We start from the raw sequence: 72,089 nt of genomic DNA, 5'->3' as shown, positions 1-72,089 counted from the left end.
ACCCTTCCTACCCTTTTTTTTTTCTCTCTCTCTCTCTCCCTCTCTCTCTTTCTCACTCATCCACCCTCGATCCCTCCCTATACCCCTTTTCCACTCTCTGATCCTATCTCACCCCTGTCTTCTCTTCCTCCTCCTGCCTCTTCCTTCCTACCCTTCTCTCTCTCTCTCGCACACACTCTCACTCTTCCTCCCTACCTCTCAACTATCTCGCCCTCTTTTCCCCCTCTCCCACTCTCTTCTCCTTAATTCCCATCTATCCCTCTCTGATCCTCTCTCACCCTTCTCTCTTCCCGTCCTCTTCCTCCTCCTCTCCTCTTCCTCCATCTCCCTTCTTACCTTTACTCTCTCTTTTTTCCCCCACGTACCCCTCCTCCCCTAAATCTCTTTGTCTGTATTGTTTATAAACTTACTTTATACATTGATTAATTTTGGTTGGTGATCAAAATCATGCACAAAATGTAATAACATAAATAACTAGATTTGTAATACTTGTTTGGAACAAGTATAGGTGGGCTGATCCAACAAAAAATTGAGACAAAATAAAGGGTACATTTGAAATAGCTTTTTGTCTCAGCTACAACATATTCGGAGTTCAGCGTAAATGAAGCTAACACGACGTAGATATTGCTCGCGAAAGACGGGAATGTAGAATCAAGTTTTGAGAAAAAGTCATGTCCCATAGAGAATACACGCAAAATGTGAAAAAATTGGCATGCCTCCTTTAATCGCAAAAATACGCCATGATGCCTTTGTCAAAATGAAAAATTGTGACTATTGGATTTGTAGAGAATTGTCTCAGCTAGAACATATCAAAATTTTAAAGAAAATTAATCAATTTTTAGAAAGATACAATCAATTTTCCAAAAAAATGCTGACGTCATAATAGGCAAATTGAAATTTTGAGTTCGGAGGCCATGATGACGTCATGAGTTAATTGAGGGTCAAATGAGACATGAAATCATATCTCTGATTTATACTCGCTCAAAATATGAAAAAAAATTGGGGTCACCTTGCATCCTAAAGAGCTATAATGGATTTTGCATAGGCATGTTTTTGCCCATATATGCTATGTATTACAAGAGCTCGCGCGCATTGAAATTTATGTTAAACGGTCGATTATTCAATTATTTATAGTCATAAAGAGACAAACATGGTATCAATTTGTTTGTAAGAATATGTGGAATATTATGAAAGAAAAAAAATGTCGATTCTATGGTGTCTAATAGTTTTACGCGCGAAAACGCGCGCGCATGCGCGTGTGCGCGATTTTTTAAAAAATGCTTAGAATGGCCTAAAACGTATGCAAAATGATTTTGAGACGATTTTGAGCATTTCAAAATTTTGCGCGCGCATTGACGCGCGGACATACGCGCACGCGCGCGTTATTTGACCTCAAATTGACCGGACGGATATTGACCTTGATCATGATAAATATGAATGAGAAATGCCTTTTGGTTATGAAGATATGATCATGAGTTGATTTTCGTAAAATTTTACAAAATGGCGCCTAGATGACGTCATCAGTGAAGGTCAACGTTGAAAACGTTATTGTGCTTTGTACATATGCCTATACATATGTGTGCCAAATTTCAAGGCATTTGATTGAGCCATTTCCAAGTTATCTTGCCAACAAAAAAGTGGTTAGAAATAAGAAAAATATATAATAATAAATAAATAAACTAGATTTGTAATACTTGTTTGGAACAAGTATAGGTGGGCTGATCCAACAAAAAATTGAGACAAAATAAAGGGTACATTTGAAATAGCTTTTTGTCTCAGCTACAACATATTCGGAGTTCAGCGTAAATGAAGCTAAAACGACGTAGATATTGCTCGCGAAAGACGGGAATGTAGAATCAAGTTTTGAGAAAAAGTCATGTCCCATAGAGAATACACGCAAAATGTGAAAAAATTAGCTTGCCTCCTTTAATTGCAAAAATACGCCATGATGCCTTTGTCAAAATGAAAAATTGTGACAACTGGATTTGTAGAGAATTGTCTCAGCTAGAACATATCAAAATTTTAAAGAAAATTAATCAATTTTTAGAAAGATACAATCAATTTTCCAAAAAAATGCTGACGTCATAATAGGCCAATTGAAATTTTGAGTTCGGAGGCCATTATGATGACGTCATGAGTTAATTGAGGGTCAAATGAGACATGAAATCATATCTCTGATTCATACTCGCTCAAAATATGAAAAAAAAATTGGGGTCACCTTGCATCCTAAAGAGCTATAATGGATTTTGCAAAGGCATGTTTTTGCCCATATATGCTATGTATTACAAGAGCTCGCGCGCATTGAAATTTATGTTAAACGGTCGATTATTCAATTATTTATAGTCATAAAGAGACAAACATGGTATCAATTTGTTTGTAAGAATATGTGGAATATTATGAAAGAAAAAAAATGGCGATTCTATGGTGTCTAATAGTTTTACGCGCGAAAACGCGCGCGCATGCGCGTGTGCGCGATTTTTAAAAAAATGCTTAGAATGGCCTGAAACGTATGCAAAATGATTTTGAGACGATTTTGAGCATTTCAAAATTTTGCGCGCGCATTGACGCGCGGACGTACGCGCACGCGCGCGTTATTTGACCTGAAATTGACCGGACGGATATTGACCCTGATCATGATAAATATGAATCAGAAATACCTTTTGGTTATGAAGATATGATCAGGAGTTGATTTTCGTAAAATTTTACAAAATGGCGCCTAGATGACGTCATCAGTGAAGGTCAATGTTGAAAACGTTATTGTGCTTTGTACATATGCCTATACATATGTGTGCCAAATTTCAAATTATTTGATTGAGCCATTTCCAAGTTATCTTGCCAACAAAAAAGTGGTTAGAAATAAGAAAAATATATAATAAATAATAAATAATAAATAAAGGCAATTCTAACGAAATTATAAGGTGGTCTGTACGTTATACAGCCCACCTGATAAATAAAGGCAATTCTAACGAAATTATAAGGTGGTCTGTACGTTATACAGCCCACCTGATAATTGAGGATCGTGATTTGCCGCAGATGGCGTTATCATATATTGCTTAATTTCTGGAAGTTATGGATCCTCCTTTTCCTTCGTCTCTCGTTCGATTTCCATACCCCCAGCCTGTGGCTACACCTACGCGACTGGTTAAACCATTATTATGTCGCATAAATATAGCGTTAACAACCTCATACTGCAGCGCATCATACAATGTAGAATCACATTAAAACATATTGAAACAATTCTGACAATATATAGCAAAATTATAAAGTGTATGGTCAATATAATACTCACATAATTTTTAAAGAAAAGTATTCTGTTGTCTAACGTTGAGGAAATTTATGAGAAGAAAAATATCAAAGAAAGTGATCCACGGCCACGTTGCAGGAAAAGAGACGTTTAAACCCTTTTTCACTGTTTGTGATGTACAAACATAATTGTATTTATGAAATCAACCAAGTATCATCTAGTCTTATCTCATGCATGAGGTTAATTGTTAACTTCAAAGTAAATACTGTTTTCATCATGTGATATGACAGCTGAAAAGGTTCACAGATTTGATATAATGCCCCTTGTAAATTTAGCAATGCACGTAGCTGCTTATCATTTGAAGAAAATGATATTGGAGTTCATTAAAATAAATTAATATCTCAGATTGATGTATAATTGTTTTTGACACACAAAGCATAACATATTGCATGTAAATAGTAAAGCGGTTGTATGGGTAGAATGCGATCTTCACACTTCAAATTGGCAGTTCTATACATTGGTGGACTTTGAATTGGCACACTTCATCTCCGAATGGGTGTGTGGCAAACAGCTTTATCTTTCGGTTACCACTCAAGGAAGGTCAAATGAATTTACAACAAATGAAATGTGGGCCTTGTCTCATATTTTGTCGCGAATTTCACAACAAAGATTTGCGATTTCACTATAGTCAAGTGGCTAGTTTAGCGTCAAATGTATCGATTATCGTTACCGGCCGGACACAAGCGCCATTTTTTAGAACAGGGCTTCCTTAGGACCTACTTAACGATATTAGGATAGAAGCCCCCGGCAAAAATTTCAAATAGGGGTGTGGTTGGTGGGGGCGTCTTCACGGAGCCCCCGAATAACAAATAAGGTGAAATAACATTGATTTGTTGTTGTACACATGCATTTTTTTTGCACAAGGCTTCCTTAGGACTTACTGACCAATAAGGTTAGAAGCCCCCTGCCAAAATTGAATGAAGGGTGTTGTGGGCGGGGGGGGGGGGACGTTCCAGAGCCCCCAAATAAGAAATAAGGTAAAATAACAATGATTTGTTGTTGTACGAATGCAACTTTTGGTACAGGGCTTCATTATAGGAACTTCTGAACATTGTGAAGGTGGGAGCCCCACCAAAATATATTTAAAGGTGCGATTTGGGGCCGGGGGCGTCGTCCCAGAGCCCCAAAATAAGAAATAAAATTAAATGAATTTAATTTGTTGTTGTAAAAATGCAATTTTGGGTGTAGGGCTTTCTTAGGACCTTCTGAACGACGTGAGGGTAGGAGCCCCCGGCATAATATTAATATATGTGTGAATGGGGGCGGGGCATCGTTCTAGAGCCCCCATGTTGCAATGTAATATCACAAGTTGGTTTAATAATTATATACGACCGCCTGTTTTTGGTACAGGACTCTCCTAGGGCCTACTGAACGATCGATATTAAGAAAGGAGCCCCTGGAAAAACATTCACATAAATGTGAAGGGAGCAGGGGCGTTGTACCGGAGCCCCCACATAATCACGTTGATTTGGTTTACCCTTCCTACCCTTTTCCCTCTCTCTCTCTCTCTCTCTTTCTCACTCATCCACCCTCGATCCCTCCCTATACCCCTTTTCCACTCTCTGATCCTATACCCCTTTTCCACTCTCTGATCCTATCTCACCCCTGTCTTCTCTTCCTCCTCCTGCCTCTTCCTTCCTACCCTTCTCTCTCTCTCTCGCACACACTCTCACTCTTCCTCCCTACCTCTCAACTATCTCGCCCTCTTTTACCCCTCTCCCACTCTCTTCTCCTTAATTCCCATCTATCCCTCTCTGATCCTCTCTCACCCTTCTCTCTTCCCGTCCTCTTCCTCCTCCTCTCCTCTTCCTCCATCTCCCTTCTTACCTTTTCTCTCTCTTTTTTCCCCCACGTACCCCTCCTCCCCTAAATCTCTTTGTCTATATTGTTTATAAACTTACTTTATACATTGATTAATTTTGGTTGGTGATCAAAATCATGCACAAAATGTAATAACATAAATAATAATTGAGGATCGTGATTTGCCGCAGATGGCGTTATCATATATTGCTTAATTTCTGGAAGTTATGGATCCTCCTTTTCCTTCGTCTCTCGTTCGATTTCCATACCCCCAGCCCGTGGCTACACCTACGCGACTGGTTAAACCATTATTATGTCGCATAAATATAGCGTTAACAACCTCATACTGCAACGCATCATACAATGTAGAATCACATTAAAACATATTGAAACAATTCTGACAATATATAGCAAAATTATAAAGTGTATGGTCAATATAATACTCACATAATTTTTAAAGAAAAGTATTCTGTTGTCTAACGTTGAGGAAATTTATGAGAAGAAAAATATCGAAGAAAGTGATCCACGTCGTTGCAGGTAAATAGACGTTTAAACCCCTTTTCACTGTTTGTGATGTAAAATAATAATTGGAAATCAACCAAGTATCATCTAGTCTAATCTCATGAGGTTCAAAGTAAATACTGTTTCCATCATGTGAGATGATAGCTAAAAAGGTACACAGATTTGATATAATGCCCCTTGTAAATTTAGCAATGCAGGTAGCTGCTTATCAGTTGAAGAAAATGATAATGGAGTTCATGAAAATAAATTAAGATCTACAGTGTTATAATTGTCTGCGTTATCTTTGGCCGAAACTTGGTACCTATCCGTGACAGATGATGTCACAAGATGAAGGAGATCTGAGGCATTTTCTTTTAGGGTGGAGCTTAGCAGGTCTGAGAAAATTATTTTTTAAATATTAAAAGCAGATGAAATATATTTAGATGTTTGAATGACAAAATATGAGTTGTATACAGCCCTGCACATCAACAGGAATAAACTTATTTTTGGATGTCACCCGACCTATAAGATATGGCATGGTAAACAACCCCACAATGCCGCGTATTTAACCTGAACTGAAAAGAAGAAAGCTACAGTGGTTTAAGCGTGTAACTAGATAGAAGAATAGCTTGCCAAACAATATCTTGCAAGAAGGAACTATTGGGAGGAGAAAGAGGAACAGACTAACTAGTACATGGACTGATAACATCAAGCAGCTGACTGGAATGTCATTTGAGAAGCTTACTATATAGAACAGCTGAAGACTTTTTATGGAGAACCTGTGTCTCAAGGTCAATTTCATTGTCGCCCCAACGGTCTCCAACTTATGGGACATACATACTTAGATAATCATCCATGGCGTTTTAACCATCAACATCATATTTTGTAATGTAGGGGTTGCATTATGAAAATTATGTTATCTTTGATGTTAGTGAAATTGAGGTTGTAACAAAATGATATGCCATAAAATGGACATTTATTGTGGGTAAGGTGGAGCACAAGGGGATTAAACATGTAACAGCAACATGTCAAAATTTGAGGGGAAAGGTTGACCATGTCGGGAGGGGATTTACCCCTTGTCCCTTTAGAGTGGACAAAATCAAACATACTCCCTCTGTATCTTTTCCTGTATGTACTCCTTTTTTCTTTTTTCTTTCTTCTCTGCTGTATGCAAAGCATTTTATGATAATCTTTTAATGAACCTCTTACTGATTCACATAATAATATAATATTTTTCGAATATTTTCTATTAATCTATCTCCTTATATTATCTCACGATTTTTGGATCCTCCTTTTCCTTCATCTCTCATTCGATTGCCGTACCCCCAGCCCGTGGCTACGCGACTGGTTAAACCATTGGTATGTCGCATAGATATAGCGTTAACAACCTCATACTGCAACGCATCATACAATGTAGAATTACATAAAAACATATTGAAACAATTTTGACAATATATAGCAAAATCATTAAGTGTATGGTCAATATAATACTCACATAGTTTTTAAAGAAAAGTATTCTGTTGTCTAACGTTGAGGAAATTTATGAGAAGAAAAATATCAAAGAAAGTGATCCACGGCCACGTTGCAGGAAAAGAGACGTTTAAACCCTTTTTTACTGTTTGTGATGTACAAACATAATTGTATTTATGAAATCAACCAAGTATCATCTAGTCTTATCTCATGCATGAGGTTAATTGTTAACTTCAAAGTAAATACTGTTTTCATCATGTGATATGACAGCTGAAAAGGTTCACAGATTTGATATAATGCCCCTTGTAAATTTAGCAATGCACGTAGCTGCTTATCATTTGAAGAAAATGATATTGGAGTTCATTAAAATAAATTAATATCTCAGATTGATGTATAATTGTTTTTGACACACAAAGCATAACATATTGCATGTAAATAGTGAAGCGGTTGTATGGGTAGAATGCGATCTTCACACTTCAAATTGGCAGTTCTATACATTGGTGGACTTTGAATTGGCACACTTCATCTCCGAATGGGTGTGTGGCAAACAGCTTTATCTTTCGGTTACCACTCAAGCAAGGTCAAATGAATTTACAACAAATGAAATGTGGGCCTTGTCTCATATTTTGTCGCGAATTTCACAACAAAGATTTGCGATTTCACTATAGTCAAGTAGCTAGTTTAGCGTCAAATTTATCGATTATCGTTACCGGCCGGATACAAGCGCCATTTTTTAGAACAGGGCTTCCTTAGGACCTACTTAACGATATTAGGGTAGAAGCCCCCGGCAAAAATGTCATATAGGGGTGTGGTTGGTGGGGGCGTCTTCACGGAGCCCCCAAATAACAAATAAGGTGAAATAATATTGATTTGTTGTTGAACACATGCAATTTTTTGCACAAGGCTTCCTTAGGACTTACTGACCAATATAAGGTTAGAAGCCCCCTGCAAAAATTGCATGTAAGGGTGTTGTGGGCGGGGGGGGGGGGGGACGTTCCACAGCCCCCAAATGAGAAATAAGGTAAAATAACAATGATTTGTTGTTGTACGAATGCAACTTTTGGTACAGGGCTTCCTTATATGACCTTCTGAACATTGTGAGGGTGGGAGCCCCACCAAAATATATTTAAAGGTGCGATTTGGGGCCGGGGGCGTCGTCCCAGAGCCCCAAATAAGAAATAAAATTAAATAAAATTTGATTTGTTGTTGTAAAAATGCAATTTTGGGTGTAGGGCTTTCTTAGGACCTTCTGAACGATGTGAGGGTAGGAGCCCCCGGCATAATATTAATATATGTGTGAATGGGGGCGGATCATCGTTCTAGAGCCCCCATGTTGCAATGTAATATCACAAGTTGGTTTAATAATAATATACGACCGCCTGTTTTGTGTACAGGACTCTCCTAGGGCCTACTGAACGATCGATATTAAGAAAGGAGCCCCTGGAAAAACATTCACATAAATGTGAAGGGAGCAGGGGCGTTGTACCGGAGCCCCCACATAATCACGTTGATTTGGTTTACCCTTCCTACCCTTTTCCCTCTCTCTCTCTTTCTCACTCTTCCACCCTCGATCCCTCCCTATACCCCTCTTCCACTCTCTGATCCTATCTCACCCCTGTCTTCTCTTCCTCCTCCTTCCTCTTCCTTCCTACCCTTATCTCTCTCTCTCTCTCTCTCACACACTCTCACTCTTCCTCCCTACCTCTCGACTATCTCGCCCTCTTTTCCCCCTCTCCCACTCTCTTCTCTTTCCCAATCCCATCTCTCCCTCTCTGATCCAAGTTCAAGTTCAAGTTCAAGTTTTATTTCAATTCAAATCCATAAAAAAATATAAGATACAGATTATATACAATATAGAGAACACAAAACACACACAAAATGGAAACATGTCTACAAATATATATCGGAATTATACAAAGTTAATAAGCAATAGAAATGAATTGGGGAAACTGTAAATAAAACCATAAGGTTCTGTCGAGGCAGCTCCCTATTATTAAAACATACATATACAAGTTCCAACAATTGGCTATAAAAAATATAACAATAACAAAACAGTGTACAAAACATAGGAGACGTATTAACAGGCAAATATTATTATAGATTTAAAAACAGATGAAGTATTTTTTGATTTTAGATTTAAAAGAGTTTAAGAAAGCAGTATCACGGATATCTCTGGGGAGGGAATTCCATATTTTCGGGCCAGTGTGTCTAAGAGTAAAAAAAGAATTTGTTGATGGACATTTGTCAATAAAATAGTTATCAGGATTTCTAGTATTATAATTATGAACAGATTTTTTACATTTCATCATAGTGGTAAGATTAATCGGCAGTTCATCAGTTTTATGTTTAAAAACCATGAGTGATATACAATATTGATTCAATTGAAAAATATTTAAAAACTGTAGTTGTTGAAATAATGGTATTGAATGGGCATTAAAATCAGACATAAGACATATTCTTACTATACGCTTTTGTAATATATGCAGTCGTTGTAATCTCGTTGGGTATGTGTTGCCCCATACAACATTACAATACATTAAATACGGTAAAACCATTGTATTATACAATAAAATCAAAATATTTTGTGGCAAGATATGACGTAATTTGCTGATGACACCAATATTTCTTGAAATTTTGTTTGAAATGGAAAGTATATGAGCATTCCAAGTTAAATTTTGGTCAATAATTACACCTAAAAAGCTAGTTGATTGCACTCGTTTTATCGGAACATCATTCATCTTTATATTTAATACATTCAACGAATCAGCTGAAATAATTTTTTGCTTATAATGAAAATATATAAAATTAGATTTAGATGTATTCAAAGACAATTTATTACTATTGAACCATTGCGATACATGCTGCAGCTCATTATTTAAAGTTTGACATAAAATATTAATATCTTTATGAGAATAGAGGATATTGGTGTCATCAGCAAAAAGGACAAATTTCAAAATGTTTGAACAATAATTTAAATCATTTATGTACAATAAAAATAAAAGAGGACCTAAAATTGAGCCCTGAGGGACTCCACACGTGACTTGCATTGGGTCCGATAAAACATTGTTATATACAACTATTTGGTGTCGATTATTCAAATAATTTTTCAACCATGTGTAAGCAACACCTCTTATTCCATAGTAATTCAATTTATCTAACAACATATTGTGATCTATAGAATCAAAGGCTTTGCTTAAATCTAAGAAAAGACCTACAGTGTGCAATTTATTACTTAAGGAAGATACTAAATAATCATGAACATCAATTAGAGCCATTTCAGTTGATACATTTTTGGTAAATCCATATTGGCAAGAATGTAATATTGCATTATTTAATAAAAATGTATTTAAACGATTATATACCATTCGTTCTAAGATTTTTGAAAAAAATGTTAAAACTGAGATTGGTCTGTAATTACCTAAATTATGAACATCATCTTTTTTGTATATTGGGGTGACTCTGGCTATTTTCATATCAGATGGAATAATTCCTGTACATAAAGACATATTAAAAATATGAATAAGAGGTTCTAAAATATAATCAATAACTTTCTTAATTACACATGGATTAAAATCATCTACTCCACAACTTTGAGTACTTTTTAATGATTGCACAATTGTAGTTATTTCATTTGCATTAACAGGTTTTTAGAAATAAAGATGTAGCACATGGTTGAGGCAGAAAATCTCTATAATTTACAATATTATTTACAGGAATCGTATTGCATATATTCAATCCAGTATTGATAAAAAAATCATTAAAAGAATTTGCAATATCATGTGGATCATGAATATTTTGTCCATTTACTATAAAATATGAAGGCAAAGTCTTCCTAGATTTACCAAATATCTCATTTATTACAGACCATGTTTGTTTAATATTACCTTTAGTTTTCCTAAATGTATTTGCATAATATGCCTTGCGTGCCATTTTCAATAATTTATTTACCTTGTTGCGAGCTTTATGATACTTAAGTTTATTATTAGAAGAAGAATTCTTACAATATATTCTATACAACTTGTTTTTATTTTTTTATTACATTCAATAATTCTTCGCTTAACCAAGGTTTCTTGCACTTATTCTTATTTTTTCTAGTAGAATACGTTAAGTTTTTATCATAATATACCATAAATCTATGTTTAAACCGACCATATGCTACTTCTACATTACTGGGATACATAACCCCATTCCAATCCTCATTATTCAAATCTAACTTTAAACTATTTATAGTACGTTCATTGATTATACGTTTTTTAGGAATATTACACACATCTCTACAAATAATTTTCCCTGTTATTTGAAATATTGGTAGATGGTCAGATGCATCATTACAAAATATTCACGGGGTAATACTTGAAAAAACATTGTTTGTAAATATATTATCTATAAGAGTTGCACTATTTACAGAAATACGTGTGGGTTTAACAATTAGTGGCAAGAGTGATGAGGATTGTAACATGTCTAAAAAATCAGCACTATATTTATTTGAAAATTTTAAAAGATCAATATTAAAATCACCCATAATATATATAAATTTATTTTCTTTATTAAGTTTTGTAAACATACATAAAATGCGTTAATAAAGCTTTCTACTCTTGATTGCGGTTTCCTATAAATCATTCCAACAATTATATTTTTTCCATTCTTATTCGTAATTTCAATAAAAAGACATTCATTACCATCGCATTGCAATAAAATATCATTTCTAATTTTAAAATTCAAAGAGTCCAAAACAAGAAAAGCCACTCCTCCTCCTCTACCACTGATACGATCAATATGAATGAATGAATATCCTTCTAAATGAAATAAAATGGGGGTATTACTTTGAATCCATGTCTCCGTGAAACCATAAATAGAAAAAGTGTAACTTAATGAATGAATAAATTCACTTATAGCTAAAAAATTCTTGGATAAACTTCTTGCATTAAAATGCATAATACTAAAATCAGAATCTAATTTTGGTAAAGACATAAATTCATCTTCCAAAAAATAATTACTTTCAACCATATCGTCCTGTAAACAATCTTCATCATTGTCACACGCTGGATCACATTCTAAAGAATGTTTAAATGTATTTTTAAATTTATTTATATCAATTTTTTGTTCATGCAATGGTGTTGAAAAAATATTCTTAAATTCATCATCGCTCAAATCAGAAAATGGAAACACTGGGTTCAAGCATATGGGATACTGTGCGTCATGTGTATCATCCATGTCAAAGGAGAACATTAAATATGACCATGACAATCCGTCTACATAAAGACAAACAACAAAACATAGGGGTACAATAAATACAGAACATAACAATTAATATACTGTAATAACAAAGTATGTAACAAGTATTTTTGTTAAATGAGGGAAAAAATAATTAAACGAAAAGTTCACTCACTTAGTTCAGAATGTGCCTACCCTAACCAGACTTTAAAACTTCCGTAGGTCGTCTTTGCACAAGATCAAGTGTTTTTTGTTGTTTTTGGCAGTCATTAGAATACGACCATCTCGTGTCCATGCTGCTTTTACTTTCTCAGAGGTTCGTACATGTGCAAGCAGGTCTTGATTTGCTTTCGTCAGATCTTCCTGGATGGACCTCCGCATACCTGCGAGCTTCCGTCGTTTGGAGATTACTTCCTGGCGCTTTCTATATGATGTAAACTTCGCGATGATTGGGCGTGGCAGATTCTTTTCTTGATGTTTCTGCCTGGAGCCATTTCTATGGGTACGTTCCAGATCATCCTTGGAGAGATCGACCTGGAGAACTTCATTTGCTACTTGAAGAATGATGTCATCGGTATCTTCTTCACTGCGTTCCTCGAAGCCAAAGAACAGGAGACAATTTCGCCTGGAGTATTGCTCCTGTTGGTCGAGCTTGTGTTGTAGTGTTTTAATCTGCTCGTGTTGATTTTCAAGTTGGTTTTGGACGTTTGCGATCTCCTTCGACTTGCTGTCTGTTACGATTTCGAGATCGAAGATCCTTGCCTGTTGAGTGTCGATGGTTTCCCTGATGTCAGCTAGTTGTTTGTTAACGCGCTCTTCCACTAAGTCGATGAACCTTTTGTCCCGAAAGATGTCCTGTATCACTGATGCCAGCAAAGCTGATTTCTCTTTCTCCTTCCCCTTGTATTCATTTGGGCTTTGTCTGTATCTGCCATGGTAACCGTTGGTTTCGGTAGAGCTGGATTAAATTTCCAACAATGCAGCTTAAAGTGTCCACAATAAAATCCTGGGTAGCAGCAGACTGGGGCAATAAGATGATTGTAGTTGACCATCAGCGCTGACAATAGATATGTTCACTTCATGCCTCATTAAACAGCAATACCATGGCATAAAAGTATACTAACTATAGGGTTTTATCGGAAATACAAAAAAGCAGGTTGGAAACAAAATTTTGCGTGTTTGGGACTATCAGCACTTTTGATCCTCTGAGTGGTAGTAATAAACTGAGTCCAAAGTTCACTATTTCACGGATTTGATGCAATAAAACATGCTCCTGGTTGTAGTTTGAGGCTTTAAAAAGCCTTACATGACTAAAGCAAGAGTCAGAAACATATACCGAAAGTCAAAATACTCACAAAATAACAGAAAACACAGAGTCCAATCGTATGGTATATAGCTCTTAAAGGTGTTACAAAGTTTTGGGAAATTTTGAAAAAAGGGTGGATAGTGATTCTTTACAATTTTGATCTATTTGGATGTCCCTGTGGATTTATTAAAAGCACTAGAAAGTTCAGCCCTTAAAACACTTCTGCTTTCGAGAAGAATTGAATATAAAGATTTACCGGTGCTCCCGGTAAATTTTGATAAATTTCAATTAGCTCCTACGGCCATACAATGGTAGCTGCGACCATGAAAATCTCAGAATATGTAGTTGTGGTATAACATTTCCGAACGGGAATAGCTAATCGGTCGATTTTAGTCAAGAAACATTATTTTTTTGATTGATTAATTTTTTGACCTTGAGAGGGAGCTAGACAACATAAAGTGTTTATTATTTACAATTTCATAACTTTAGACTCGATTTCGACCGCGACAACGATCACTAAATATTGTAGAATAGCATATGCTTCCAATATGTTCATTTGCACCAAATTCATGACCCCTTACCAAAACTTTGTATTACCTTTAATTTCCTCTCTCACCCTTCTCTCTTCTCTTCCTCCTCCTCTCCTCTTCCTCCAACATGTAACAGCAACAGGTCAGAATTTGAGGGGAAGGTTGACCATGTCGGGAGGGGATTTACCCCTTGTCCCTTTAGAGTGGACAAAATCAAACATACTCCCTCTGTATCTTTTCCTGTATGCACTCCTATTTTCTTTTTTCTTTCTTCTCTTCTGTATGCAAAGCATTTTATGATAATCTTTTAATGAACCTCTTACTGATTCACATAATAATATAATATTTTTCGAATATTTTCAATTAATCTATCTCCTTACATTATCTCACGATTTTTGGATCCTCCTTTTCCTTCATCTCTCATTCGATTGCCGTACCCCCAGCCCGTGGCTACGCGACTGGTTAAACCATAGACGTACCATGGTTAAACCAATATTATGTCGCATTTTATAGATACAGCGTTAACAACCTCATACTGCAACGCATCATACAATGTCGAATTACATTAAAACATATTGAAACAATTCTGACACTATAGCAAAATCATTAAGTGTATGGTCAATATAATACTCACTTAGTATTTTATAGAAAAGTATTCTGTTGTCTAACGTTGAGGACATTTATGAGAAGAAAAATATCAAAGAAAGTCATCCACGTCGTTGTAGGTAGATAGACGTTTAAACCCTTTTCACTGTTTGTGATGTAAAATAATAATTGTATTTATGAAATTAACCAAGTATCATCTAGTCTTATCTCATGAGGTTAATTTTTAACTTCAAAGTAAATACTGTTTTCAATTACGTGATATGATAGCTGAAAAGGTACACAGATTTGATTTAAAGCCCCTTGTAAATTTAGCAATGCACTTAGCTGCTTATCAGTTGAATATAGGTGGCTAATCGTCAAATTTATCGAATATCGTTACCGGCCGGATACAAGCGCAATTTTTGGTACAGGGCTTCCTTAGGACTTACTGAACAATATTAGGATAGAAATCCCCTGCAAAAATTGCATGTAAGGGTGTTGTGGGCGGAGGGGGGGGGGACAGGCCAGAGCCCCCAAATGAGAAAAAAGGTAAAATAACATTGATTTGTACGAATGCAATTTTTGGAACAGGGCTTCCTTAGGACCTTCTGAACATTGTGAGGGTTGAAGCCCCACCAAATTATTTATAAAGGTAAGATTTGGGGCCGGGGTCGTCGTTCCAGAGCCCCCCAAATAAGAAATAAAGTATAATAATATTGATTTGTTATTGTAAAAATGCAATTTTTGGTACAGGGCTTTCTTTGGACCTTCTGAACGATGTGAGGGTAGGAGCCCCCGGCATAATATTAATATATGTGTGAATGGAGGTGGGCGTCGTTCTAGAGCCCAGTAATGTAAGATCACATTGGTGTGTGGTTATCGACCGCCTGTTTTTGGTACAGGGCTCTCTTAGGACCTACTGAACGATATTAAGAAAGGAGCCCCTGGAAAAACATTTACATAAATGAGAAGGGAAGCAGGGGCGTTGTACCGGAGCCCCTACATAATCACGTTGATTTGTTTTACCCTTCCTACCCTTTTCTCTCTTTCTCTATAGCTCTTTCTCACTTTTCCATCCTCCCTCCCTACCCCTCTCTACCCCTCCCTACCCCTCTTCCACTCTCTTCTTCCTCCTCCTCTTTTTCTTCTTCTTTTTCTTCTTGTACTTATTATCATTTTTATCATCAGTTTAATGTTGTTATTATTATTATTATCTTTAATAAGTAATTCTTTTATTTTTCTTATCTGTCTGTAAATATTACTATTTTAACTTTTTAATTGTATACATGTCTGTAAGGGACCCCACGTGGAACGTGGATGTTCAAGCTGACTTATTTTGTAACTGTTATTATTGTATATTGTTGTTTGTTGGAAGCTTGTCGAATAAAAATCAATCAATCAATCAATCAATCAATCCTATCTCACCCCTGTCTTCTCTCCCTCCTCCCATCAGCTCTTCCTTCCTACCCTTCTCTCTCTCTCACTCGCGCTCTCTCTCTCTCTCTCTCTTACTCTTCCTCCCTACCTCTCGACTATCTCGCCCTCTTTTCCCCCTCTCCCACTCTCTTCTCCTTAATTCCCATCTCTGCCTCTCTGATCCTTTCTCACCCTTCTCTGCCTTCCGAACTTTTCTCTCTCCCCCCCCCCCCCCCACGTACCCCTCCTCCCCTTAACCTCTCTGTCTTTATTGTTTATAAACTTACTTTATACATTGATTATTTTTGTGTCGGTGATCATAATCATGCACAAAATTTAATATAGAATTTTTTTCGGCCAAATTGGTAAACCCTCATGAATAATTAATTTTGTAAGATGTTCCCTAATATGTATATTAGGGAACATCGGTTATGATAAGGCTAGTTTAAAGGGCAATCCAACCTTGATAGCACATTACTGACACTGGATACAGGAAAACCAGAAAAACAGAATTTATCACAATACGTATAGAAACTTAGAGTTCTTCATGTGCTAAAGTCATTGTAATGAATTGTTTGTCAGCTCTCCCTCCTTCTCCTACTCACAAAAAGATGACCGTAGCCAGGAAATATAATCCCTATATAATTTTTGTGATTTTATCCTGTTTTCATGACAGCTGTTAGAATATAGGAAATCAAGTTGATTATCATGTCTGCTTCTACCTTACAGGCCAAACAGACAAGTTCAAACTGGAGGTCCTCGACCTGGGAGACCTCGAGAAGATCCGGATCGAGCACGACAATGCCGGCTTCGGCGCAGCCTGGCTCTGCGATCACGTTGAGATTATCAACTTGGCAACCGGGCTCACGACCATGTTCCCGTGTCACAAGTGGCTGGACAAGAAGAAGGGAGATGGGGAACTGTTCAAGGAGCTGTTCCCTGCCAAAGAATAGGATTAAATGTACGTGTGAATGAGACCATAGTACTTTAGTTGGAGGGTTTGCACTATGATGGTTTTAACTATTTTTTAAAACTTGAATAGGATTAGATGTGAGTCTGAATGGGCCCATAGTACTTTAGTGGAAGTACTATTTAAAAAAAAAAAATCTTGTTTGTATACCTTGGTTTGAAAGAAGGAAGTGGGGATCTTTGAAAGGGGAGGTCCCCTTGACAGATTGAAAATAAAAGGGAATGTGAATGTACCCATTGTTTTTGACTGGCCATATTCACATTTTGATAATTATAACGTTTCTCATCTAGTTTATACATGTAGTTGTATGCTTTGGATAGATAGACTGATAGGGATTAAGGGTTGCTTCCTGCCAAAGAGTGAGATTAGATTAAGTGTGAATAAACCCAATGGGAGTGTTCTCATTATGATCTAATAATTTTTTACCTCACTTTAACCATGGTGGATCAAGATATTAAAGAACAACATGATATATAAATATATGTTATGTACAGAAAAAATTGATTTATTCAGTTGTTCCTTTCAGACTATATCAGAGTGTGAATAGACCAGTTTGTTTTACATGGATATGTTCATACTAGTCTTACACAACCTATATGCAGGAGCGTGAGAATGTAGGAGTTTGCATCATTCTATTAATGAACTGTAACAGGAGATCTATAGTCATTACCAATTATGACGTTGTAAATTAGGAGATATATCAGAGCTGAAAGAATAACTGGATACTGGTATACATTGGCATTTTTTCTGTTGTTTTTATACAATTTGAATATCAATACCAAATGGATTTTCAGTCATTCCAAAAGTGCATTTTTTTCTTAATAATTTCTGCCTTATTTTTATGTATGTATCATGAATTCAGGATTCTAAGTTTTAACTAATAATGAAGTCATTTCCTATTTCAAGTTCTGTGCTTTTTGTGCCAAAGTTTTGCATCTTTCATTAAAATATCATTTCTGTTCACATTGATATGTTATGATGCACACACAATTCGTTCTAAACGGCTGTATTGTTAAATTTATCAACGTTGGCTGAATAAATATTCAGGCGCAGTCTTGTTTTAATGCTGAAATTTCTCAGGATTAATGCTATCATGTTTTTTGATTAGCATAAAGTACTGGTTTGGAAGATAAAATCTATTTTTGTTGTGAAATTGTTTATTTGCAATTTTTTGTATGTATCCCTCAATGCAAGTATTGTATTACTGTGCTTACTGCTAACTTGATCATGCAAAAACAAAAAAAGCAATTTTTGTGCCATGTATTCAGGGGAAAATAACGAAGATAGTTTGTAGTGTTCATGTTTGATTGCATGTTTGTGATATTGATTGTAATTTATTGCTGTAAGTATGACCTTGTGAATTGACATTCCAGTTAGTTGTAATGAATTATTTGTAATCAGAGAATAATATATTTGATTTGTAAATATTTTAAACGAAGAAGATTTTGTTGTATGTGTATAAGGGATTTCTAGTTGGTAAGAAATTGTAAGATAAATGATATGAACATGTAACAAATTAACAACTTAAATTTTATCTCATGACTCGGGCTATATATTTCCTGGTCTCTCTCCTCCCTCTCTCTCTATCTCTCTCTCAGTCTATCCCACTCTTTATCTCTCCCTCTCCCACTTACTCTTTCTATCTCTCCTACTCTGTCCCTGTCATGTCTATGTGTTTATTTCTTTCTTAAGATGTATATTTCCTATTTAACTTTTCATTCTTTGTCTTTCTTATATTTTTGTTTTAAATCTTCTTTTCTAATTAAACGGGACATACATTTTAATTTGTATAGTGAGATGTGTTTTAATTAATATAGTAGCAACTGAAATATTTGTTGATAATTTTGTATTATATGTGTTGAAAATACACTTTTAAGCTTTACATATGTAGCCTAGCTATTTTGTCTGCCAAAATTTCAAATGGAATCGTATAAATATTGTTACATGCTTTCAAATCAACTTTGTTTTCAAGTTTTGACTATGATTTGGTATAGTCGATTAGCTAAGAAATTGTCATATCCCTGTCACTCATTTCTTGAGTGTTCTGTAACTGTTTGTATATATATATGTATATTGTTGATCAGCAAAGACCCGGTGTATAATTTCTTATTTGTCTGTTAAAATAAACTTTTTTGATAGTTTGTCAGTACAAATGATCATCTTAACTTTGGTGATGAACTTTGTATAATAAGTCACATGTTGTCTATAAATGAAAGGTATGGCAAAAGATAATCTCATGTATGTGTACATATAGACTGCCTGCACACTGTACAGGCAAACCTGTCTCAGTGGCCACCTCTTTATAAAGGCCAGCTGTCTATAGTGGCCATGTATTTTGTCTCCCGGCTTGAGAGAGAAATGTGTACTGTAGAACCTGACTAGAAAGACCACCTGTCTACACTGGTAATTTGATTTCTATTTCCCTTGGATTGCGTTAAAGGGATCCGGTAACTTTGTCTCCGATTCTGAAACAAAATGCTGGATTTAGCTCATGCTGCAATGATAATTATACATCTTTAGTTCAATCAGGAACCCCATGACTTTTACAAGCCGATTACCTGTCTGATTATCAAGATATTTATGATTGGAAATTGAAACCGAATTTTGCATTTGCCAAACAGTTTTCATAACACTACAGTCTATTGGGGGAAACAAGTATGGTAAAACCGGTCACTCAAAGATTTTTACTTTTTTGAGGCACGATCATTTTGAAGCGTGATTTTGTTTAGGGCTTCAATATTATACCATATTACAGACACTGATAACATGTAGGGCCGTGCATCTCAGATTTAACATTGCTAAACGATGCCTTTAATAGACATATTTAACTGTAGTTTATAATGTGATACACAATTTTGTATGATTTTATCTTGTGTGATATAAGTATAGACAATTGACTAGCCAAAAATTAAGTAACATAACTTGTTGGACATTACTTCGGACATACTTTTAAGAACATTTACTTTAAGTAATGTAAAAGCAACTCAGGTATAGTGAATAAATAATGATGTTTTTGTTCATATTTTCATTCATTTATAAAGCTCTGAAAGTTCTTTCAGCATTTTGTAGACTAGCTTAAAAGCTTAAAATTGATTTCCTAAAAAGTAAAGAAATTTTCACTTTATATTGTATTTAACTAGAAATATAAGAGGAATGTTGATAATCATGTGTACTAAAGTAAGAGATAGTGTAACATTGTATGCATTCAAATAATATTATTCAAACTTTATAAGTGAGATATGACTTCATCAATCATGACTGAATTACTTTAGGGCTGAATTTCTAGTTATGCAAATATTTTCTACCCGAAATAGCTGTACCTCATAAACTGATAGCAGTTTTATCTGAATTAACTTGCAGTTAATCTTTTTAAAGAAGCATTTTGAAGAAGGAACAGTACAGATACATTTATTATGATATGCAGGATTTAAGAGTTATATTTTTTACTGATGATGTGTGGCCAATTTGAAATACACTCATTTTTGGCCTTTATAATTAGAACCATTATCAATTGTAGCAATTACATTAGTCAAGGTTATTCATATTGAATCGAAACTGTTAAAAACATTTATGCAGGACTTTTGTTGGTGTAGAACCTTGAATCATTTTAAAAAGAGTTAACGCCTTTCTGGTACATGTACCAAACGTATGCATTTTAGTTCAGGAACTTTATTTGTATAAACGATCAGGATCTGTGCCTGTGAGCTGTCCGACAGTTGATAATTTTATATGAAATTGATTATATTGAAGGTTTTACAATAGCGCCCTCTGTAGATTCATTCTTGATAGTGTCCAAACAGATCTTGTTTTGATCATGTTTAATTTTCAATACATGTACAAGTCATGTATAGGGTAAATTGTAAATTAGGGGGCTATACATTGGTAATATATTGAAACTAGGGCATTTACTCACACTTTGATATATTGATGCTCTTCTTGACAATCTATGACACTCATGACACTCCGTACATTTGTAGAATGGTTTCTTTTTTAGGAAAATTTGTGAATGTTTATAGTCATTTGGATATATTGGTCAATGAAGTGTACTTTGGTTGATTATGTCTTGTATTCTCCAGTTTTATACAATGTATTGTAATGTGTAGAGTTCTATATTGTATTGATAGCGGATAAGACTAGAGTAGCAATGTTTTGTAAATAAAGTGAATGACTCAACAGCACATCATGTATCATTGCATTATACCATGATTGGGTGAAGGGATGTGAAGGGTGTTTCAATTTAGCACAAGGAATTGAATGCAATAAGAATCCATATGTTGAAAGGAAGAGAGAAAGGAGAAATTTTAGAGAGAGAGAGAGAGAGAGAGAGCTTGCTTACTTGGGAATAGTGTTCATGGGTTTTTTTTTTGGTTTTTTTTAAGGGGGAAAAAGAGCTGTGTGTATAAAATAGGAGAGCGGGCCTGTGGAGAGAGAGCGAGAGGAGAGGAGATGGGCAAGCACATGAGAATTTATATTAAAGCCCCACTGTCCTACTTGTAGCTACTTGCTCCCTCTATATAGAAAACTTCGCCAATCGGTGCCTGTTGGTCCCCCATGATCCTCTTTTTCTTATGTTAGTTAAGAGCTGAGTTAAGGAGATAGCCCCCTGTCAGTGACCTCGCTGTGTGGTCTCATCCCTTCTGGCCCCGTAGTGTTGACGGTCTTTAATTGTTGTGATTCTAAGATGTTTACCCCCTGGACATTCACCCCCTGTAAATGACCAGCGGAACAATTACACCCCCCCCCCCTCTTATATGCACATATTTTGATCTCCTTTCTCTCCTTCTTTCCCTCTATAGCTTATCCATCTCTACATCCCCACCTCACATATGCTTTTTCCCCTCCTATTCTCTTGATCACTGTATATTTCACCCCCCCCCCTGCACATCTATACTCCCCCACTCCCACCCTCATGTCTCTCTTTCCCTCCCTCCCTTCATCCCTTCCCCATATGTCTCTGGATTCAAACCTTACAAATAAGTCATAAATTCAGACTCGGAATAAGAAATACAAGAAATACTTTAATCTTTGGCACATACCTGGTACACATAAACATGGCAAGCACAAACATGATTGTCTGAACATATTTCAGATGTAATAACATTTCCATTTCAGTTAAATTGGTATCCTTACATATCATATAAATACAAGGCTGTAAACTTACAAACTATAAGATCATCTGATTTGGACTACATTGATAAGTTTTTATCTTGAAATTGGAAACATTCTTTTATTGCTACATTTTGTCTTCTAAACGCTGCCGCCGGTTCGCATCATTACTTTGTCCCTCAAGCATATCCATATCAACCCCGTTTTGCAGTGGCTGCACTGGCTCCCTCTTAAAGAGTGCATTATTTTCAAGATTTTGTTGCTCACCTTTCCCTGCCTTTACGGTTCAACTCCCCAATACAATATTTCTTTAACCCAAAATTACACCATCGCAAGATCTTTACGCTCATCCACTTCCGGTTCCCTTGTGATTCCTAAAGTTGCAAAAACTTGAGGGGAAAGATCCTTTGCCCACGCGCGTCGTACTTTATGGAATAGCCCTCGATCCTGAAGACATCAATAAGTGTATAACCTCTGATTCCTTAACAAATCATGTAAAAACGCTTGTTTTAATTCACAGAGTAGATTATTATTATTATAAAAATCATGTACCTTCAACAAATATTGATTTATACACTGATAGAATGTTTGTCTTACAGTAATCACATACAAGAACTAGCTATTATTATTATTATACTGGTATGCCAGTGTGTATTAGATCATAGTGATATGGACATGTTCAATATATACCCCTCCTATACAAGTAGCTCTTGGCTAATTATCAAATCACATGACCACTTTGTTTATACGTGCAGGCATTCAGCATAAGGCACACAAAAATTGTTACACATCTATTTAGAGGCTAAATGGAAGAAGAAAAAACAGCAACACTATTTATTACTGGAATAATCCATGAATTGTAGATGTACATGGATTGTACACGTAGAGTTGCGCCAGATATAGATTATCACAACTTCACTCATATCTATCAACTTTTCACTCCAGGAAGATAGACAAATATGGTCTCTGTTTATAATATATACAAAGCATAAGGCACACAAAACTTGATACACATCTACTGGTAGTTAAAATGGTAAAAGACAAAGAAAAGACAAAAACATTATCAAGTAATGGAATAATCCCTGAATTGTAGATGTGTTGGGCCCGATATACATTATCACAATTTCACTCATTCGTGTCAACTTTTCACTTCAGGAAGATAGACAAATATGGTCTCTATTTATAGTATATAAAAAGCATAAGGCACACAAAACTTGATACACATGGACTTGCATAATCCCTGAATTGTAGATGCATGTACATACATGTCCAGGTGGGCCTGATATACATTATCACATTTGCACTCATGCCTGTCAACTTTTCACTTCAGGAAGATAGACAAATATGGTCTCTGTGTGATATATACAGTATAAACATCACTAATCACTCTGAGATGAGTGACTCCTGATAGGAAAAAGTGAAGTTGAGAACATCTGAGTAACACGAGTATCTTCCAGGTGCATGTAAACTTCCGGGGCCCAACTGTGTATATTCAACTTACATGGTACTGTAAATACTTAATAAAATAACATTCACAATACAAAACAACTTCATACTCCATATTGCATTCTGAGGACTCTTCCATAAAAAGTTGAAATTAAAATTATATTTTCAACCAATTGCATTTACGTTTTGATTTGTGTTTGAAAACATTGCAACTTTAAAAGCGAGAGGGCCCTCGTAATAGAATTCCATTTTCAGACAATCTGGCTCAAAAGTAACTCTGGGCCTTATTTCATAAAACTTGCTTTTAATAACAAGTGTCACATTTCAATGACAAGTTTGCTCTCAGCAAAAAATAAAATGCAACAATTTCAGTAGCTTGAAACAGTTATTGACTTATTGTTACTTGTTTCAGTAGCTAACTTGTTATTGATAAAAAGTTTCATGATACGGGCCCAGATCTCAAATTTCTGATTCAGGCTTTGTGTTCAATTTTGCAAGTTACTATAATTATGAGTGCAGACTTCAGTAGGTCATCCTTCACAGCCATTTTTTCTGAATGACTAACAATCGGGCATTAAACCTTGAGATATTAAGTAACACTCCTGGTTGACCAGATGCTTGTCATGATGGTAAGACAAGTATATGTTTTTTTAGCCAAGTGGAAAAAATTGTTTACCGTTGTTTAATCAATATTATGTCAGCTATAATATTTTATTATGAAATGGAAAAGTGTATTGCTCGAACAAATCTAAGAGAAAAGAAATTCATGAAAAATTGGTTCTAATTATCAAATATTTGTGATTGTGGTATATGATTGATTTTTGCTCAGGTATAAGCTTTTCTTGTATTTTAGTTTGACCAAGTGATGTCACTATGAAATTCTGCATGATTGTAGATGTTATGTGGCTAAAAACAAATCTACAAGAAAAGAAATCGAAAAAAAGGTTGCTTTCGGCTGTTTGTTTGATTCCGTCAAATGTTTTTTATTGGGTTTATGTTTAAAGTCATCATCTGTCATATACAATTTAACCATTTTAACCATTTAACCATTTTAGCTTGGCCAAGTTATGCCACTATGAAACTCTGCATGATTGTAGATAGCTTGTGTTTTACATGGATGTTTGCTATTGTATAATCAAGGAATCCTGTGGAAGGAAAAGAATGCTTGTCACAAAAGTTGTCCTGGAGGGTCAACATTTGATCCTATGTTCCAGGCTTTACTTCATATAGTATATTGGGTTAGGGCTGGGCTTTATTTTCAGTTAAGGTCATACTGTTTAGGGTTACGGTTATGTGCACATAATACAATACATTTAATGTGTATGAATTTAACGTTGCTATGGGGGTGATACGCATGTACACTTAAAGGCATTGTTTAACAATGTTTACAGTTGAGATGCATGGCCATATGTGTAATATCAGTGTCTGTGATATGGTGCAATATTGAAGCCCTAAAAAAATGCACATCAAAATTATCATGAAGTGCCTCAAAAAAGTACAAATCATTGAGCGACCGGTTTTACCATAATCATTTTCCCCAATAAACTGTAGAGTTATAAAACCGTTGGGGAAAACGGTTTTTGAAATTTCGAATTCCAATCATAAATATCTTGATAGTCAGACAGGTGATCGGCTCGTAAAAGTCATGGGATTTAGACTGATCTAAAGGTTTATAATTATGATTGCTGCATGAGCTAAAGCAAGGATTTTGTTTAGAATCTGAGGCAAGGATATCCAATTCCTTTGATAAATGTATGATCATTACTAGTGTTATATCAAATAACTTTACCTTTATAGTAAAGTGTAAGGTACGTCCGAGGTTGAAGTTAGAATTTTGGTTAGCATAGGCATGGACCTATAGTGTAGGATCTTGACGTGGAACAATTGTTGCAGGAGCATACAAGTGTTGTACAACCATCTTGGAGATAGTTCTATACGATGGTGCATCACGTAATCCAGCAATGCGATCTCGATGGTTGTACACTGCCAGTGGCTCTCAAGGTATTCTAATATTTAACTTAATAGCTCATCCTCCTCCCTGAATCAATGTTGAGGAAAGAAGATAAAATATAGATTTGGGGGATAGGACGTGGGCCCTGTAACATACAAAGGGAGTGAGAATCAATCGTGAATATCTGTTGTATCTCCAGTTTTGCTGCAATGTATTATATCTGAATACCAGTGGAATTTGTCTATTACAAACTTGAAGGAGTTCATCCCAGAGCCCTGTGCAAAACCAAGTGGCAGTGGCCTCTCAAGAAAAGCTTGGGTCAACCTCAACTGTGTCAGAACTGGAGTTGGCCATACACAATATTTCCTTCATAAATTTGGAGCTGATCCATCGCTAAACTGTGTATGTGGAGAGATCCAAACTAGGACTGGACTGTGATCAGATGGCTATTAAAAAACAAGAATCTTCCTATTTAGATAATGTACTCCTTGATACGAACGTGGTAATGTATCTACCTGTAACCAAAAATAATGAATGACAAGTTTCTATTGATTATATTGTTACGATTCAAGTTTCAAGTTTCAAGTTTATTTCACATTTCACAAATAATTTTTTTTTTACATAATTGACAAAATTAGAACATAATATGAAATATACTAAAGATGTCACATTATATAATTAATTCTTTGAAAAGACGTCGAGATTGATTGATGGAGGTACATGTACAATCAAGATTTGTGAGATTGTAGATTTCCCTTTAGAGTTAGGGTACCGTTGCACTTTATTTTCAGTTAAGGTAATAATCTTTAGAGTTACGGTTAGGTGCACATAATATGATATATTTAAAAGGGATTTGGTAACTTTGTCTCAGATTCTGAAACAAAATCCTGGATTTAGCTCATGCTGCAATGATAATTATAAACCTTTAGGTCGGTCAGGAACCCCGTGACTTTTACACTCCAATCGCCTGTCTGATAATCAAAATATTTATGATTGGAAATCGAAATTTCCTTTTTTGTTTTCCTAACACCTAACACTTGTTTATAACACTACAATCTATTGGGGAAAATGAGTAATTAAAACTGGTCACTCAAAGATTTTTACTTTTTGAGGCACTTCATGATCATTTTGAAGCACAGTTTTTTTAGGGCTTCAATATTACACTATATCACAGACACTGATAACACGTCGGACCATGCATCTCAGATTTAACATTGTTTAACGATACCTTTAATGTGTATGAATTTAATGTTGCTATGTGGTGATACACATACATTTAAAGGCATTGTGTTTAGAATCTGAGGCAAATATACCCAATCTCTTTAATAAATGCATGATCAGCATATCTCTTAAATTCATCGACAGACGCGGATCAATTGTTGCAGAGGCAAGTGGAGATAGTTCTATACAATAGAGCACCACTCAATCCAGCTATGCGGCCTCGATGGTTGTACACTGCCATTGTGTGGCTCTTGAAGGTATTCTGATGGCTGAGATGTCCAACTTAGGTCATCCTCCTCGTCTGAGACACTATCCTCCTCATCCTCCTCTTCCTCCTCCTCTAAGAGGTCAGAAAAATGCACCACATATTGATAGTGAGGAGAGGACTCGGGCCTGTAACATACGAAGGGAGTGATAGTCAATCGTAAAAATCTGTTTTATCTCCAGTCTTGCTGTCATTATTTTATCTGACTACCGTTAAGCAATTTATCTACATGTAACCAAAAATAATAAATGATGAGTTTCTATTGATTATAATGATTTGATTGATTGACGGAGATACATGTATCATCAAGATTTGTGAGATAATATTAAGCATAACGTTCAATGTTACAGGGCCCAGGCGCCGGGGGCCTGGGTGGTATTCGGAAATTTATATTATCTTTATGCTAGTGAAAGAATTTTTCCTGTTATTCAATTCAATTCAAATGAACATTTATTTTCTTCAAACAATACAATTTATAAGTAGGAACATAAATATAAAAAAATAAAGAACTTGTATTACAAGGAAGAAGGCGCGAAACCCGAAAAGCATAGCTTGTAGTGGGTACGCCCGAATACATAAATACAATTACACATTATAAATGGTAGAAAGGAAGAAAGGAATAAGGGAAGAAAGGGATAGGCAAAGAGGAGAGGAGGATAGAGAGCTTGGAGAAAGAGAAAAGAAGAGAGGAAAAGAGGAAGACTGCAACATAGTATCAATGGAGTGTATGGCATGCATACACAACATAATGGCAAGATATAGGTGAAGAGTATAGTGTTGAAATATTTGACTGCATATATACATATATATAAACATATATATTTACTTCGTTACAAGTACTTGCATTTATACAACATATAGGCCTATATATAAATAAGAAAATTCATAGGTCATTTCCTGCATAAAGCTGGCTATGTGCTTGTACATCTAAGAGATAAATCTGCACCATGCAGCAACTACATTTAGTGTCTACTCCATGTATTTTTTTTTTTTTATTACGAACACACTTGCACTATTTATAAAACTGAACGTACAGTTTAGTTTATATAATACAACAACAGAATACTAAGCATATGTATTTGATTTATTGAGGCCAATATACATATATTGTTGGCAGAAATGTTTGCATCAGCTAGATGCATCTCAATAACTTTGAGTGGTCTTGCATTTCATAGAGACTTGTAAGAAATGAGAAGAGGAGGGGAGATGAAGCAAAAGCGCCTGATAGAAAGTAGGACATAAATACGGATATCTGTGTGTAATAATATACAAATGATGCATGCGAAGGAGTTCATTAAATTTATGATCTATCTGCTCTTGAGTTGAGGCCGTATGCATCTATCATACGATAGGTGCATAAACAGCCTTAACAAGAGCGGATAGACCCTATAATGAACAAATGAAATATTCATTTGTTTCATACAAAAAATATCCATGATCCTTGTTATATGATAATATAAAGACTTTATATCAGGATGGTTTACAGTAATTACCATTGCCAAATAAACCCCAAGTTTATTAAATAGGCTTAATGTAGTGCACACAACGATATAGTCGCGCTTACTCATGTACAAGCATCAATGATTAGTGATATACATATATTAATATACACATGTTATATAAAGCATATCAAACTCTATATGCACTGCTGCACATCGTGTACTTAAAGATTGTTAAATAGTACTGAAAAGTATTAATTGCATGCTTTCTCATGGAAAACATGTGAGATCCTCAGTAAATGAATCCCACATGACAGCGTTTGACCAATCATTTGATTAGGATCTAGGAGTGAGTTGTAATTCATTATGTTCAGTTCACTTACCCGCATTGCAAGTAAGTGACCGGCTGCAGGAATGAATCAACATTTTCTTGGAACCTGAAATTTCCTTTTCTGACTTGATGAAAAGAACCCTGAAAATAATATATATATATGAGCAAGGTTGGTGATGATTCACTTCATGTTTACCTCCATTCTAGCCCATCCCCTTCACACACACAACAACAACACATACAAAATATTATATTTCAAAAAATGCTGACATCCCCTCCCAACCCCCCCCCCCCCCCCCCCCCCCCACACACAAAAAACAGACATGCAATACATCACAAATCACAAATCTCGCTAGCGCATGCACCAATATCCCCAAATGCCTGGACGTGCAATTTTTGCAATTAAATTCAAGTCACCTCTGGGACTTTGTGGTGCACAGTATATGCATGCCGCATGCGTGCGGTACACATATTACGCATGCCCAATATACATATCTGTCAGCTATTTCTATAGATTCCTCTCGTCGGATGCTACTGACTTCCTTGGAATTTTGAGTCAATGATTGTTTGAGAAGAAATACAGAATCCCACTGCATGTCCATTATTCTGTAATTGTTCTTTGTCAAAATGCCGTGAACTCAAGTCGTGATCGTGCAGTAATTTCAAACTTGTCTTGCCTTTGTTTCAAATTTTTTCAGGTCGCATGCTGTGTAGGATTCGTTTCAAATTTTACCCAAGTAACATCTCCCATTTGGGGATATCTCCGTAGGTTTTTTGTTTATTTTCATGCCACCAGCATACAGCAGATTCACACCATATTCCAACTGACTTTATAAAAAAAGGTACCCACTTACTAGGTCAAGTGTTGTAAATGTAGATTAATGCCTTACCAAAAAACATTAATAATAACAAATATTACCATAGCAATTCAATGTTTTTGTAGAACGCATAATACAGGCATAATTACATGTCTCTATGCGCTTTACAGAACAGAATACAGAAGGAGTGGAAATGGTGCACTAGCTGTGTTCATAATTGTGAGATCTTAAAGTGCACTAAATAGATATGTATTTTAATAACTTCTGAACTGTTCATGTTTCTAATTTTACTTTCTATCTTTCTAAGGCAGCTACCTCACTGAGGCCCTAAATAACTTGTTCTCTCGTCATTTCGAAGCTGGGATACTCATCAATGGTAATATGATGAATCGCCTTAACGTGTCACCCGTTCTTACTGCCCACAATATGAAACAACTCGTCAAAAAACCTACAAGAAACAACATCATTCTTGACAACAATATTACAAAGTTTAAACAATTCTTCTCTTCAGTTGAGCTGATTGCACCTCTAGGCCTCATCCATCACTGTGCTATTCTACTTGAAGGTACTATGTCCCTTTTGCAGGCCAAAAAAATTAAAAGGTTAAATTCCAATGGCATTTGAAAGATAATACTAATTTAGAACTCCCCTTAAAAGAATGGGGCTTGAAAATATCTTTAAGTGGGACAATAGCGCCTATTAGTTGTCAAATCGACTATCGAGCTGTAGAGCCAATAAGTAATAGTCTTGATTTCAGAACACTGTACTGCATGGTCGTACATTTTTTGCTGCGCAAAGATTCAATCAGTTTAATTTTGGCCATTACAAGAAGTGGGTTATTGTAGTAGACAAATTCTTTACAGCTCATTTTATGTATGTTATTACCAAAGAAGAAGAAAAAGCCAGCCAGTCACTCAATACTGACAATAGTGTCTGACAGTGAAGTCTAGCAAGTAAACGGGTTTTCTTGCATAATTTGAATATAAGGACACTGCTAACGTTTAAATTTCACAGATAGGATATACATTACATATTCATATTTCCTGCGAAGTTCTAAAGAATTTGAGGTTCGCTGCAAAAGGGACATAGTATCTTTAAACCAAATATACACAACAAACAGGAAAAGGCAAGTTCGACCAATGAAAGACTCTTTCATTCACAGTTTGGGCAACTGGATGCAACTATGCAAGATGTCAATGCCAAGGGTGATCAATATCTTATCGATAATATCCTAACCAATGTACACGCTTCTCCTATTCAGTCTGGGATTTTCTACAATGATATTACAGATCATCTGCCCATATTTCAAATAACTAACTTATACCGTGAACAATCAACCCCACAAATACCCTCTCCTATTATACATAAGACCGATTTATCATCGATGAATTCTATGAAGAATGGTCTATCCAGTATTCTGTGGGATGAAGTTTTAGAGTGTGAGGATATTGATAATGCTTATAGTAAATTCATCCACCGTTTTAAGAATGCATATGAAAATAATTGTATATCATAAAGAAGAATTAATAAAAAAATATCAAGTACGTAAGCCATGGATAACAAATTCCTTATTAAAATGTATACATAAAAAAGATAGGATGTATAAAAGATTTTGTAAAAACAGAAATCAATCAACAGAAAGAAAGTTTAAAAATTACCGCAATAAATTAAATTCTATTTTGAAAAGGGCTAAAAAACAATATTTTTGCAACTTGTTGCAGAAACACAGAAGCAATTTGTCTAAATTATGGAAGATTATTAATGATGTACTTGGCAAAAATAAGGAAAAAGATATTACTAGTTACTTTATGAAAGATGACATTAAAATAACTGACAACCAAATCATCGTTGAGGATTTTAATTCATTTTTTCCAATATTGCTACTAAGATTAAATTTAATATTGCTAAAACTTCTACTGATCATTTTTCTTCTTATCTTTCAAGCCATTGCCATAACTCCATATTTTTGAGCCCTACAAATGAAACTGAAATTATTAAAGTTGTTAAACAGCAAAAATCAAGTAAAAGTGCGGGATTTGATGATATTAGCCAGTCAGTGATCAAACAACTTATACATTTTATTACTAAGCCTCTTGTACATATAATAAATCTTTCACTTTCTTCTGGTAAGTTTCCTAAAGACATGAAAATTGGTAAGATTATTCCAGTATTTAAAAAAGGAGATCTGCATATATTTTCAAATTACAGACCAATAACATTACTCCCTTGTTTTTCTAAAGTCTTAGAAAAGTTAATGTACAACAGACTTATAAGTCATATTGATAAAAATAACCTTTTAAATAATTCTCAATATGGATTTATAGATAAAATTCCTCTTGTGATTTTGCACTTGACTTTCATGATCATGTCCTTAATAAAATGAATAATAACTTGCAGTCACTTGGTATATTTCTCGATTTGAGTAAGGCGTTTGATGTATTTAATCATAATATTTTACTTTCTAAGTTAGCTGATTTTGGTTTACGTGGTATTGCATTTAATTGGTTTAAGGATAATTTATCTGACCGTTTTCATTACACTGTTTATAATAATGTTATTTCTCATCATGAGAGGGTCCGCTGTGGAGTCCCCCAGGGCTCAACACTGGGCCCGCTCCTTTTTTGATTTATATAAATGATCTGTGTAATGTTTCCTCATTTTTTCATTTTGTCCTCTTCGCGGACAACACTAAATTAGTTGCTTCTCATAATGATTTTGATGTTCTTGTAAAAAAGACAAATGAGGAACTAATTAAGATTATAAATTGGTTTCATGCTAATGAATTGGTGATAAATTATGATAAAACTAATGTTATGTATTTTTATATTAAAGAACATATAAAACATGATATTTCCGATGTAAGATTATTTATGAATCATATCCCTTTAATTTGTTCCCAAACAATCAAATTTCTAGGAGTAACCTTAGACGACGAACTATCATCTCTCAATTGCCATTGTTCCACTATAACTAGCAAAATCTCAAAAACTGTAGGAATTCTTTGAAAACTTTGTGATTTTTTTACCACAAAAGGAAATGTATATGCTTTATAATTGTCTAGCCTTTAATACCTCAATATCTTCAATATTGTAATATTATTTGGGCGAATGTTGGAACAACGAAATTGGAAACGTTACACAAATTACAAAAGAAAATGTTGAGAATATGTACAAATTCTTTCTTTAGATCCCATTCCCGACCATTATTCTTCCGATTAAAAACCCTAAACATAGATGATATACATAGATTTCAAATAGCATTAGTAATGTTTCGTACAATCCATAATATAACTCCTTGCAATGTTTCCCAAATGTTCACCATAAATAGATCGGTCCATTATCACAATACTCGCTCAAGTAATAAATTTCATTATCCCTAAGTTAATACACAGTTTTTATTTAACTCATTACGACACAGTGGTCCACGCGTGTGGAATAATCTCTCAGAGGAAATAAAGAGTTCAACAAATATAACTTCATTTAGCGCAAAGTTGAAAAGGGTATATATTAATGATTATTCAATTTTTTTTTCTTCTTTAAATTTACAATTACCATTACCCCCCCCCCCCCCCCCCCCTCCCTGTATGATTGCTGGTGTTTGTTGGTGTATGTAGTGTGTTATTGATTAATCTGCATAATTTTGTATTTTGTTATTGCAATTGTTTATACCATGTATTTTTCCCTTTACTGGGAACTACGCCATACAAGTTTTTATAAACTTTTTTGTTATTTTCTGTTTTTCCTTTTACTATGAATATTTGCCATTTTCGTATATATTATAATATTGTTTTTATGTTTGAGAAAAATTAATAAACTGAACTGAACTGAACTGATATTACTTAGAACTATACTTTGCAATGGATATTCACTTCCCTGTCAATCAATACACACGAGAGTGACAATTAGCCCTGGGTCACTCCTGGCATTAAACTCTGTATTCATCGGCACCAGTACCCCTTCAGTTCAGGACTTCCTGACTGGAAGACAGTTTGAAAAATAAATCCAGAAAGAATGGGCCGCAGCCAAGATCAACTTTTATTGCAATCGAGTCCAGAATCTAAAATGCGACAGTACTTGGGCCTCAGTAGTACATCAAAGTAATATCTTCATAAATATTTTCTTTAAAGTCCGTGAGAAGACTCACTGGACGAAAACACCTCTATATATGAACCATGGTTGATGTCCATTACTTTAGAATGTATATTATTCATATGTCCCTTTCTTTATTAATAAGAGCCGCATTCGTGATTGGAGGATTAAATAAACAAACTTAAAACAAATTAAAAGAAGAAACTATTGATTTATCGATTATTTAGACACATTTTTGACTAAAAGTATGAATAAACATGAATGTATATGTAAAGTGTGTATATGTAGCTGTGCTTTAACAAAAGTACACTGTTATCTAGATCTCCATCCTTGTTTAGTGAGTATTAAATCTGAAGAATACTTTGATACTGCTTACAAACCCATGATGACATACATGTAATTCCAACCTTAACCCTATGTTAACCAGAGGGGGAGGGGGGAGGGGTCAATTTGACCCCCCCCCCCCCTGTAGTAATATTGTGACTACTCCGGAACCACGGCAGATATAAAGTTTTCATTTCATGACTTTTCTCTCTTGAGTCTTACGCATCTTTTAAAACAATTTTTTTTGAAAATCGGACGTTTAGTTATAAACTTACATGAACTTTTGTCTTTGCATGTCAGCCCAAAAATCGCTCATTTTTGTGATTTGTGTACAAAACATATGGAAATATCATTTTTCCTAAAAAGAGATAAAACATTGGTTATTTGGTCTTGTCTAATGTTTAGGTGTATGTTTTGGGGTAAAAATAGTTGAATTGTAGTTAGAAATGAAATAAAACAACAAAAACAATAAAAGACATAAGATTAAAAAACAATGAAATACATACAAAATTATCAATTTATGGGTAAAAATGTGAATTCCATGACCTTATTGGCAAAAATTACCATAAATATGCAAATGAGTGAATTTTTCAAAAAATTGATATTACCATAGTATTCTGTACACTTCACTTGACACATACGCAAGTTTTCGCGGCGATCGGCCATAAAACAGCCAAGATCTTAGGGGGGTAAAATTGAACCCCCCCCCCCCCCCCGTTAAAAAAACCCGGAAAAAAACCTGGTCTGAAATAGCCCGGTTAAGATAGGTTTAAGAATGAACCTTCTGAACCTTCTGAATTTGGAGTCAGCAGGGCGGTTTTCCGCATGTCGCTAACTTGTACTGGGGGGTGCAGGTGGACCACTACACCGGGGTTTCCCCCTACTCTTATACGAATAGTGCAGTGGGTTCTTAACGTGCAAAGGTAGTGACTCTTCTCTACACGGGGCCTCCATTTAACGTCCTATCCGAGGGACGGAGTGTTTTCCACTTGACATAACCTGCGTCTATGAACAAGGGAAGGGGCACGTTAACACACAACGCAGGCTTCAGTCATCCGCCTGGGTGGGAGTCGAACCCGGGATCTTTGGTTCGACAGACGGACGCTTTACCGACTGAGCCAACTCGCCTCAACTTTAAAATATACAAACAAAATATTTGTAGATACTATGCTTTAGAGTACATCAGTAATCTGTTTATACTGAACTGTGTGACTGCATGAAAAGCAACACAACACTCCCCTTCCCCCGAATGTTCTTACTTAAACACAACCAGTTTAATAGTCTCCATTAAACACCAAAATACCTTTTCTGAGGCAAACATTTTAAAGTGAATTTTTTGCAGAACATCATATTTTAAACCAAAACTATACAAATTCTGTATCATGCACTGCACAAGAAATACCCTCTCATAATAATTTCCTTGGTCTGCTAAGACTATTATATATTTTCATATACACTCCTTGAACTCATCTCCACTGCTACATGTGTACATGAATTCATCATGGCATTGATATAGAGTACAATCATGCATACATACCTGTATGGTTGACGCCTTTGCATTCAGTGTAGAAAAGAACTCCTCCTTGAACTTCTCTCCACTCAATGCCAGTTGAGTCAGGTTTGGCATGGAACACAAAGCTTCTGCTAGGTGATGTGAAGAGGCTGATGATGGAAACCCAACCTCTCCAAGGATGAGATTCTGGACCTACAGGTATACAAACAGTGGTTCATATTGCATTACCAGAGTAAATGTTGTTGTTGAATAACTGCAAATATAACTGGGTGTTCCGATATGCTCTAGGCCTTACTCAGTCTTATATCTAGGATTTGAATAAGGGTTTTGAGTTTTAATAGGTTTAGTGATAGGTATACTTTTTGGTGCAAGGTGAAAGAAAGGAATTCTGTTAGTGCAGGATAGTAAAGCACAGAAAAAGTGTGGACAGACCATGTGTCAAACAACATGAGGACTGACAATTACAGCTATAGTGCATTTAATTACTACCTACTGCACAGCGATGAATTTAAGAAATACATCCTAAAAGGTAACAACTTACTACACCAAGGTTGAGTGTGGCAAATGTGTATTAATGTCTTGCCAAAAAACATTAGAACTTTGTATGGCAGGGACTTGAGCCCTATACCTCACTGTCCATAGACCTATCAACTGGACCACAAACACCTCTACTACATGAACCATGGCTGATTCCCATTATTTTAGAATGTATATTATTCATATAATTGATTGAATCCTCCACCACCAGCCAAGCCCATTCTCATCAAAGGACTAAACCTGAAGTGGCCGGAGTGGAAATGCCTAAATCAAATGCCGATGAGAATGGGGCAGTGTAAGGCCAACATGGCAAGATCGAGCCTTTTGACAAGGCCTCGTGACTCGGGCTATTTTCCACGCCAATCAGCGGCTGAGATGAGTCTAGCCCGCGACGAAGAGAGATCTAGAGACCCGGGGTAACTCTGGCTTTTACCGATCTGCATGAATCATTCATTACTTTGGATTTATTGACCAATCAGAATGGCCATCTCCAAGTTGGCTTCGTTTGTGATTCGTTCATTATCAAAACATGTAGGAAAAGTTAAAAGACGTAAAAAAGTTTTGCTAATGAGATGAACATATAAATGATCAATACAAAATATCACATTCGATTCTATTTTACATGCAAAATAACAATAAAATAGGAAGCATTTGATGACTTAACCCTATCTAGCCAAGGGGGGGGGGGTTTTAAAGCCCCCCCTCTACATTTCATTACGAAAAGCTCTCATTAAAACTATACCCCACCACTATAACACAGGAACCAATGTAAATCAGGTGGGGTATCACTATCCCACTTTCGTTTCTCTCGTTAAAACTTTGACAGAGCCACCACTATAACACAGGCACCAATGTAAATCAGCTGGGGTATCAGGAGCCCTTTTTTGTTTATCTCGTTAAAACTCACATATTAGGACATACGGGGGGTGTGCCACTCTATTGGGTAATTTTTTCACAAAAAAATCCCTAATCATGGGTCCCACTTTTAACAAAAACACCATTAAAAATGGGTTTGTTTTTTCAAAATTTCAAAATTTGCAAAAACACCAGAAAATTGTGGAACTGGAAAATGTTTTTTTGGGGAGAAAAATGACCCCTATCAATGGGTAGGGGTTTCGAGGCTTGAGTGGCACACCCCCGTCCAAACCAAATCTGAGTACCCTCCCCCCCCCCCCCCCCCTTGGGGGTTATGCCCATGACAAAGATATTCTCTGCGACTGCGGAGAGACTCAGACAATGGACCACATCTTGCAGTGCGGCGGAACGGGTTGCACAGATGAAGACAGATGTAAATGAGACAGCCATCGCAGCCGTCGGGCGACTTAATTTAATTTATTTTAATTAAGGAACTGTACATTAATCCCGATCTAAGGAGACACGAAGGAATGATGATTGATTTTAATAAATAAGAGCTGTATTTGTATATGGACAATTACATAAACAAAGAAGGAACTATCACTTTGTCGATTATTTAGACACATTTTTGACATTGCCTAAAATGCTATATAATACATTCATAAATAAAAGTATGCATTAGACAAGAATGTATATGTAGCTGTGCTTAAAATAAGTACACTCTCATCTAGATCTCCATCCTTGTTTAGTGAATATTGACTCTGAAGTATACTTTGATACTGCTATCAGACCCATGACATAATTCAAACCTTATGAATGGCTCTGAACTTAAAAATATATAAGCAACAAAGTATTTGTGGCTACTAGTTTAAAGTACTTCAGTAATCTGTTTATACTGAATTATAGTACTGCAAAAGTAACAATACAACACTCCCCCCCCTATAAAAGCTTACTTAAACACTTCCAAGAACGCAGGTTTGAAACTGAGTCATTTCTTTCGTAAATATTCATTTCTGATTGATACACATCTGTAAAAACCCTAATACACACCACTCCAGTTAGTCTTCATTAAAAAACCAATGCGCGGGTCTGGCGTCCTTTTGGCGTTTACATTCATGCGTCGAGCTCCGCACACACTTTTGAGCTTGCACAAAAAATGACAACGAATGCATAGCGTTGGTCCAGCGTTGGTCCAGCGCACTCAACGAACGAGTAATGAAGGATGATGCACACCTAACACAAGCCAACGCACTGGCAAAAATTGCAAATTTTCAATGCGCGGGCCGTGCATCCCTCACGCTGCATTTTTTGTGACGTAGGGTCCTCACAACACATATTTGTAATGTAACCAAACTTAATGCATACGTCTTTGTGAAGTGCCTCGATACCAACCATTTCATTTACCTCATAAGAATAACAGTATTTCAACAGTTAGAATGCAAAGTGCAAATATTAAGTGTTGCTAGGTAGGGCAAGCCATAATGTTTGCCCTACCTGGCAACGACTAATGTTGCAGTTCAGATTCTTTGTCTATTGAAATATTATTATTCTCATCAGGTAAATGAAATAGTTTGTATCGAGGCACTTCTCAAAGACTAATGCATTAAATTTGGTTACATTACGGAAAAAGCCTATTGTCAGAATGTATACTGCTGGCATTTTCGTTGTGAGGAGCATACATGTCGTCACAGCTGTGCGGCAATTTAAATGTTTTGCTCGAAATAACCGAAATATAAAATCGCTCTTAAAAATCACCTCATTTAAGTTCGCCCGTGATATATGGCAGTTTAACCTTTGGTTTGTTTACAACATGCTATAGATTTGGAAAATGTGAGAATACTTGGGCGTTTAAAGCCCAAGTCAACTACAAAAATAACTTACTTTTAACAGATGCAGAAAATCAGACTAACCAATCAAAAAAAGTCTGAGCTAAATTGGATAACTAATAGGAAAATTATGAATTTTCAATGACATTAAATACTTTGAAAATCACTAGACAAATTGGCAACTCACTCATGAGTCTGTGACGTCATGTCCTCACTATCCACTAATTATTTTCTTTATATTGATGATATAATTTCTTCCAGTAGTAAATCATGAAAAATGTGAATTTTGATATTTCATTTCATGACTATTCTCTCTTGAGTCTTACGCATCTTTTAAAACAATTTTTTTGAAAATCGGACGTTTAGTTATAAACTTACATGAACTTTTGTCTTTGCATGTCAGCCCAAAAATCGCTCATTTTTGTGATTTGTGTACAAAACATATGGAAATATCATTTTTCCTTAAAAGAGATAAAACATTGGTTATTTGGTCTTGTCTAATGTTTAGGTGTATGTTTTGGGGTAAAAATAGTTGAATTGTAGTTAGAAATGAAATAAAACAACAAAAACAATAAAAGACATAAGATTAAAAAACAATGAAATACATAAAAAATTATCAAAACAAGAGATAACATTAGGAAGATAACATTAGGAATGACCTGGCTCTTCCAATTTTGTTTGTCGTATTATTATATGATTTATGGGTAAAAATGTGAATTCCATGACCTTATTGGCAAAAATTACCATAAATATGCAAATGAGTGAATTTTTCAAAAAATTGATATTACCATAGTATTCTGTACACTTCACTTGACACACATGCAAGTTTTCGCGGCGATCGGCCGTAAAACAGCCAAGATCTTAGGGGGGAAGGGGGGTCAAATTGACCCCCCCCCCCCCGGTAAAAAAAACCCGGTAAAAAACCTGGTCTGAAATAGCCCGGTTAAGATGGGTTTAAGAATGGCTCTCAACTTTAAAATATACAAACAAATATTTGTAGCTACTATGCTTTAGAGTACATCAGTAATCTGTTTATACTGAATTGTGTGACTGCATGAAGAGCAACACAACACTCCCCTTCCCCCGAATGTTATTAAACACGTCCAGTTTAATAGTCTCCATCAAACACCAAAATACCTTTTCTGAGGCAAACATTTTAAAGTGAATTTTTTGCAGAACATCATATTTTAAACCAAAACTATACAAATTCTGTATCATGCACTGCACAATACCCTCTCATAATAATTTCCTTGGTCTGCTAAGACTATTATATATTTTCATATACACTCCTTGAACTCATCTCCACTGCTACATGTGTACATGAATTCATCATGGCATTGATATAGAGTACAATCATGCATACATACCTGTATGGTTGACGCCTTTGCATTCAGTGTAGAAAAGAACTCCTCCTTGAACTTCTCTCCACTCAATGCCAGTTGAGTCAGGTTTGGCATGGAACACAAAGCTTCTGCTAGGTGATGTGAAGAGGCTGATGATGGAAACCCAACCTCTCCAAGGATGAGATTCCGGACCTACATGTATACAAACAATGGTTCATATTGCATTACCAGAGTAAATGTTGTTGTTGAATAACTGCAAATATAACTGGGTGTTCCGATATGCTCTGGGCCTTACTCAGTCTTATATCTAGGATTTGAATAAGGGTTTTGAGTTTTAATAGGTTTAGTGATAGGTATACTTTTTGGTGCAAGGTGAAAGAAAGGAATTCTGTTAGTGCAGGATAGTAAGCACAGAAAAATTGTGGACAGGCCATGTGTCAAACAACATGAGGACTGACAATTACAGCTATAGTGAATTTAATTACTATCTACTGCACAGCGATGAATTTAAGAAATACATCCTAAAAGGTAACAACTTACTACACCAAGGTTGAGTGTGGCAAATGTGTATTAATGTCTTGCCAAAAAACATTAGAACTTTGTATAGCAGGGACTTGAGCCCTATACCTCACTGTCCATAGACCTATCAACTGGACCACAAACACCTCTACTACATGAACCATGGCTGATGCCCATTATTTTAGAATGTATATTATTCATATAATTGATTGAATCCTCCACCACCAGCCAAGCCCATTCTCATCAAAGGACTAAACCTGAAGTGGCCGGAGTGGAAATGCCTAAATCAAATGCCGATGAGAATGGGGCAGTGTAAGGCCAACATGGCAAGATTTAACCTTTTGAAAAGGCCTCGTGACTCGGGCTATTTTCCACGCCAATCAGCGGCTGAGATGAGTCTAGCCCGCGACGAAGAGAGATCTAGAGACCCAGGATGACTCTGGCTTTTGCCGATCTGCATGAATTATTCATTACTTTGGATTTATTGACCAATCAGAATGGCCATCTCCAAGTTGGCTTCGTTTGTGATTCGTTCATTATCAAAACATGTAGGAAAAGTTAAAAGACGTAAAAAAGTTTTGCTAATGAGATGAACATATAAATGATCAATACAAAATATCACATTCGATTCTATTTTACATGCAAAATTACAATAAAATAGGAAGCATTTGATGACTTAACCCTATCTAGCCAAGGGGGGGGGGGGGAGGTTTAAAGCCCCCTCCCCCTCTACATTTCATTACGAAAAGCTCTCGTTAAAACTATACCCCACCACTATAACACAGGAACCAATGTAAATCAGGTGGGGTATCACTATCCCACTTTCGTTTCTCTCGTTAAAACTTTGACAGAGCCACCACTATAACACAGGCACCAATGTAAATCAGCTGGGGTATCAGGAGCCCTTTTTTGTTTATCTCGTTAAAACTCACATATTAGGACATACGGGGGTGTGCCACTCTATTGGGTAATTTTTTCACAAAAAAATCCCTAATCATGGGTCCCACTTTTAACAAAAACACCATTAAAAATGGGTTTGTTTTTTCAAAATTTCACAATTTGCAAAAACACCAGAAAATTGTGGAACTGGAAAATGTTTTTTTTTGGGAGAAAAATGACCCCTATCAATGGGTAGGGGTTTCGAGGCTTGAGTGGCACACCCCCGTCCAAACCAAAAATGAGTACCCTCCCCCCCCCCCCCCCCCCCTTTGGGGCCATGCCCATGACGAAGATATTCTCTGCGACTGCGGAGAGACTGAGACAATGGACCACATCTTGCAGTGCGGCGGAACAGGTTGCACAGATGAAGACCTGGCCCTTGTAAATGAGACAGCCATCGCAGCCATCGGGCGACTTAATTTAATTTATTTTAATTTAGGAACTGTACATTAATCCCGATCTAAGGAGACACAAAGGAATGATGATTGATTTTAATAAATAAGAGCTGTATTTGTATATGGACAATTACATAAACAAAGAAGGAACTATCACTTTGTCGATTATTTAGACACATTTTTGACATTGCCTAAAATGCTATATAATACATTCATAAATAAAAGTATGCATTGGACAAGAATGTATATGTAGCTGTGCTTAAAATAAGCACACTCTCATCTAGATCTCCATCCTTGTTTAGTGAATATTGACTCTGAAGTATACTTTGATACTGCTATCAGACCCATGACATAATTCAAACCTTATGAATGGCTCTGAACTTAAAAATATACAAGCAACAAAGTATTTTGTTTTGCCCTACCTGGCAACGACTAATGTTGCAGTTCAGATTCTTTGTCTATTGAAATATTATTATTCTCATCAGGTAAATGAAATAGTTTGTATCGAGGCACTTCTCAAAGACTAATGCATTAAATTTGGTTACATTACGGAAAAAGCCTATTGTCAGAATGTATACTGCTGGCATTTTCGTTGTGAGGAGCATACATGTCGTCACAGCTGTGCGGCAATTTAAATGTTTTGCTCGAAATAACCGAAATATAAAATCGCTCTTTAAAAATCACCTCATTTAAGTTCGCCCGTGATATATGGCAGTTTAACCTTTGGTTTGTTTACAACATGCTATAGATTTGGAAAATGTGAGTATACTTGGGCGTTTAAAGCCAAAGTCAACTCCAAAAATAACTTACTTTCAATAGAAGCAGAAAATCAGACTAACCAATCAAAAAAAGTCTGAGCAAAATCGGATAACTAATAAGAAAATTATGAATTTTTGATGACATTAAAAACTTTGAAAATCACTGGACAAATTGGCAACTCACTCATGAGTCTGTGACGTCATGTCCTCACTATCCACTAATTATTTTCTTTATATTGATGATATAATTTCTTCCAGTAGTAAATCATGAAAAATGTGAATTTTGATAAACAATTTATATAAAAATCAAGAATTATGAATATATAATATTCAGAAAATACTAGTATAAATTCTTCAAAGTTCATAAAATATTTTGTGAAATGTCATGCACGCAATATGATACAAAACATATAACCTGTGCGAAGGCATGGGGAATTCAAGTTTTGGGAAATAAAAAGTGAACCTAATGGGATTAAACCATATACTGTAAATCTCCGTGTATAAGGCACACTTTTTTTTCCGTCGGGAAAAATCAAAAGTCGGGGGTGCGTCTTATACGCAGGTACAGGATATTTTGAGTCCTCAAAATGCTACTTTTGAGTGGTTTTCAAAAATCTCTGTGTCTCAACATGAATTAAATAATGCAAATAAAAAATAAAATCTACTATTTTTAAGTAAAACTACGTTCCTAATTTAAAGGGAAGAGATTTTTTTTTTTTTTTTTTTTTCAGTCTCGATAAATTATGCCCTTCACAAAGCACTTTGCCGGCCGAAGCTCTCCCGTGTCTTCAGCTCACTCACCTGTATCGTGCAGCTCACTTACATGGGGGCAGATTTGGTATCCTACCACGATGTGCGGTGTAGTAATACTTGTTCAAATCATGAAGCAAATATTATTATTATTTAAACAAAAAAAAAATCCCGAATTGCCATGACAATATTCATTTCAATTTTCACTGTTTTGGAGTCAGTTTTCGACTGCATGTACAAAGTCAATGGGAAGCGCTCGCGTGCGCCGTGCGTTTCCGCGCTGATCTGTAGCACGAGCGGGCGGAGCAGGTATCCCACGCCGGAGCTCCCCGGTGCTCGCCTGGTCGAAAACTAGCACTGCCGTGATCGGAAATTGCAATCTGAATTAGACGGACGTATCGTGCGTGCATTGCGGTGTCCGGCTGCATTGATTTAATACATGCGATGAGATACTTTTGAGCTTGCGACCAACACAAAATCGGGCTCTAAATCTGAAAAATACTTGAAATAAAGCTCATTTTATCGTACCCATATTTCTTACAGACATGCGTAAGATACTTGATTTTTCAAATTTCGGTAGCGGGACCGCCGATTACATCGCTAAAATGTGATATTTTAGGATATATTTTCGATTGCAAATGTGGTTCTTCAGTGACTCTGGCATGGTTTGGTAGGTGTGGGATATGTGATATGCTATTATGCGATGTATTTTAAGGGGATTTTACCATGCATCCAACGAATCGGCCAAAAACTGGAGCTGGTCGATTACCCCCTTCTTTACTCTATATTCAAATGGACGTGCTGTTTTGACCGCTGGATTTTGTTGTTGTTGCGCAAAGGTCTAACTTAGTTCACAAGCACTTCAACTGCGCCTCGTAATAAAATGAAAGTATTTCCGAACGCTATAATAAGACGGGATCTGATCTGGTTTTAACAAAAAGCAAAAAAAAAGCAAAAAGAATTTCCTGATTTTTTTTTTTTTTTTTTTTTTAAGAGTCTTAAAAATAGGGGTGCGCCTTATACACAGAGATTTACGGTAGAGCAATTGATAAATAGTGAGGACATGACGTTACAAACTGATAACCATCTTGGCAATTTGTGTTGTGATTCTCATTGTCTAGTTTTACATACTTTTCCAAAAATTCATAACTTTCTTATTAGTTATCCGATTTTGCTCAAACTTTTTTTGATTGGTTTGTCTGATTTTTCTGCTTTTATTGAAAGTGAGTTATTTTTTGAGTGGACTTGTCCTTTAAGGGATCCGTTAACTTTGTCTTAGATCCATTAAAAAAATCCTTGTTTAGCTCATGCTGCAATGATAATTATAGACCTTAAAGTCAGTCAGGAACCCCCTGACTTTTACAAGCCGATCGCCTGTCTGATTATAAAGATATTTATGATTGAAAATAGTGCTGTGGCCGAACCGCCCAACCGAACGGATATTCGCTGAAAATAGCACTTCCTAACCAAGCCAAATCGAACCAAATGCAAAGGCCTGGTTTGGAAGTTCGGCAGAAAAATGTAAACGTATTCGCAAGCTAATTAACTTGTCATTTTGTACCTACGGTAATTGTCATGTCATGATTGCTCATTTTATATTTACTTTTTTCCATTTTCCTCCTTTGTGATTTATGCCTATCCAGTGGTGGGCGCGACTTCACTGGCGCCATTTAAATCCAAAATCCTGACCTCTGCTACGTCGCGATCGCAAGCCATAAAAAAGAATACATGTGCGTTCTAGGCGCTGATCAAAATAAGTTCAGCTCAAACCCAATCAATAAAAAATTTATATTTTAATTGTAACAATATCGGACATATTTTACAATATAAATAATGAAATAAATATATATCATAGTATTTTTATTTATTTATTCAGGAAAATTAGGAATTTTATTTTAACCCATTAAAAAAAAAACATTGATAAGAACAGTAATCGAATAGGCCTGGGCTGCTATCTTTGTGTATTATAACGTATACATCGGTAAATTTAATATGGCAGCTCCCATGACTCGTAACATTAGACAACCGTCTCTGCAAATCTTTAAAAAATATCATTTATCGACAAATTGCACGATTCTTATAAAACTGCAAATAAAACATGATTAAAGACGGAAATATGAATGTAAGTACTACTTTTCTTCAAAAATAGGTACGTTTAAAGCAGTTTTTATGTAAAATTCGTGCCGGTCGGAAGCAGTGTATTTCATCAGGAGTGGTGGGCAGAAGTCCTCCGTGCTGGTCGGGCCTGCGTGGCCAGCCCACCCAGTGCCGACCGCCTTAACGCTGCTTGCTATTATAATTATTACTTAATCCCAAACCGAACCAAGTTCGGTGAAAAATTGCCGAACTCTACCAAACCGAACCGAACACGAACATGGCGTCTGACTTCAGCACTAATTGAAAATCAAAATCAAATTTTGCGTTTGCCAAACAGTTTTCATAACACTACAGTCTATTGGGGAAACGAGTATGTTAAACCCGGTCACTAAAAGGTTTTTACTTTTTTGAGGCACTTCTTGATCATTTTGAAGCGCAATTTTTTTAGGGCTTTAATATAACACCATATCACAGACATAGATAACACGTAGGGCCTTGCATCTCAGATTTGACATTGTTCAACGATCCCTTTAAACTCACTTCCAATGCTACATGTGTACTACATGAATTCATCATGGCATGGATATAGAATACAAACACGCATACATACATGTAAGGTTGACGCCTTTGCATTCAGTGTAGTAAAGAACTCCTCCTGGAAATCGTTTCCACGTAGTGTCAGTTTAGTCAGGTTTGGCATGGAACACAAAGCTTCTGCTAGGTGATGTGAAGAGGCTGATGATGGAAACCCAACCTCTTCAAGGATGAGATTCCGGACCTACATGTATACAAACAGTAAATGTTGTTATTGAATAACTGCAAATATAGCTGGGTGCTGCGAGATACATGTAAAAGTGTATGGCTATATGCTCAGGTGACAAACGCTCTGGGCTTTATTTAATCTAATATATAGGATTTGGGCTGCAAATAGATTTGAGTTTTGATGTGTTAGTGATAGGTATACTTTTTGGTGCAAAGTTAAAGATGAGAATTTGGTTAGTGCAGGATAGTAAGCACAGAAAAATTGTGGACGGAGCATGTGTCAAACAGCAAGAGGACTGAAAATTACAGCTATAGTGCATTTAATTACTACCTACTGCACAGTGATGAATTTAAGGAATACATCCTAAAAGATACCCACTTACTACACCTAGGTTGAGTGTGGCAAATGTATATTGTCTTGTCAATCAACATTAGTACTTTGTATGGCAGGGATTTGAACTGTATACCTTATGGTTCACTGTCCATAGACCCATCAAGTGTACCACAAACACCTCTACATGAACCATGGCTGATGCCCATTACTGTAGAATTTTTATTGCTCATATGATCAATTTTAATAAATAGAGATGTATTTGTATTTTGACAATTACATAAACAAAGAAGAAATTATCGCTTTGTCAATTATTTAGACACATTTTTGACATTGCCTAAAATGCTATATAGTACATTCACAAAGAAAAGTATGAATTATACACGTATATGTAGCTCTGCTTAAATAAGCACACTGTCATTTAGACCTCCATCCTTGTTTAGTGAATATTGACTCTGAAGTCTGAAGTATACTTTGATACTGCTTTCAGTCCCATGACATAATTCCAACCTTATGAACGACTCTGAACTTCAAAATATACAAGCAACAAATATTTGTAGCTACTAGTTAAGAGAACTTCAGTAATCTGTTTATACTGAATTATAGTACTGCAAAAGCAACAATACAACACTCCCCTCCCCGCTGCCCTATAAATGCTTACATAAACACCTCCAGTTAGTCTTCTGAGTCAAACCTTTAAAGTGATTTTTCTTTTTGCAGAACATCAAAGTTTCAACTTAAGCTATATGAATCCTTTATAATGCAATGCACATGAAAGACCTTACCTGGTATTTATAATAATGTTCCTTTTATCTGCAAAGTCTATTATATATTTGTATATGAAATCATTACATACATTGAAACAACATGGTCTGTTGCTAAAATATCATAACACAAACTCATCTCCACTGCTACATGTGTACATGAATTCATCATGGCATGGATATAGAGTACAAACAAACATACATACCTGTAAGGTTGATGCCTTTGCATTCAGTGTAGAATAGAACTCCTCCTGGAATTCATTGCCACGTCGTACCAGTCTAGTCAGGTTTGGCATGGAACACAGAGCTTCTGCTAGGTGATGTGAAGAGGCTGATGTTGGACATTTAACATCTTCAAGGAGGAGAGTTTGCACCTACATGTAAACAGAGATTCATACTGCACTGCTTACCAGAGTAAACCAGGGGTAATAGTGAGCACTAAAAATAAAAAAAGTTCTTCCTCCATTTTGAGGGTATTCAATTTAAAAAACAAGGGGGCGCTGTGATCTCTCTAGAGAGAACCAGTACAAATACGTATCGTCTTTTAACTATTTTTACGATATCTTAAATTGAATCGTTGAGATTTTTGGAATTCATTTGGATAAAAAGTGGATTAATATGTAAGGCCTTCGTCAAGAGTCAGGGATGGGTAATAGGAGATGACTATACTGAAGATGTCATTAAGAGGAAGATCAGGAAGTCCCGAGCGTAGGAGGGAATCGCAGTGACTTTACTGTATTTTCGAGGTACATGTATGTGAACTTATAATTATATGTGATTAAGTATCAGCTTTGAAATTCTGAAGTTACTAGAGCCATATGTGTATTATAAAAAAGTCATGAAGATCAAATGTGTGCTGCAATATGAATGACTAACAGCAATAATGTATTGTTCATGCAGTGCACAATTGTTGCACACAGACAAAGATATTTGCTCCATGTGTGTGAGTTCGCTCACCTGTATTAAAAGTTTAATTCTTTGAATAAACACTTTGATATTGTATAATGAGATGTAACATAGCATTAGATTATTAAAAGGAATTATTTCATAATATGAGAGCTATCTATCATAATGTTTAAGTGATTTTAGTATAGGTATTTGAGTGTGGAATATGTTACTAAGTTATTTAGTTACATGGTGCATATAGTTAAGCACATTGTTAAAGGCTACCCAGCATGGCTTTCTTTCATAGTTTGTTTACATAGTGGATGACGACCTTTATATGTGATTAATGAATATTTATCATTTGCTTGGATGAGGACTTAGGCAGTTTTGATAAGTCCGTATGAAGAGAAATATACATGTGTAAGATGTATGTATGGACCTATATAATTTTTAACCTGTGATAAATGCCGGTATTAAAATGTGATAGGTGGCCCTTTGATTTCGAGAAGTGCCCCTTTTCCTTTTGAATAAATAGCCCTTTCCCCTCGTTATTAGGGCCCTTCTTCACCTGTGATGAGTGGGTTATTTCGGTGCAAAATTCCGCGAAAATGCGCCCCTTTTACGTCTGTTAAGTAAGTCTTTTTACTCACATAGGTACCCCTTTCCTTTTAATAATATATGCCCTTTTCCCTTGTGTTAAATACACCTTTTCCTTTTGTAATAAGTGCCATGAGTACAACAACAGAAAATATATATAAAGTTCAACTTTATGGCCTAGCTAGTATAATGATGAAAATGCGTAAATAATGACTGACGCATAATAGAAATATTATTTAGAATGGGGTATAAAATTAAATAGCAAGTGTAACATTGTGTGACAATTAACTAGAGGAAAGCACTACAAAATGAACCTGATAAAGAGATTAGTAACCACAAATATTACTGTGATTGTATGAAATAAGCATGCTGGCCTCGCTCACCTTCAAAGGCACTTGTCAGAAGTAAGCAGTAAAGCGTCTGTTAGCTATAAACTTGTATTTTGTGGTCTTATTTGAGGGATTAAAGGATATTGTTTGTCAAAGTGGCAAGCAAAGGTTTGAGCAGTTTTGTAAATAGCCTGTACCGGTAACTAGAAATATCGCAATCTCCATTGCCACGGCGAACGTATTCCCTGGAACTGGCAGCGTTTTTGGTGTCATCCTCATGTTCGAAGGTCCCCTCTCCCCTCCCTGTAACAAAAGGATGGTCTGGAGATCGCCACTAGTGGCTCGGACTATTTTTGAGACTAGGGGCAGCATCACCTAAACTATAATGCATCTCTATAGAAAATATAAAAGAAATGTAAGAAATTTGACCTGCAGAGCGACACAAGATATCCCCTAAAAATACGGTCTTTGACCCTAAAACAGACGAACTACAGGTGGCAGCATCACCAAACACTAAAGATGTGTAGATTTTACTATGGCCCACATCCTTACACCATTTGAAAGAAATCCATCCATAAATGTGGCAGTAAGAGCGCTCAAAAAAGACAAATTACATGTGACCCTATAAAGGATGGAACAATGAGGGCAGCATCACCAAAAAGTAAAGATGTGTAAATTGTACCAAGATGTGTCGATTTTACTAAGGCCCACCTCCTTATCAAGAAATGTGGTCTGCAGAGTACACTCGCGCCATATCCTGCAAATATGACCTTCGACCCTATAAAACATAGGACACTAGCGGCAGCACCACCAAAAACTATAGGTGCATAGATTTCACCAACGTACACTTCTATACACAATTTGAAAAAATCTGTCAAGAAATGTTGCAGTTAGACCGCACACCAGACAAAACACATCTATCAAAATATGACCTTTGACCCTATAAAAGACAGAACACTGAAGGCAGCATCACCAAAATCTATAGGCTTGTAGATGATACAAGATACACCAACTTTCAAAATTTGAACAAAATCCCTTGAGAAATGTGGCCTATAGAGCGCCCACAAACCATCCACAAAAATATAGCCTTTTACCCTATACAAGACGGAACACTGGGGGCAGCATTACCAAAAATTATAGGTGTGTAGATTATACCAAGATACAGCTCCATACAAAATTTGAGAGAAATCCGTCAAGGAAGGTGGCATTTAGAGCGCACTCAAGATTATGACGCGGTGGCGGCGACGTATTAATGCTGGGGGATACAATAAAGCACTCCTAGTTGGTATTGATAATTATTGATGATCTGCGTCTTGACAAATCACCCCCCCCCCCCTAGGCTAGACTAAGCCATTACAATATGCATTTTTACTCACCTTAGACATGTTTCCTTCGTTAGCAAGAACTGCAAAGGAGTCACTGTGCAAGGCTGATCGTTTTAGGTGAACACATTGTAGAGAGGGTGCAGAGCATATAATCTCCACCACATCATGTGATATAGTTGGCCCAAATTCTCTATCACTCACCATAAGTGTGGTCTATAAACAAACAAAAAATAAATAAACACAAATGATATTAAAGGAGAAAATCAGAGGCCATAATTGCTAAAGTTTAAGACCACCTGGAATTATGTTGACAATCTTGGTGCAGGACCAATGACAGAAGCCCTTCTGTCATTGGTCCTGCACCAAAATTTTCTCATTGAAAGATTACAGAATGTGTATTTTAAAGTGGTCTACATCACCAGAGTAGTGCTATTATCCCCCTTTTTGAAAAGGAAGGTCTTATTGTCTGCAATGCAGCATGGCAAGGAAGGCCATTTTTAAAGGGCCCCCAAATTGACCCTCCATTGAAGGGTTACTCTGAAGTCTGAGCATCAATTTAACAAGAGGACTGGTTGCTGTAAAACAGCTGTGCAGAATGCTATTTCAAGATGGCCGATACCTGGGGGCCCGATACCAGTGATGGGTATGTGAAATTATATAGCCCAAGTATTATCACATTGCCTGATCTGGATATGAGGGCAATGTGGTTTCATATTACGCCCCCCCCCCCCACCCTCCCACCCGCCCAAAAATATATATATATATATATATATACATATAAATATATATATGTATATACAGTGTAAATATATATAAAAAATTAAAAAATAGCCAGTCAATATCATCATTAGTAAGGTATTTAGCCACTTTTAATAAAAGATAACTATTATCAATTATATGTCAGATTATCAGGTACTACATGTACATGAAGGTAAAAGATGGTAGAGAGAGGGATATATGCATATTATTGATCCATTAATAAAAGCATGTGTGTCTATACACAATGGATTTGTGCTTACTTGTTAATGTATGGATACTTGCAGTGCTCAAAATACACGGGAGCGATGGGCAATTCGCCCCCGTGAGCTACATAATCGCCTCCGTCAGGTTGCTCACGGGGGCGATTGCAAAATTAAAAATCTCCCCGTTTAATTATAATATAAAGATTATCTTTTCTGTTATAACTTTAACACAATATTGAGTTTCAATTTTCAAACCTAAAACCAATGAAATGGAACTTAGATTAGCGTGCAAGATTTCTCGCTTGAATTTTTCGGTGTCTAGAGAGTAAAGGCCGCCATTATTGTAAAGAAATGTACGCTTAATCTTCGGAGGATGACGCTATATCTCACATCTCTACGAGTATTACCGATACAAACAACGGAAGCTCGCAGTGCAGTGTGGCCGTCAGCAGTGGCTATACTGCGCAGTTAGTACCGTACGTATGCACGCTGCCGCCCTATCTGCTGGAGCTGGAGGCGATAGCGCACGGGCCGACACATGGACATGGAGAAAATTTTCGTTGTGAAAAGCGTGAATCCTCTGAAATCTGGTGATTCCAAAAGACCAGCAAAATGAACCTCGACCAGTAAATCAATATTGAGAAGAATAGGAAGACGGTTTAAGGATATGGTAACATGGGCAGATCTATGGGGGGGGGAGGTAGGGGGTAAACATCCCCCTTGGGCTACCAAGTGAAAATGTGATGTGCATAGAAAAACACCATTATGTGTCTAGACCCACACATTATAAGTAGATGTAATTAGTAGATGCCATGAAAAAAATGGCACCCCCCCAAAAAAAAAATCGCCTCGCCCCTATGCGGCTCGTGGCCGATGCTCCGCAAGTGGATGCCAGGAAAACATCACTTAATTACAGGACTTGAGGACGATACTCTGCATTGGGTCATATCCCCCCTTATAGCAAAAAGCTAGATCCGCCCCTGGGTAAAGAATTAAAGTAAAGATCGAAAGATGTGAAGGTTGCTCCAAATAATGAGGAGGAAATAATGTGCAGAACGGGAAGAAATCGAGAGAATGTCATCACAGGATGAAAGTCAGTAACAGCTATGTAGGCATAACTTGTAAATTTGTAAGAGGGAAAATGCTGACTTAAATAAATGATAAGGATGAAATAGCTAAGAATTGAGGGGTAACATGGGTACCAATTCAATAAAAATTTGTATAAAAAAGAGCCCCTGTGAGTACTAAAAGAGCCCCCCATGAGAAGGCTCACGGGGGCTCTTCTTTTTTTGGAAGAGCGCCCGTGGGCAAAAAAATTAATTTGAGCCCTGTATACTTGCCACATCTAAATGTATTCCAGTGAATACAAAACCTGCTACAGTGTGTTCTTTTGTATCTCTGTTTACATGTATGGGCAGAGATGACACTCCACTCCTCACCAAGGCTGCTGTATCAAAGTCCTGACTCTCAAAGGATACATCAACCAAGAAATCCCTGTCCTCGCTGTTTTGGGTATTGATACCTTGTGCCATGCATAATGTCATGACATGGTTTGCAATGGTTTTGTCCCGTGATACAGTGAAGTACAGGAGATACCTAAACTCTTCCTTCCTAGGCAGCACTACTTGCTTAATCAGCCTGTTGAATTCATTGTGATCTAATTCATACAGGGAAGCAAGATGGACCCCAGCCATGTACTCCTGAAAAAGTTTGTGTGGAAAGAAGATAGTAGACTGCAGGGGCGGGCCGCTCTTATCATATATAGATGACAATTCTTTCTCCTGAGACAACACCCCTACTCTGCAAGCTGTTTCCATGGAGTCTGAGCACTGTTCAAAAACACCTTCTTTGAAAATGAGGGTGTTTTCTTGTAGCCCGATGAATGCGACTTTGGCAACTGGTTCCATGAGCTTCTCAATTTGAAAGAGATGTTTTTGGAATGATGGGCTGCCTAAATCTGTTATCTCTTTCTGAACATAATGCACCTTCAGGAATTCAAACATTTCATCAAATATTTGAGAAAAAGTCTGAAATGACTTAAACTTTTCTCGTTTTTCGTCACAAAGTTCTTTCCACATATGACAGAGCATAGCTATGTAGATAGGATACGGGGCCATATTCTCAGATATGATGTCATTGACTTTGGTTAATTGGATAAGCTGATCTGCTGTGGCCACATTATCTTCAAAGTACTTGTGAATGTAAACTTCCACATTCTCCTTGCTAAAACCTTCCACATAAATGAAAGTGTACAGTTTCCTTAGACTAACATCCCATCTAATCTCTGTGACCTTCCATGGGCGACTTGTTACCAACACCGGGCAAGCGGCAAGTTCCTCTGAACAAAGAATGTCTGTAAGTGCAATTTCACCTCTCTCTGAAGAAGTTCCATCTGCCTCTGCACTGTAGAATCTTGGCTGCGAAGTGGCACTTGTTGGGCTTGATGACTTTGGCTGCATTAAGTTTTGACGCTTATTCTTGTTCATCTTCGATTCTGATCTTGCCTTGGTTTGATCAGCAGACTTTGGCTGGTGACATTCTGACTTTGAACCAGCTTTCCTTTGCTTTGCAACCTTGCCATCAAACTCATCTAATCCATCAAACGCAATGAATACATCTTTTGGATTCGACCGGATGTACTCAGTGATCTGGCTGGCTGTTGCTGGGTTGTCCTTGGAGAGATACGACTTGGCAATCTCACCGATCGTGTATTGCTTGGCTTCACGAAAAGGGACAACAATTACCCACACAAACTTTGGGAGAACAGGACTGTCATTGATCCAGTCCCAGGCAATCTTAGCACAGAATGTTGTCTTTCCAGCCCCAGCTTCTCCCTGAATCATGATCCGCTTGGGGAACTCTCCATTGACTTTAAGATCAAAGAGATCCTTGTACTCAAGTGGTCGCTTGCGTTGTCGATATTCCTCTTCCAGGACAAGGTTTGTGTACATGTCTGTGAATTGCGTAATGGAATCAGGGTTAAGAGGATCAGCTCTGATCTTACAGAGAGTTGTCCGGTACTTGGATTTGAAATCATCTGCACATCTCTTGATCTGGTCAGGAGAAAGTGGTTGGGTCTGTGATCCTGGCAATGTAACAGGTGCACCTTTGAATTTAATAACATAAGTGTTACGTTTTAACTTGGATCTTTAAGATCACCAGCAATTTTTTCTGAATATCAAAATGATTCATTTGAGGATATTCATGACATATACATGAACACATAAACTAACTTCTATTGTATTTATTGTTTTCCAACTTTACATTTTCATTCTTTTAATTCTGTTGTTTGAGGGTGTTATCTGGACAAAGATTCAATGAGAACAGATGATATGATTTATCGTCTTTTCAGTTTTCTATACATCAAAACATGTACACTATTGTGGATGCACGATCGACATGTCTATGTTTAATCACGGTAGAGGTTTATGGTACACCATGTGTAAAGTCCTAGAAGGACTAAGGAAAGTGGATAGAAAATAGAAGTGAAAATAGAAAGAAGTGAAAATAGAAAGGCGAGAAAGTGGAGGTTGGAAGGAAGAGTATCTTTCAGAAGTGAGTATAGTCCTGAAAAGGACTGTAAACCAGAAAGTTGTAGATAGGATGAGAGGTTTGAGTAGAAGACTGGATTGAGTTGGAGAGTTGAGTAGAGTTGCAGAGCAGGAGCAGGAGAGTAGACTCTTTACACATGGTGTACCGTAAACCTCTACCGTGATTATTCATACCACCATGCAAACCTTCAAACATCATATGTCTATGTTTGTTTTCTTGTTACTTTAAAAATATCTCAATAGAATTTGTCTTTTTTAGTATTTACATATTTATATACCATGTAAATATCACAAATTTCCATCGCTAATAGTATGTACAATAATGATGAACCTTATAAGCCTATTCGAATTACAGCTCAAAGAACAATTCCACATGATATAGAAAGAACTTATGAGAAATGTAGTTTTCCTTTTTTTCTTGTACGCAAAATTCAGAAATTCTCCATTTTGGGACTGACATAGGGTCACAAAAGATAAAAGAGTAATGGTACAATTTTCATAAACTTGGTGTCAAAAGATGAGCATGACTTGAAGAAAAAAAAGTCAGAAAATGGCTGGGCTTCAAATGCCAAGAAATTTGAATGACAATCTTTGTACAGCTACGGTAAAACTAATTTCATCATCTCCCTATTACACAACACAAAGTGAGTGGGTCTGTAATCATGTATTAATGGCCACAGCCCATGCGACCAACAGCCCACAACCGACAATATCTTTCTAGTGAACTTTGTGAAAAGTTGTCAGAAGACCTATGCACAGTTAAGACAAACAACCGATGGACTCACAGCCCACAAGACCGCCATGTCAGTCTCGTGGGTGTTCTAACAACTACTTTGACGGCAGTATAAGTCTTGTGGGCTGTTTGTTTACTGGGATATGTCCTGCTATAATTAAATAATCCTATTTGTACCAAACAAGAATATGTACAAACAGTGTATGTTGGCTACCTGCAAAGGCAATTCATTATCAATGGCAGTCGAAGAGGGAGTAGCAGCTAGACATGATTTCCTTTTTATTCTCACCTGTCCTGTTTGGGACTAGACTGCCAGCGAGTAGTTTGCCAGAGAGGTACCCTAAGTCACTTCTTTTTAATCCCTCTGCAAGGAGAGCCCTGATGTCTGCGCCCGGAGGCTGTTTGTCTCTCCATCTCGTCAACACTGTCATTAATGCATCACTGGTATTTAGCAAATGCTGCTTGCTGATTTGGCCAAGCTCTGCATTAGGGATCTCCAGTTTAACCCCCACCTCTTTGAAGTAGCTAGGTTCAATCAGCTTAGACAGCTTTATGAATTCCTCCTCACTGACAATCCTGTAAAAACAACATATTTTATCAAGTATCTCTTATTGTTTTGTAACACCTACTGTACATTCATTTCAGCACCTATCTTCATACTTTTAAAGTTTAGTTCAGTTGCTGATGAGCATATTCAGGTGAAACAGACTGTACAACTAACTATATGGAAGAATAAACTACTCATACCTACAAATATGTATACGAGCTAGCTCCTACAGTTGAGCACTTTCAGTACCTGCACTTTTCTTTCATGGGACATACCTATTCAGTGGCGGATCCAGGAATTTCTTACCACAGGGGGGGGGGGGGGGGGTGGGGGGGGGGGGGGGGGGGGGGGGGGGGGGGGGGGGGGGGGGGGGGGGGGGGTAGGAGCACATTTTTTTTTTTTTTTTTTTGCTCCCGAAAATTTGAAAAATTGGCCGGCCGCAAATTCGCTCAGTGGGGGTAGTGAGCACTAATTTTTTTTGGGGTCCCTTAGATCCGCCCCTGCTATTGATTTCATTAAGCTTCATGTACCGGTACTGATAAGATTGATTTAAAGGTATTATAGTGATGGGGTGGAATATAATCTTACTGGGCCTAAATAACTACGCAATATGCTTAAACTAATATAATACGGGTTAATCCTACCATAGGCTGTAGAAGTAACTGCTTGAAGTAAGTCTCAAGAAGCACCGATGTGTGGAGCTCCACGTAGCTACGTTGAGATCAGAGACTCGGAGGAACACAGCAGACGGCATGTAGCGCGGTTTCAGTTCCAGTTCAAATCTAACCTACCCAGTATGGGATATGGCCAGGAAAACTACCGCGGGTGTCGCCAAATGCGGGACTTGCGCGCATATACCCGCCAGAGCCGTATTGGCTCAGGCTGAATCACTACATTCTTCCCCACTTAATGAGTTTGAAGCCTACTTCTAACTAAAAAAAACTAACTAAACTAACTTAAAACTACTCCCGTACCGCAGTGCGGGGTCACGCCGTTCCCGCTGGTGGATGGGTCAAGGACCCTCCTTGCCAGCACCGGTGAAGTCTTGGCCTTTCCAGAGGGCAGGCGCCTTTATCATACCTTAATAAGTACTGTATTCCAAAATCTGGTACGGGAAACATTATGTAAAGTACATGTATACAGAGACCGAACAATCTCATAGTAACTAGATGGAATTCGACTGCGTGCAGTCGAAAATGATGCCTCCGTTATAGAGCAATTTTACAAACCAAAACAGAAAAAAAAAATTGAATTCACGTTCAATGGTAATCCATTGACAGGTTCTTAGAATATTGTGATTACAAGCAATTTCTCATATACATATATGACCCTTTGATCTTTGACCTCATGACCATAAAATCTACTCAGTTCATTGGCTCTGCAAGATGTTCTGAGTTAAATAGTAATCCATCTGTCAGTTCTAATGAGAATGCGTTCACAAGCTATTTTTGCATACATAATGGGCCCATGACCTTTGACCTTTGACCTTATGAACCAAGAATCTACTCAGTTCATTGGCTCTGCAAGTAACAAACATGACCTAATTTTGGCATGAATCCATCAATCGGTTCTTGAGATAACGCGATCACAAGCTGTTTTTGCATTCATAATGTGCGCTGTGGCCTTTGACCTTTGACCTACGTGCTCCAAAATCTAGTCAGATTGTCTTCCTATGGTGATACACACTATCATTAAGTTTGAATTTTTTACATCTCCAGTGGTTCTTGAGATATCATGATAACAATCTCAATGTATGGAATTTCATAAGTTGACCTCTGTGACCCTTGACCTTTGACCTACGTGCTCCAAAATCTAATCAGATTGTTTTCCTATAGTGATACACACTATCACTAAGTTTGAAGTTTAAATCTCCAGTGGTTCTTGAGATATCATGATAACAATCTCAATGTATGGAATTTCATAAGTTGACCTCTGTGACCCTTAACCTTTGACATACGTGCTCCAAATCTAATCAGATTGTTTTCCTATAGTGATACACACTATCACTAAGTTTGAAGTTTAAATCTCCATTGGTTCTTGAGATATCATGATAACAATCTCAATGTATGGAATTTCATAAGTTAACCTCTGTGACCCTTGACCTTTGACATACGTGCTCCAAAATCTAATCAGATCGTCTTCCTATGGTGATACATACTATCCTTAAGTTTGAAGTTTAAATCTCAAATGGTTCTTGAGATATCGCGCTAACAAACTCAATACAAGGAATTTCATAAGTTGACCTCTGTGACCTGTGACCTTTGACCTACGTACTCCAAAATCTAACCAGATCGTCTTCCTATGGTGATAAATACTATTCCCGAGTCTTAAGTTTAAATCTTAAATGGTTCTTGAGATATTGTGATAACGGTCAAACGGGACGGACGTACGGACGGACGGACGTACGGACGGACAACCCAAAAACATGATGCCTCCGGCACCACCTTCGGTGGCGGAGGCATAAAAATAGAGCACCGTAAATGCACTGTATTCCAAAATTTGGTATATTTAAGTACTAAATAGGATTCAAGTCCGGAAATGTCCCAGGGATCAAGAACAGAAAGAAACAGAAATATACCAGTTAACCCTTACCGTGCCGTGTCACGTGTAAATGACAAAGAATAGCAGTCCTGGCATGGGCGTAAGGGATTAACCAGGGCATTACAGGCATAAAGAAACAGAAATATACCAGTTAACCCTTACCGTGCCGGTTATACATAATGACAAATTGCAAAACGTCTTGGCACGGGCATAAGGGATTAACCGGGGCATTACATTAAATTCCCAAGGTGACCGAGCATGAAAGTGTGAGTGATCAACATAAACGATGAATGGCAATAAGTGTGCAGAAAAGGGGAGAGCCCACTGGCTCCCCATTCCCCAAGTGCAGTTTGGATGGTACAATGTCCAGAAACTGGGCAATCCCACATGAGAGCCAACGGCTACCTACAGGCAGTCCAAACGGTGCATATAAGAAGTATTACATGTAGAATGATAACAGCAGATCACTGAAATCAGATGGAAAATGATATAGAAGGTGAAAACACTTCAACAAAAAAGATTACATTTTCTGGGCCACTCGGCACCGGGGTCACAATAGCCACTACCGGCAAGTTCCTGATATCATTCAGGGCACCCAGGTCCACAACACCATCAAGCAAATCCAAAAGCTCTTGTTGATCCAGAGGAATTACTCCAGAGGAATTACTCCCCCAAAACATGATCATATTCTGACTTATTATTGGAACCACGTAGTGTCACTTTGGAGATATCAAAAGCCGGCCGTTTTATGGCCTTGAACACACATGGGTGCTCTGCCTCCCTGTGGAAAGAATGCTTCCTAGTCAGCTCTTAAAGCGGAGCAGCTAATTCAGCATAGGTAACTCCGCTAACCGAAGCAGAAACTTTTCAGTTTTATTTAATTGTTATCTATTCAGTTTAAAAACATCAACACTTAAAGTTCAGGAACTCAGAATGGACGACTTACAATGAAATTAAACAGTGTAAACAAAAGTGAACTAAAATATATATATATTTAGACAAACATGTTATTTCCCCCGATCGAACACGATCCGAGGAATCCAAAATGGGAGCCTGTGGGTGGGCTGGAAAAGGGAAAGGTCCTTACTGTGGAGCCCTGGACTCCCAACAACCTTACATCTTACCCGCTTCCCACTAGAAGGAGGCACCACGGCCGTCCTAGCGACTACCTGGACAAAGGGACCGACCGAAGAGTCAGGCGGGTCACTAACATTATTTACCTTGACAAAGGGACCGACCGAAGAGTCAGGCGGGTCACTAACATTAACTACCTTGTCCAAGGGACCGACCGAAGAGTCAGGCGGGTCACTAACATTAACTACCTTGTCCAAGGGACCGACCGAAGAGTCAGGCGGGTCACTAACATTAACTACCCCAGTATTTACCGATTGTAGGCCTCTCGGTTTCCAGATCGGAGATCGGCCTCGCTCTCCGATCCCTCCATGTTTTCCGAAACACCAGTAGCCACAGGAGATAGAGGGCGGGCATATGGGAAAGCATAGAAAACTCCAAAGACTTAACAGTCTTCAGTATTTCTTCTAGCATACAATCGGTGTTGTACGCATGCGTCTTAAGACTGGCGACTTCCTCTTTTAAATAGCCAATGTCATTCCTGGCCTGAACTTCAAAAGGCGTTGTGACCTTCCCCCGGTCCTCCACAGGAGCCGGACGGGGAACATCTCGACCTTTGGAAACTGTTGGGGAACGATTCAGGGGATGGGGTTGCCTATGATGATAAATTACTGGCTCCTCAACCGTATCATACCTGTCCACCTCCTGATCGTACATGCAAGTCTGCTGCACCTGCTGCCGAGAAGCTGGATATAAACGGCGGGGCTCGCTCTCGTACACTACACGTTGGGTGTGCTGTGCCCACCTGATGGCATCCAGAGCCTCCTCGATGGACCTTGGGCGCGTATTAAAAGCCGTTAAACCAGCCGCCTTATCGATGCAACCCTGGCATAGTTGCAACACCATTTGAGTGTCGTCACCCCTATGGTCACACCCAAAAGCCTCATGGAACAACGCTTGGAGTCGGTCGGACCATCCTAGGAGGGACTCCTCCGGGAGTTGGCGAGCCGTTTGAAATTCGGCTATGGCCTCCTCCGGGAATCGGGTAGCCCCAAACCGACGCCCCATCTCTGTCAACATCGGGTAGTACAAACTAGTGCCCATATCCCTAAGGTTAGAAAAACAATCTGAGGCAGACCCTTCCAAACACCAGCCTAGTGCATCCAAACACTCACTCGGACTCCACTGGCACGATGCAGCATAACTTGTGAATTTCTTGCAAAAGGAATGCCAACTAGTCCTCCCATCGTAACTAAGTGACCTCGGCAGACGCGGGGGCCAATCTCGGCGCCCCTGCGACCTGTAATCTACCTGACCTGGTGAGGATTCCCTGGGAGGATACTGATTGTCGGGTCGGGATTCCCTGGAAAAGGGATAAACATAATCCCTACGTGGGGGTTCCCTGCATGGAAGGCGGACCATAATTATTAGAAGGGGATTCCCTAGAAGGAGGATAACAATAATCCCTACGTGGGGGTTCCCTGGAAGGCGGACCATAATTATTAGGAGGGGATTCCCTAGAAGGGGGATAACAATAATCCCTACTAAGGGTTCTCTGGACGGGGATTCCCTAGACGGCGGACAGTTAACGGCCCTAAGCCGATACTCGGCTGTGGGCTCGGCTGGGGAGCTGGCCGGTTGCGGCGAGCTCCTCCCCTGCTGTCGCTCAGCCGTGGAGCTGGCTACAGGCCCAGCTGGGCCTCCATCTGTAGGTTTAACTATCTTAGCCTGATAAGGCTCAAAATCAAATAAACGTAAAGGCTCCTTGGCTTCATGGAGACGGGGACACTGCAAAAATAATTCCTCTGTTAAGCTACCACATTCCTCCCTCCACTTCATAATTTTGCCAGACTTTGTTTTATCGACAACCCTCAGAAGGGTCTCCTCAGTCACATAATTAACTTTAACCTTCTTTGAGGCCATAACCGGCTTTAAATCAGCAACGATTAAATAGCCAAATGATAAAATTAAATACACAAACAATCTTTTCTTCTTGCTTACTTAATAATACCCTACTTAGTTTCCTAATACTAATAGCTTACTAAGTGCCTGACAGGTAAATACTGAAACCCGAAACCTCACCGAAAAACACCGCGGAATTATCTCCACGGTGAACAGCTTCAGCGAGCGGGCCCAAACTAAACCCTACTAAGTAACACTAACGGACTACACTTAAACAGGCAATATACCTCACCGAAAAACACCGCGGAACTATCTCCACGGTATAATACTCGGCGAGATGGCCGTACAATATTAGTAATGATGAAATGAAGATGAAATTAAATACCACCCACGATTTAACCCAAAATCCACAGATATACAAAACAAGACTGACGGTCAAAAATCCCTCTTAGGTACCTACCCAATCCTTCCTTCTTGCTTACTTACTAACGTACTACGTAGTTCCAGAAAATAGATATAGAATCTACTTGCTTACTTACTAACTTACATGTACTTAGTTTTGTACAGGAAAGACCTATTGCCTACTTAATAACTTACTTAGTTTCTTTCATAATCTTACTTAGTTTCTTACTAAAAAATTCCTACCTATACAACCCTATACCAATGGTATACCCCACCGAAAAAACACCGCGGAATTATCTCCACGGTAATAATACTTCGGCGAGAGGGTTGAAACTAATTTAAATAGACCTCTACTCCTACTCACTAATTCTACTCCTAGACTCTACTTAAACAACCTTATACCCATAGTATACCTCACCGAAATGTGCGTTGATCCTGGCCGGAATCACGTAGATTATTGGTATCCGAAAAAGGCCAATTTAACGGTGCCAATTTAATGACGACTTTATGAAACTAGCGATTCATTATAGTGTAAAAGGCATGGAGATTGTCGCCGAATGCGAATCCCCCTGGTGCGAAAGAGCATTATTCTTAAAACGTATCCGAAGTATATTCATTTTTTTTACAGGACAAATTACGTAGTCTCTTATCCAGGGTCATTATTATATTTTTTATTCTAAATTTTTCCTTTCTTGTTTGCTTCAGAGTTAGAGTATTTTTCGGATTTGTGTTGTCCATCGGTCGAGTGCTGTCTCCTAGCTATAATAGTAAACAAATCCTGGCTTCATGCACGGTATCAGGGGCGGGGGGGGGGGGGGGGGGGGGAGGCGGGGGACGGTGGGGGGGGGGGGGGGGGGACACGTCTCCCCTCAATTTTTTTAAGGGGAATCGTCCCTCCCCCCCCCCCTCAAAAATTTGAAAAAGTGCCCCCGAAAAAGGTAGCAAATACTAAAGACTGCAACAAACTTAGGTCTGGGGGCCCAAGAGTGCAGCGTTAAGACAAATAAAATGCAAAAATCTTCTCACTCGGGAGCTACACTCCCTTCCATAATATCTTTTTTAATGTACAAGTCAATACTGAGAAAAGTGAAGTGTGAAAAAAGTATATTGCTTGTTTTTATACTTTAGTTTTGCTAAGGAATGTAATTTTTTAATACAACCAAAGCTTCAAAATCTGTGATGGGTAGTCCCTCTCATTCAATATGCTCCCTCGCATTTGCGTATTGATGGGGGGGGGGGAGCTTTGGGGAAGTTCCCCCTCAAAAAATAAAATTCAAACGTGGTTTATTTCTAATTCAATTACCGGTGATTTAAAAATGTTGCTGAAATGGCATTTTCCCCCTGACCTTCCGGGGGCTCTGCCCCCTGGACCCCACCAAGGGCGCTTGGTTGCTCATCTGACCGTAATTAAATGCCTAAAATGCCTGAGCTTCGGGGGCTCTCCCCCTGGACCCCACCAAGGGCCTAAGGCGGCCCCTGGATGCTCATCTGATCGTAATATGCCTAAAACCCCAGAGCTTATTGGGCTCTCCCCCCGGACCCCACTCCAATTAGTGACCTGCATGTCAGTGCATGTCACAATTAAGGTATCAAAATATGCTCATCTGACTGTACTTAAATGCCTAAAACCCCTGAACTTCCCAATTTAATGCCTAAAACCCCTGAGCTTCCGGGGCTCCGCCCCCTGGATGCTCATCTGACCTTAATGCCTAAAACCCCTGAGTTTCATAGGGCTTCGCCCCTTGACCCCCCCCCTCCCCCTCCATGCGGGCCTCTGCTCCTGGACCCAACGTCATGCAATTTACGGTCCGCTTGCTTCGCTCGGCTTGCTCTACCTGATCGTAAATTCTTTGGCCCCTCCCCCCCCCCCCTCCCCTCCCCACTTTGAAAAAAACGTTGCCCAGGGCCTGCATAACATGTAAGAGTGATGGTGATGCGGTTTCTTTTCTCCCCCCCCCCCACGTTTTTGCTCATTACGCCACTGCTCCCTCGTCCCTCGCATTTTGTCCCCCGCCCTCCCCCCCCCCCCCCCCCCCCCCCCCCCCCCCCCCCCCGGTCTTGAAAAGAAATCGCAGCCCCTGCACGGTATGCACCATTATCAAATCGATCTAAACAAAATAATGTGTGCATCATTCGAAATTCAGTCATCCTCTTTGGGCTGCCACTCAAAATAATGTGGAATTCTTTGCGACATTTTAGTCAGGATGTTAAAGGTACTATGTCCCTTTTGCAGGCCAAAAAATGAAAAGGTTAAATTCCAACGGCATTTGAAAGATAATACTAATTTAGTTGTCAAATCAACTTAGGAGCTATAGAGCCAATAAGTAATAGTCTTGATTTTCAGACTATTGTACCGCATGGTCGTACGTTTTTATGCTGCACAAAGATTCAATCAGTTTAATTTTGGCCATTACAAGAAGTGGGTTATTGTAGTAGACAAATCCTTTACAGCTCATTTTATGTATGTTATTACCAAAGAAGAAGAAAAGGCCAGTCAGTCACTCAATACTGACAATAGTGTCTGACAATGAAGTCTAGCAAGTAAATGGGTTTCCTTGCCTAATTTGAATATAAGGACACTGCTCACGTTTAAATTTCACAGATAGGATATACATGACATATTCATAATTCCTGCAAAGTTCTACAGAATATGAGGTTGGCTGCAAAAGGGACATAGTATCTTTAAAGCCCGTCTGTACTAGTTTGGCCAGGGGGAATTAGACCACACAGCTTTAAAAACAGAAATAGCACATGTATTAATATTTGTTCTTCTTCTAATTTTGTTATTTACTTCAAGCTTGCTAATTTCAACATTTTTATTTGTTTTCCCGATTTCTTTAGATTTTTTTTGATATATTGTTGCTGATTCTTAGTTTGAGAAAAGGGTCATTATTCATAAGGGTCATTATTCATATAAGGACCCCGATTCATAATCGAAGATGAGGGTTGCTATTCATAATATGAGAAGAGGGTCGTACTCGCTATAATACAAAATCGGGGTCGATATTCATAGGCCTAAGGGTCCCTATTCATAATACGAAATAAGGGTCGCTATTCATAATACGAGAAGAGGGTCGCTATTCATAAACAGAGAAGAGGGTCATTATTCATAAGGACCGCCATTAATAATCAAGAAGAGGGACGGCGCTATTCATAATACGAGGATAGGGTTGCTAGTCATAAAAATTATATAGCAAACAAAATGATAAGAAAGGGAAATGTTGGCTGTGGCGTAGCTCAGGTGGGGGGGGGGGGGGACGACGACACATGGCCCCGAATATTTGTCGAAAACATTATGAAAATTTACTTTCGTGACAAGACGAGATATTTTTACAAGCAAACCACCTCATCAGGCCCATAGAAATAAATATGAATGTCTGACATACTATGTCCGAATCGTCATCATAAGCGTAGACGGGGGATATTTCATAATGTAGATGTGTTTGTTTTGTAATGATCTATCTTGTTAAATGACAATTCACGTCAGCCTTATACTCCTCGTTTGTTTTGTTCCCTTTATTGTATAATTTTTTATATTTTGGTTTGGCTATTTAATGTCATTGACTCTTTATATTTTGTGTGTGAACCTGTATGCATGTATACATGTATTTGAATAATTATTATGTGTATTTTATGTGTTTGCTTTGGATTTATCATGTCTCGAATTAATTAATATTAACTTTTCCTGAACCTGCATGCACATTTGTATTTACATTCCGTATTTTTCCTGTGTTTGTTATGTATTCATCATATATCCTACCCCCCTTGTTGCCACGAGGAGGGCTAGATATCCCACCCACAATTAAAAAACAAAAACAAATTCATCACAGCATTTTTTCTTCGCACTAGACCTTATCAAAACCTCCTGACCCATCACCACAAGGCATCGCTATACTTTTTTTCAGTGTGGTGGTGGGGGGGGGGGGGTGTGCAGGAAGGGGCGAGTTTTTCCCCAACCTCCTCCGCGGAGCACGGAAGCTTTGACGTTTTATTAAATTATTAGAGAAAGAAGACGATTCGTTGTACCGTTCTCGACTCTTAATTCTGTCTGCGGTCAGATGAACATATGTTGATACCTTGTCCGCCCCCGGAAGTTCAGGGGTTTTAGGCATTTAATACTGGCAGGTCACTAATTGGCGTGGGGTTCAGGGGGCGTACCCCGGGTCCTCCGGAAGCTCAAGGTTTTAGGCACTCAATTACGGTCAGATGAGTATCAAGGGGCCCGCCTTAGGGCTCTTGGTTGGGTCCAGGGGGCAGAGCCCCCGGAAGCTCAGGGGTTTTAAGCGTTTAATTACGGTCAGGTGAGCATTTTTTGATACCTTATTATTTTGTGACACTGGCAGGACAATATTTGGCGGGGCAGAGCCCTCGGGGTTTTAGGCATTTAATCATGGTCAGATGAGCATATTTTTGATACCTCATTATATGTGACACTGGCAGTTAACTATTTTTTCTTTCTTGCTCTCTTTCTTTCTATTTCTCTTTAATATATTTTTCAAAAAAAGTGGGGGAGGGGGGGGGGGGGGGGGGCCTCGAGGATCCCGATCCCCGCCGTTCCGCGGCCCTGACATGTAGCCATCTCAAGAAGCATTTTCTTGCCTGGCTGTAAATTTAGGAATTTTCCAACAAACGCATAAAAAAGTATAATTTACTTAAAAGTGAGGAAAAATCTCGGAAAATTATGTCATTCCAGCATTATTTGTAAACCACCGTTATGGAGGGTCAATGTCGCTATTCATAAGGACCGCTATTCATAAGGTCCGCTATTCATAAGGTCTACTATTCATAAGGACCGCTATTCATAAGGTCCGCTTTTCATAATTGGAGAAAAGGGTCATTATTCATAAGGGTCATTATTCATAAGGACCGCTATTCATAATCAAAGAAGAGGGTCGGTATTCATAATAGAAGAAGAGGGTCGCTATTCATAATACGACGTGAGGGTCGCTATTCATAAGGGTCCCTATTCATAATATTACAAAAGGGTCGGTATTCATAACACAGGAAGAGGGTCGCTATTCATAATACGAAATGAGGGTCGCTATTCATAATACAAAATGAGGGTCGCTATTCATAATACGAAATGAGGGTCGCTATTCATAATGGAAAATGAGGGTCGCTATTCATAAGGGTCATTATTCATAAGGGTCATTATTCATAATCGATGAAAAGGGTCGCTATTCATAAGGAGAAGAGGGTCGCTATTCATAAGAGGAGTAGAGGTTCGCTATTCATAATACGAAATGAGGTTCGCTATTCATAATAGGAGTAGGGGGTCGCTATTCATAAAAGGAGAAGGGGGTCGTTATTCATAATAGGAGTAGAGGGTCGCTATACATAATAGGAGAAGAGGGTCGCTATTTATAATGCGACGAGAGGGTCGCTATTCATAATACCGAAAAAGTCAAAATGACATAAGCAATAAACTAAATGTTAATAAGAAAGCGACATACTGGATAGAGGACACCCCATGGCTACAGCGTAGGCCGGGGGGTGTAAATCCCCCCCCCCCCAAAAAAAAAGGAGAGAAAAAGAGAGAGAAGGAAAAGAAGGGAAAGGTAAAGAGGAGAGAAAGGAAAGAAAGAAAGAAGAGGAAGAAGAAAAGAAATGGAGGAAAAGAAGGAAATCGGGGGGCCTTGCTTCCACCCCCTCCCCCATAAAAAGAGGAGAAAAAGGGGAAAGAAAAAAAGAGGAAGAAGAAAGTAAAGAAAAAGGGATATCAGTTGCGATTTTCCCGCCAACAAGGTTTGGATCGAAAGGCCCTTGCCTCCCCCCTCCCCTCAGCAAAAAAGAGAAAGGGAAAGAAAATAAAGAGGAAGAAAAAAAACAGGGGAAGGGGGAAGGATACGTTTTTGCGCCCCTCTCACCCCCCCCCCCCCCCCCCGAAACGAGAACAAGCGCCAGATACGCCACTGGACACCACAGGCATACTCATTGGCGGATCCAGAGGGGCCAAAACGACCGCCCCCCCACCCCCCCCCCCCTATAGGCGGTGCAAAAAAGAGGGAAAAAGAAGAGGAAAAAAAGGAGAAGCAAAAGAAAAGAGAAGAGAAGAGACAAGAAAGAAGAGAAAAAAACACAGAGAGAGGGAAAAGGAAAGCCCCCCCCCCCCCTCCCTCCCACTCCGGGCTCGGAGGGACCGAATTCGTGTTCCCAAAATCTCCGGTAAAGGAGTACTTTTCACGCAACAAAGTCCGGCCCGTAATACACACAAATCTGGCCCGTACTGACTTTACACACCGGAGATAGAGGGGTGCTTTCAAAGAGAGGGAAATGCGTACGCGTACCCTAGATAACACTGAGGGGGGGGGGGGGGGGGTCGGTGAAAAAAGAACAGGAAATGGCGCTTAAAGTGACAGTAACTTTCGAGCCACGGAATCAAAGTTAAACGTTAAAACAGCCCCTGCGATGCAAAGTCAATTTTGTAATTAACGGTAGGGGGGCCCGCTTCTCAACTCTTATTTCTACTAACATTATTGTGTGCTATCACAATCATGATTGTTTCATTTTCCCTTTAAAGCAGGCGCGTAGCCAGAGTCGAGAATGGAACAACGAATCGTCTTCTTTCTCTAATAATTTCATTAAACTATGAAAGGTCAAAGCTTCCGCGCTTCGCGCGGGAGGGGGTGGGGGAACTCAAATCAGACAAAGAAAAAGGGTCGAGAATGGTACAACGAATCGTCTTCTTTCTCTAATAATTTCATTAAACTATGAAAGGTCAAAGCTCACCCGCTTTGCGCAAGAGGGGATGAGGGTGGGAACTGAATTCAGACAAAGATTAATAATCAAGAATGGTACAACAATCCTCTTCTTTCTCTAATAATTAAATGAAACATCAAAGCTTCCACGTTTTGCGCGGGAGGGGGGGGGAACTGAATTCAGACAAGGATTAAGAGTCGAGAATGGAACAACGAATCATCTTCTTTCTCTAATAAGTAATGAAGGTCACTCTTCTCCTATTATGAATAGCGACCCTCTTCTCCTATTATGAACAGCGAACCTCATTTCGTATTATGAATAGCGACCCTCTCCTCCTATTATGAATAGCGACCCTCTTCTCCTGTTATGAATAGCGACCCTCATTTCGTATTATGAATAGCGACCCTCTTCTCCTATTATGATTAGCGAACCTCATTTCGTATTATGAATAGCGACCCTCTTCTCCTATTATGAATAGCGACCCTCTTCTCCTATTATGAATAGCGACCCTCATTTTCTTATTATGAATAGCGACCCTCATTTCGTATTATGAATAGCAACCCTCTACTCCTATTATGAATAGCGACCCTCTTCTCCTATTATGAAAAGCGAACCCTCTTCTCCTATTATGGATAGCGACCCTCTTCTCCTATTTTGAATAGCGGCCCTCATTTCGTATTATGGATAGCGACCCTCTTCTCCTATTATGAATAGCAACCCTCTACTCCTATTATGAATAGCGACCCTCTTCTCCTATTATGAATAGCGACCCTCTTCTCCTATTATGAATAGCGACCCTCTTCTCCTATTATGAATAGCAACCCTCATTTCGTATTATGAATAGCGACCCTCTTCTCCTATTATGAATAGCGACCCTCTCGTCATATTATGAATAGCGACCCTGATTTCATATTATGAATAGCGGTCCTTATGATTAATGACCCTTAATATGAATTATGAATAGCGACCCTCATCTCACGTTATGAATAGCGGTCCTTATGATTAACGAACCTTATTTCTTTATGAATAGCGACCCTCTTTTACCATTATGAATAGCGGACCAGGAAGTACGGGAATTTACACGTTATGAATAGCGGTCCTTATGAATAGCGGACCTTATGAATAGCGGTCCTTATGAATAGCGAATAGACCCCGTTATGGAAATAGAAATAAACCACGTTTTATTTTTATTTCCCCAAAGCCCCCCCCCCCCCCCCCCCCCCCCCCCCCCCGATCTACACCTTGTTGGCGGGAAAATTGCAACTGATATCCCTTACCTTTCTTCATTCTCTTTTTTTCTTCTTTCCCTTTCTCTCCTCTTTCCCTTTCCCTTCCCTTCCTTCTCTCTCTCTCTTTTAGGTTTGCTTGGGGGGGGGGGGGGGGGGGGGGCAAGGTCATGTTGACCCCCACCTCGCTCCACACATTGTTGGCGGGATTAACCGCAACTGATCTCCCCTTATTTTCACCTTTTTTTTTTCTTCTTCCTCTCTTTTGTTCCTTTTTAGCTCTCCTCTTTTCCTTTTCATTCCTTCTCTCTTTTTCTTTTAGCGGGGACGGGGGAGGGGGGAGCAAGGGCCTTTTGCCCCCTCCCCCCCCCCCGATCCACAACTTCTTGGCGGAAAAATTGCAACTGATATCCCCCTTCTTTTCTTTTCTTTTTCCTTTCTTTTCCTTCCCTTTATCTCCTCTTTTCCTTTTTTTTCTTTCCCTTTCCTTCCTTCTCTTTTATTTTTTTGATTGAGGGGGGGGGGGGGGGCCGCTCGCCCCCTGGATCCGCGCCTGGGTGTAGAGGCCACTGATCATCGACAAAAACTAGCCACCAATGTTATTACCGATAAATATACTAATCCCAATGTCCCAATTTCTACAAATTCCACCCTATAAAACCGGGCCAAGAGCTAAATGTTTTTCAGTGCGAAAGCTTTGACATTTCGTTAAATTGTAAGAGAAAGAAGTCGATTCGTTGTACCTTTCCCGACTCGTAATCCTAGTTTGAATTTAGTTCCCCCCCCCCCCCTCCACGCGAAGCGCTGAAGCTTTGACATTTCATTAAAAGTATTAAAGAAAGAAATTTTTAATCTTTGTCCGAATGCAGTTCCCGGCCTCTTCCGCTTTGCCGTTTTTTAAAATTATAAGAGAAAGAAGACGATTCGTTGTACCGTTCTCGACTCTTAATCCTAGTCTGCATGAATTCAGTTGCCCCCTCCTGCGCGAAGCTTTGACATTTCAATACATCATTAGAGAAAAAACAGGATTCGTTATCATGTTTTCGATTCTCAATCCTTGTCTGAATTCAGTTCTCCATATGGCTCCGTTTAGTCTCATTTCACAACGCCCCCTATCGTCAGAGCATGGTCAGATTCAGCAGCCTAAAATGTTAGCCTATGGACGTTTTTTTAAAAAAAATCGTTAAAAATTCATTTTTTTTTGTTTAAACGAAAAGCACATCCACCCCGACGTACGTTATCACTAGCTCTTTCATTGGAGCCCTCATGTCTCATTGACTTTTGAAAGTTCACCCACCGTAATTTTTCAAAATAGGTTGCAAGCTCGTCATTGCCTATAATACACATGTGAAACAAGTCTAACTTTGGACTCAGTTTACCAAGCGATTTGAAGATTATAGGTCGAGCACACGAAACATAAAAAGCATGAATTATCATAGATTACTTCTGCCTATTTCGTTTTGTCCATTTCATCCAACCCCCCACCGTAATTTTTCCATTTAGTAAAAGCAAACATTTTGCCGAGTTTAGCAAAACATGAATATTCATGAACGGTCAGACAATACAGCCTTTTAGTACGTAACGTATAGTGAATGGGAATGTGCGATGATCCGTGTAGGAGGTAGAGGTCAATGGTTTGTGCTGGCAATGTTTACGCGAGCGAAAATGAGACAATCGGAGCAATATGCCCCCTCCCTACGGCGCAAAGCGCGGAAATTTTGCCGTTTCATTCAGTTATTCGAGAAAGAAGACGATCGGTTGTACCGTTCTCGACTCCTAATCCTAGTCTCAATTCAGTTGCCCCCTCCAGGGCAAAGCGCGGAAGCTTTGACGTTTCATTAAATT

General features: G+C 38.0%; 1 protein-coding gene across 1 annotated transcript; it reads right to left on the bottom strand.

Moving 5' to 3' along the window:
• Positions 1-27,002: 27,002 nt before the first annotated feature.
• Positions 27,003-57,157, bottom strand: LOC105442978. Its single transcript, XM_030994009.1, has 4 exons — positions 57,048-57,157; positions 56,146-56,432; positions 52,909-54,678; positions 27,003-27,160 (listed from the first exon to the last, which is right to left on the bottom strand). Exons 1-4 carry the CDS (start codon positions 57,155-57,157, stop codon positions 27,003-27,005), a joined length of 2,325 nt encoding a protein of 774 aa, XP_030849869.1.
• Positions 57,158-72,089: the final 14,932 nt, after the last annotated feature.

Source organism: Strongylocentrotus purpuratus, unplaced genomic scaffold, assembly GCF_000002235.5.
Source record: "Strongylocentrotus purpuratus isolate Spur 01 unplaced genomic scaffold, Spur_5.0 spur5_scaffold_20, whole genome shotgun sequence".
In the NCBI taxonomy this organism is placed as follows: Eukaryota; Metazoa; Echinodermata; class Echinoidea; order Camarodonta; family Strongylocentrotidae; genus Strongylocentrotus; species Strongylocentrotus purpuratus.
Note: the sequence above shows the minus strand (reverse complement) of the source record. Positions and strands in the feature narration are given on the sequence as shown.

Bases quoted from the DNA above. Each gene is read 5' to 3' on its own strand.
- LOC105442978 (XM_030994009.1), bottom strand. From the start codon at position 57,157: ATGCCGTCTGCTGTGTTCCTCCGAGTCTCTGATCTCAACGTAGCTACG. The intron at 56,433-57,047 runs GTAGGATTAACC...TTGTTTTTACAG, and splicing joins AGTTACTTCTACAGCCTATG to GATTGTCAGTGAGGAGGAAT. The intron at 54,679-56,145 runs GTGAGAATAAAA...TTAAATTCAAAG, and splicing joins TCTAGTCCCAAACAGGACAG to GTGCACCTGTTACATTGCCA.